This window comes from Phascolarctos cinereus, unplaced genomic scaffold, assembly GCF_003287225.1.
Source record: "Phascolarctos cinereus isolate Bilbo 61053 unplaced genomic scaffold, phaCin_HiC Scaffold_4;HRSCAF=312, whole genome shotgun sequence".
NCBI lineage: Eukaryota > Metazoa > Chordata > Mammalia > Diprotodontia > Phascolarctidae > Phascolarctos > Phascolarctos cinereus.
The window spans coordinates 176,241,900-176,313,988 of record NW_027555847.1 but is presented as its reverse complement, the minus strand read 5'-3'; the positions used below and the strand labels follow the sequence as shown (position 1 = coordinate 176,313,988).

Here is a 72,089-nt window from a genome sequence, read left to right as displayed (position 1 = left end):
ATCTATGTGATTCTGAGCAAGTCATTTAATCTCTCTCTGCCTCTGTTTTCCCAACTAAAAAATGTAAATAATATTAGTTCTGCAGCCTATCTTAGGGAGTTGTGAAGAATTTTCTTAAGATTATAAACCTAGAGCTTTGAAAAGGATCTCAGGGACCATCTAATTTGCATCCCCCACCCCATTTAACCAAATAGCCTCAGATTCTTTTCAACACATGCCCAATATCACACAGGTTTTTGTTGTTTTTCTTCAGTTGTATACAACTCCATGACCCCATTTAGGGTTTTCTTGACAAAGGTACTGGAGTGGTTTGCCATTTCTTTCTACAGTTCATTTTACAGATGAGGAACCTGAGGTAATCAGGGTAAGTGACTTGCCTTGGGTCACACAGCTATGAAATGTCTTGGGCTGATTTTGAACTTATAAAGATGAGTCTTCCTGATTCCAGGTCTAGTACTCTATCCACTGCACCACTAGCAGCCCTAGTAGTCAGTATCAAGTATAATTTGCAAAGTGCAAAATCCTTAATGATTGATTGAAGATAGTTGCTCTAGATACGAGTTGGTATAATTCTTTTCATAGCTCATTCCATGGATGCGAGGATGGGTAAAAACTGGAGTCCTGATAAATATAATAACCTAAATTCAACTAGAACCTCTATCTTTTATGACTCTGTTAAAGAAGATTTTCTCTCAGCATTGCTAATCCCACACAGAGACTGGGGAAAATGAGCAAATGTTCAACCTGGCATTAGAAATCTCTCCCAGATAACAATAAACTCACACCTCTCCTTAAAGCAAGAGCAGAATTTTGTGATTAGTATTAAGGGCAGTGTAAAATCAAGAATTGGAAACTGAAAAAAAAAAATTCCAAAGATAATTAAAGCCATTCAGATGAAATCCTGTTACCTACTTATTACAGGCAGGACTTGCTGCTGGCCCACATGGTGGCTTTGACCAAAGCCTCCAGAGAGGGAGGAAAGGAAGCAAGATTTAGTCTAGGGTCTCAGAGCCACTGTTCTGATTCCTCTCCTTTGACCAATATTTTCAGCATTGCTGGTGGTCTGCTTATCCTCAGGCCAATCTTCCAAACCTTTCCCAGTAACCAGGATAAAAAAGAAGAAAAAAATTTTTTAAAGGTTTGAGGGAAATGAGGAAGAATAGAGCAGAAACCACAAGTAAGAGAGAAGAGGAGTAGGGGAAAGAAATGGGGAGATAGAGATGAAGGTAAGAAGAAAAGGTAAAACTAGAGACATCTATAAAAAGTTCATGAGTAGAAGGCGTAGGAACAAAGGACCAAGCAAATTGTTTATGTCAATTGATGTACCTGGTCGAACTGAGCAACTAGACTGCATAATTACACAGACAGAGCTTGCCCCCTGAGATCTCTAGACAAATAAGCATTTACCTCAAAGGTTAACTAAATGTGTGATGCATAGGTAAAAGGCACTTGATCAAAGCAACATCCTAGTAACTTAAAGGAAAAGATATCATTCATATTCTTCTATTCTTTACTTTGGAGGGCTTTCTTTTCATGGGGTGAAAGTTGAGGGATAATTATTATCATCAAGGCAGCACAGGATAGTGGGAAAGCCCTGGATTTGGAGTCAGAAGACCTATGTTCAAATCCTACCTTTCTTACGGTCTCTGTGACCTCAGGAAAAGTCACTTTATTTTTCTGGACCTCATTTTTCACACCTCCCACAATGAGGGTGCTAGACTTAGATGACCTCTAAGGTCCATTCCAACTTGAAATCTTTGATCCAATGAAAATGCTCAGTGACTACCCCGGCCCCCCAGACTTTCTTGCTGTTAGGGGAAGGGAGCCCACTGTCTCAGAAAAGGGTGCTGTGCCTGGGAATCAGGACACCTGAATTGTCACCTTAACTTTTGCAGTAGTTTAATTTCCCTGGGCCTCAGTTTCCTCATCTGAAAAAACTAGGGCTTTGGTCTAGAACTTTTGGTTTTACAAATTGTATATTTAAATGTGTGCTGCTTGCCCTTCTGCAGGACTGTTATCTATGTTTTTGTTTCTCTTTACAAAGACTTCTCTATTAGCTGTGCTCTGAATAAAATGATGCAAAACACCTGTAGCTGCAGCTGGGAATCATGGCTGGGCTACAAGCCAGCCTAAACAGCCTTTGTGGAAAGGGTTTGAGACAATAAATATATTTATATGGTTCTTGAGAAGTATTGATGTTGAGTCTTACCTCTGACACATACTGGTTGAATGGCACCTGGGCAAGTCATCCCAGTGTCCCAGGCAACTGAGACTCTTAAGTCCCAGAGGCTTTGTGGACCTGTTTATATGAGGGAGTTTCCACACCTGGAGTTCCCATCCATGAAATTGCTAGTCTTCTAAAAATAAATAAATGAGTAAAACCAGGTGAGTTTAAGCTTTTTTCTTTACAAGGACTCTGTGAGGGTCATTGGAGCATGTGTTTAAACGCACAGAAGAGAACTGAAGGAAATTCAGGAGACACAGACAGGCAAGACAGCTTTGAAACTAAAGTGCTGAATGTATTCTGTGTTCTTAAAAACAAGTTACATCTAATAGAAATTCACAGCTTTATATACCATCTTCTGCTTCTGTCCTTTGTATTATTAGCAATGGCTCATATTTGTTAGAGTTGGTCAAATTCAGAATAACAAAAAATACAAACTTTTTAAAAAAGTTTAAAATTTTAAAAATACATGAATCCTGTTTGATCAGTAGTATCAGCATCATTCTCCCTGTTCTATTGATGAAGAAAATGTGTTAGTCTAAATAATTTGCCCAGAGGCATCCAGCTAGGCTAGACTCTGGTCTTCTAGCTCCAAAGGCCAGTTCAGTTCAGTGATGCAGTATATTTTTAATTTATTGACCTACTTCTTTTTGCTTGTCTGCTTTCCTTGCCAGGTGTCTGCTGGGTCCATTCTAGAAAGTGTGAAAGACCGAGTGATTGATTCCCAGCTGCAGCTGGTGATCACCAAGCCAGGCCTGTTCACTTGCATAGCCACTAACAAGCATGGGGAGAAATTCAGCACTGTGAAGGCTGCAGCCACCATCAGCATATCAGGTATGCCTGGCAGCTCAAGCTTGCACATTCACATTTTACATTCATCCAGTGGTGAAAGAGGAGGTAAAGGATGGCTCTGCTTTGTAACCTCTTGCACTGGGGTGAATTCCCTTTCCCTCCTCCCCCTGTCCTAGTTCTTCCTCTTTGGTTACAGTTCAGAGGTTGATGCACCTGTCACTGGGGGCCTATGTATGGTTCCCTTGAAGGATAAGTCCTGGGAGAATCTGTGTAAAGCCTTCCATGAAAAAGGAAACTCCTTTAATGACTTTCATTCCACCTCAAAGTCATGTGAAAATAGCTAGAATCAGCTCCTCTCACCTTGCTGAGTGTTATGGAAACAGTCCAGGGATCCATGTTGTTGTTCACTCATGCCCTACTCTCCATAACCCCATTTGGAGTTTTCTTGGCAGAGATACTGCAGTGGTTTACCATTTCCTTCTCCAGCTCATTTTACAGATGAAGAAAGTGAGACAAACAGGGTTAAGTGACCTGCCAGGGGTCTCACAGCTAGTAAGTGTCTAAGGCCAGATTTAAATTCAAGAAGACTGAACTTCCTGACTCTAGGCCCAGCACTCTGGTCATAGTCAATTGTGAGGTGTTTACTGTGGCGTTGCATTGTTAGGCATCAGGGGACCATTAGCTTATGAGCAGATCTACCCTGGGCCAGAGCTGGAAGGACTTTAAGAGATCATTGAATCCAAAGGTCCTTACCCTTTTTTGTGGCTTACAGACCACAGTCTCGCCTTCTCAGAACAATATTTTTCAATGCATAAAATAAAAATACCTAGGGTTACAAAGAAAATCAGTTACATTGAAATATATATCAAACTGAAAAATTAAGTTTGCAGACCTCAGGTTAAGAAACTGTGATCTAGTCTGACCATCTCCTTTAGACAAACCAGGAATCCAAGGTCCAGAGAGAAACAGGGGCTTGCCCAGGGTGGTACAGCTAGGAAGTAGCAGAGGGGGGATTTGAACTCATATCTTGTCTCCAAATCCAGAGTTCTCTCCATTACACCAAGGTGACTTAAAGCAGCAGAATTGATGTACCACTGTGGGGAAAAGTACTGGAATTAGCCTAGCAAAGGTGTCACAAAGAGGGGTCCAGGGGTATGTGTGATGTTTAAGGTTATTTTAAGTTAATAAAAACCACCAAGAGGCAAAGAAGCATACCGGCTTAGCAAACCAACCTCAAAGTCAGGAAGAATTAGGTTAAAGTCACACTGACTGGGTGACTCCGGGCAAGTGACATCATTTTTCAAGGCTCTAGGCAAGTCTCTAAGATAATAATTGCAGAGAAAGTGCCAAGTTGCATTGGTAGCAAAGGCTTCCTCACCAGGAAGATCCCTCTATTGGTGAAATCACAGGCCCAGTCTTTATGTCTATCCCAATAACAGTCAACAAGTATTCATTAAACCCTTATTATGTGCTAAGCACCACAGGGGGGAAAAGTGCTTAGCACAGTGCCTGGCCCATAGTAGGTACTCAATAAATGTTTATTGACTGACCAAAAAAGCAAACTTAACCTAGTGGGGGGTAGTCATCTGTAGAACTAGAAATACCAGGGATTGAGTCTCACCTCATACTGTGAAACCTCAGTCAAGTAGCTTAACTTCTCTGTGCTCTCTAGGCAACCCTCTAAAACTATGAGTTGCTTGAGGTGCCATCTTGTATTTGTAGAAGGAATTTCTTCAGGCATTTCATGTACCAAGTGAAATCCCAGGTCCATTCCCTATTAAACAAACAAACAAAAAATATTTCAGAATGGCAATGAGTACGATGGATAGTAAATTGGCCTCCTTTGAGTCAGGAAGACCTGGATTCGAGTCCTGCCTCTGACAAACCGGCTCTCTGTCCATGGGAGAGTTATTTAATATCGGTGCCCAAGGCAACTCTCTAGGGCTCTAATTTACAGAGAAGGTATGGCCTCATTGATAGATGCCACAATGGATAGAGGTCTGGGCCTGGAGTCAAGGTACTAGTCTTATGACCCTGGGCAATTCATTTTAACCTCTGCTTACTTCAATTTCCTCCACTCTAAAATGGAATTAATAATAGCACCTACCTCTCAGGATTGTGAAAATAAAAGAAAATAGTATTTGTGAAATGCTTAGTACTATACCTGGCACATTTTGTTCAGTCGTTTTTCAGTTGTGTCCAACCCTTTGTGACCTCATTTGAGATTTTCTTGGCAAAGATCCTGGAGTGGTTTGACATTTCCTTCTCCAGCTCATTTTACAGATGGGGAAACTGAGGCAAGTTGAGTTAAGTGACTTGCCCAGAGTCTCGCAGTTAGTAAGCATCTGAGGCCAGATTTACACTCGAAGTCTTCCTGACTCCAGGTCTGGTACTCTATCCACTGCGCCACCTGGCTGCCCCATCTGCCACATAGTAGGCACTTAAATGCTTGTTTCCTCCCTCCCTATATCTACTGTCTGCGGCTCTGCATTGCAGTATAGTTGCTCCCTTCCATGCACATTGGGAAGAGGAGTTTCCTCTCCTAGTCAGACTTAATGAAACCACAGACTTAGGCCAAAACTAAAACAAAATGCAGTGATGTAGTAGAAAAAAGCTGGATTTTGAGGCCCCAGTCCTACCATTTGCTTCCCCCTAATGCCTCCTAGCTGTGTGATATTGCTTAGGTAACCACTTTTCCTTGGCTTCAGCTGCCTCATTAAAAAAAGAATGAGAGCAATGAAGTTCTTACTTTCCTAAAGGCAAGGTTCTGGGACGGATTATTTCTCCAGTTTCCTTAAAACCCCAAGCTCTATGAATCTGTGATATACCTCCCCCATAAAGCCTCTCAAAGTATGCATGGGATTTCTAAATATGTAATGTGTTTGGGTAACAGGAAGTGTCAGGCTTAGAAAAACTCACCTGATGCTCAGAGCATGACTGCAAAAGCTCTGCAGGCCAGGGTTTTGCCCAACATGAACCCTGAGAATGCCGATCTCATACCCAAGGCCCTGGATGTTGCTCTCTGTTGTTGCAATGATTAAGACAGCCATTGACTTCTCTGCTCTGCACAGAGGATGAGAGTTCTCTTTGGATGTCCTGGCTCTTCTGAGCTCACTGGGCCTCCCATCAGTGTTGGGGTCTAAGGAAGGGGCTCTTTCAGCTAATTTTGTCACTTGAGATATGGGGTATAGTGATGGTCCAGTATGAACTAAGAGGTATTAGAAAATGAATGGATGGAAAAATCATTTATATAGCACCTACTATGTGCACTGTGCTTTATAAATATCTCATCTATCCTTATAACAAACCGGTGAGTCAGGTCCTGTTATCGTCCCTGTTTTACAGTTGAGGAAACTGAGGCAAACAAAAGTAAAATGACTTGGCCAAAGTCCCACAGCTTATTAGCTGTGCCTGAGGCTAGATTTTAACTGAGGTCTTTCTGACTCCAGGCCCAAAGCTCTATTCATAGTGCAACTAGCTGCCTTAAGTGCCTTTTGGATCCATAACACTTTCATCTCCAGTAAACAGTTTAATGTTCACTTGATAAAATATTCATTATGTTAATCTCACAGTAAAGGCTTTCTTCCCAATTCAGGTAAAGTATGTCTGTCTCTGTCCTCTCCAGGCATTCCCCAAATTGTCATAGAACTTTATGCTGGGATACTAACTCAAGTTTCTCTAAATGAAATAGATAACAGGTTTGGGGCACTAGACCACAATCACACATCTGTCCTCCCTCCATCCCCCGTGTATCTTATTTTCACAGTTAAGCAGATCAGATATAGGGAAAGACCACAGATTCTGGAGTCAGAGGACCTGAATTCAAATCTGGTCTTGGAAGCTTACTACTTGTATGACCTTGGACAAGTCACTTAACTTCTTTGGGACTCAGTTTCCTTATCTGTAAGAGGAGAAGGTTGGACTACATGGCCTCTGAGGGCCCTTCCCTCTAGATCTATGAAACCTAGTGCAATATAATGCAAAAACAATACCTCTAAACTAACATATGAAGTTGACATATCATCAGATTCACTTGGGAAAAACAAGATTTTATGTATACACACACATATACATGTGTGTATGTATATATACATGCACATGTACATATATACATACATGTAAGTATTTGATACGTATGTATATATTTTTACCCAGGCACCTCCTTAAGAAATGGGACCCTGGTTTAAGAAGATGTCCCTATACAAATATTGAATTCAATAGCATGGTGAAGTGGATGGAATATCCCAAATTTTAATCCTGCCCCTGATATTTGCCAGCTGTGTGACTGGGAAAATCACTTAACCTTGCTAAGCCTCCTCAATAAAATGGGAAGTTTCGTTCCTATAGTAGCTACCTCACAGAATGGTTGCTTCTCTTTTCCTTGATCATTCAGCTTCCTCTGGTAACATTTTTGACATGAAAGAACTCATTTAGACTAACCAAAGCTCTAAGATGAGAACAGGGAAGTATAGCCAAGGAAGTTGCTTAGAAAACAAAAGAGAACATTAATTTTTGAGAATGGTGACTTCAGTGAAGCTTTCCATTCTCAGGGAAGTACTGAGCATTTTTGAATTCAAGCTATTTGGAACTCATTGAGGGGTAACTTCTCACTCCATAGTCAAGCAGCAGGAAAACCTTCCTTTCTTGTTCACATAGTCCAATAATATCAAATTTGTAAAATGTTTTGCAAATTCTAAAAACACTACCTCATCAACCAATATAATTATATTATTTAATTTGTCACATTTCCCCATGGAAAAGGCAGTGACTTAGTACATGGCCTGGGTAGATTTAGACACACCTTTATCTGATGCTATCAAATGAACAAAATGGCAGACCCATCAGACGTATAGGCTTTTTTGTTAAGGAAATGACTCCTATACCTAATATCATTTTTCCCAAGTGATGATGCATGCAAGACAATGTTGAAAAAGCCAAATGAAGATCTTATACAAACTTCTGTCTTTGGATGTTTTTGTCTATTTTTCACATTCACTGTAGAAGGGAAACTGGAGATGAGAAAAGCTAGAAGCCGGAGGTACTTTGAGAAGACATTTCTGCCTGGGCTTTTTTTTTTTTTTGAGTGTTTGGATGCCAACAACAATAATAAAAATAAAACAACTCACTTCTCACTAGGCATTTTCCTCCTGGTTTCCCAATCCCGGTGTATTGCCTGAGGGAAATTAGAGCCACATGTTCCTGACACATTCCCATTTGCTGTAACTCATCAAAAGGTTCTTTCATAAGCATGACTTGGAGTGTGAGAACCTGGAGGAACAGCCTCTTGAATCCCTTTGAACCAGGAAGTTACTTTCCTCACCCTTACCCCCTCTTCCCTAAATCCCAGCCCCCAAAGGCTCAAGTTGCATCCTAAATTTGGAACCAGGTCAATGTGAAGGGTATATTTGGCAAAAAATGTTCTCCTTGTCCTCAGGAGAACCACTCGTCTGTCTGACGGAAATACAGTGGGATCCGGGAGGGAAACAGTGTAATATAGGAGAAAGGGTAGTGGACCAGGGGTCAGTAGACCCAGGTTCTAATCTACTTCTACTATGTATTAACTATGGGACTTTGGGCGAGTCCCTGTACCTTTCCTTATCTGTAAAATGAGAGAATTGGTTTAGGTTGAAGGTTTTTAACATGGATCCATGGATAGATTTCAGGGTATCCATGCACTTGAAAGGGAAAAAAAAATTACATCTTTATTTTCACTAATCTCTAAGTGAAAATTAGCATTTCCTTCAATTATTTAGAAAATATTATTCTAATAAGGGATTCTGGTTTAAAAACTATTTGCTGTCCCAGTCAATGCTAAAATGTCGTGATTTTATGAGGACATTCCAAGGTCTTTGTAGTGGAGATAGTCTTGGAATAGGGGGTCATCAGAATAAATAGACTCAGTAATAGGGGAGAGAATTACTTTCCTATTATTCAATCATCCTCAGGGATGATCATAAATCCTGCCTAAGATAATGACACTCAGTATGTTTCCTTTACTGATCTGATCTCTGGAAACAAGGCAGTTTCTATGGTTATATTCCACCTCAAATACACATATGTGTGTGTGTATACATACACACATACATGTATACACATGTATAGATATATGTATGTGTGTATATGTGTGTGTATATATGTATGTGTGTGTATATATATGTATATGTGTGTATATATATGTATATGTGTATGTATATCTATATCTATATCTATATCTATACCTATATCTATCTCTATCTCTATCTCTATATATGTTTGCCAGGCAGCTTTATGATAAAATGAATGAAGTCTTGGGTCTGGAATCAGAAAAACCTGAGTTGAAATCCAGCCTTAGACACTCACTAGCCATGTAACCCTGGGAAGTCATTTAATCTCTCTCTGCTTTAGTTTCCTCAACTATAAACTGTGGGATAATAGCACTTACCTTCCAGGATTGTTGAGAGAATCAAATGAGACAATATTTGAAAATTGCTTAGCATGGCGTCTGACACATAGTTGTCATTAATAAACACGCTTTTTGTCTCTTTCCTTCCTTCCATCCCTTCCATACCCTATTCCCATCTTACCTCCCTCATTCTCCATGTTAACCCTACTATTCACATTTTTTTTATAGGCTCAATGGAGTTGAGACTCATATAAATGAATTTAAACCCCAAATACCTTCAAGGTAGAGTTTTTCCCCTTTATAAAAAGGTTCTTACCCTGGGGCCTATGAACTTTTTTTTTTGATAAATGTATTTCAATTTAATTGGTTTCCTTTTTAATCATATGTACTTGTATGTATTTAAAGCCATCATGCTAAGATGAGATCCATTGGTTTTATCAGATTACCAAAGGGATCCATGACATAAAAAAAAAGGTTAATGACCACAAAAACCATCTCCAATATCTTATTTAGATGTTCCCCAGAAACAGACTAATTTATACTGGCAACAGAAAAATGTGCTGGATTTGGATAGAGAGGGAATGACTTTTTCTAGCTCTTTCACTGTGACTTTGGGCAAGTCACTTAAAATCTCTGGGCCTGAGAGGAGAAGCTCAAAGGAGCAGATGGGAGGCCAGACACTGCTGAGGTCTCCTGCCAGGTCCCCACATTCTGTCCATGCCATGCACTCCTCCATGGCCGCTGTCCCAGAACCATTCTTTGCTTGCCAGCCACCCTCCAGAGCAAAATTCAGGGGTGGGGGTTGTCATCAATCTGCCCCTTTCTGTCTAAAGGCCAGGCCTCCCCAAGCCTGACAAGGATGTCTAGGGAGAACACATCTGTATCTTTCCTGCAGAGTGATCCCAATCCTCCACCTCAGCAGCCTGCAAGTCCAGAAGTCGATCGTGGTACTATTGAACTGGCCAAACTAATACAAGAAATGAGAGATAAGCTGTATTTTTAATACCTTGCTTACATTTTCCAGTGCAACCTGAAACTGACTTGACAGATGGCTTTAACACTGAAGACCCTCAGTATGTCCACATTTCATCAATAAGAGATTATAAAAGGGTTGAGTAAAGAAACTTCTTAGGAGGCTTAGAAGGAGCTTTTCAGTGAATGTTTTTAAACAAAAAAGATCCATATCAGAAAACAATTTGCCATGGAGGTTTTTCAGGAACCATTCTTTTTGGTGAGACAATTGGGGTTAAGTGACTTACCCAGGGTCACAAAGCTAATAAGTGTCAAGTGTCTGAGGCTGGATTTGAAGTCAGGTCCTCCTGACTCCAAGGCTGGGGCTCTATCCACTGTATCACATAGCTGCTCCCTGGAGCCATTCTTTTCAACCAGAGAACATCATCAACAGCAAAATCCACTAAAACCACAAGGATGCCGGGATGTTCCATTTCAACATTTTTCACCAAGGTTCAGTATGGAAAACTAATGCGAACATGAATGAATGCTACTTGTCACTACCAGCACAAATAAAGTATCTCTACCTTGTGAACAAAGTCTCAGCTCTAAAACAACAGGATTTTTGCTTACATCTGCTTTATGTGACCACTGAATGTCAGTCTTTCAAGGCAATCGAGGTTAAGTGACTTGCCCAGGGTCACACAGTTAGTAAGTGTCTGAGGTCACATTTGAATTCAGGTTCTCCTCACTCCAGGGCCAATGCTCTATCCACTGTGCCACCTAGCTGCCCCTCAATGTATTTCAATATGCTTTGATGCGTTGCATGTATTGAAAGACCAGTGATTTCCAACTGCATGTGTACGTAAAGAACTGGTTTCTTAACCAACAGTAACATTTTAGACCTCACCTGAACTCTACACGAAATGATGACTGATTACTTACACAAAGTATATTATGAATGGACTAGTTTAGTTTCTTTTAGATGTAATTAGTACATGAATTTGAAAGAAAATGGTTTTTACAAGAAAGGCTATTGTGGGTTTAAGAAACAGGCAAAAGATAAAATTTGACAAATTGATATTGCAGACTGGAATTGTCTCTCTCCCCCTGCCCCAAACTCCTCATGAAATATCTGTATTTGAGTTGTTTGCTGAACAATAGGTTATATTTAGAATCTGAAATATTGAGGAAGATGTTAATTGCCAACTTTAGAAGTTAGATATCAAAGGCAAACTGCCCTGCCTTTTTTTTTTAATCATCAAATAGTTTTCCTCCAGTGAGCCTATTTTGCTGACTTTTCCAGATAAGCTCAGAAATTCCAAATGGTAGCTCTGTTTATTTGCTGGTAACGATGCTTATTTTCACATGAAAGAACTTGTTTAGACTCCCAATATTCTGGCGTGAGTAGAGGGAAATGTGACTGAGGAAACTGCTGTGAAAATCATACAGGAACATTAATTTGTGATGGTGGTGACTTCTGAATAGCTTTCCATTCTGCATTCTGAGGGAAGTGTTGAACATCTTTAAATTGAGGCCATTTGCAACTGAGGGGCAATTTCTCATCATTCCACAGTAAAGCAACGGGGCAATGGACTGAGACCCAAAACAAAGCAGAAAAAAGAAACTAAACCACAGTTCTGGGGTATAAAGAATTGCCTTGCCCTGCACCCAACTACTCTCTATGATTTTGAGGAGAAAACATAAGTCATTTTTTCTATATATAATTCCCTCTACTTCTTAGAAAGTCCTGAACTTCCTCTACAGGCTTGCTAAAAAGGAAATGAAGAAGTATCAATAGGGAAGCAACATGGTATCATGAATAGAAAGCTAGCCTCAGAGTCAGGAAGACTACTTCTGAATCATATTGCTGGGTAAGCCTAGGCAAGTTACTTAATCTCTCATTGTGCCAAGCAATGTTTTAGGATTCTAAGATTCATGGAAGGTGCTACTCTGTTTTGATAAAGGAAGTTCCTAATCAGGAGTTCTCTATATGGATGAAATTACAGGTCTGGTAAAAGATGGAAGGAGAAGAGTATAGGGAGAGAGAGGGAGGGAGGGAGAGAGAGAGAGAGAGAGCGAGCACTCAGGAGCGCAAGAGTTAATAAGTAGATAGACTTATTAGATAAGGGAAGTAAGAGTCATGTTTGTGGGAAACAAATGGAAGTTGAGGGGCAGCTAGGTGGCACAGTGGATACAGCACTGGCCCTGGATTCAGGAGGACCTGAGTTCAAATGTGGCCTCAGATACATAACACTTACTAGCTGCGTGACCCTGGGCAAGTCACTTAACTCCATTGCTTAGCTAAAAATAGATAAATAAATGGAAGCTGGTAGCAACAGATCTAGCACCTCTTCAATCAATTCAACTCAACAAGCATTAAGTGCCTACTGTGTTCCAGGCATTGGGGATACAAATATGAAAAAAGAAATAGTTCTCGTCCTCACAAAACTTAGGTTCAATGGTTTCTTCATGCTTAAGCCAATAATGTACCTGAAGTCTTCAGAAGTTCTGAAAGGGACTGCTGCTCATGCTGCTTAACACAACTTCTTGCTTTTCCTCCCCTTCCAATGATCACACCAACTTTATTGATGAAAAATACCTGGTGGTAGGGAGAATAGATGGAAATTAATTCCACCTATAAAATCAGTATATACTGATGACACTAATGATTGACTCTACCCACTGATAACCATCAGATCATCAAGAATTTGGATGCCCAATACGCTCCTATTGCTCTTTTCCCCCCAAACTCACATGTCAACCTAGGGACAAGTCTTAAATGGATCTGTGATCATAGGAGACCTCAGAGGCCATCTAGCATAACTTTTCATTTTACAGATGAGGAAACTGAGGCCCAGGAAAGTCAAATGACTTGCCTGAGAGCATAAAGAATGTAAGCAGCAAAACCAAAATTTGCATCCAGGTCCTTTGATTCCAGAGGCACTACAATTTCCATTGAGACCACATCTTGTAATTTAGAGCCAAAGTTTCTTAAAAGTTAGAAATTATCTAGTGGTAATAGAACAAAGGAAGTAAGAACTCACTAATTCTTTTTCTCTTTTCCTCCTTCATCTGGTGGCTGCCTGTGGGGCCTTCCTTTCCTGTTCACAAAGCATGGAGGTAAGAAAATTGCTCAATAACAATGATATTCTTTGGGTGACAAGGGCCTTTAAAATGCTTTTTGTTCCTCTTCTCTCACCACAATTTCAGCCCTGAAGATGAATAAAGAAAAAAGGTGAAAAGTCATAAGACAACTGCACATTTAACATGGCAGGATCATTCCTAGTTTCTACCCACAGAGTTCCCATTCATTCATTGGGACCTAAAATGTGCATAGCACCATATTGGGTACAGTCAGAACTTTATATAATGCTTTTTCTCTTCCATGAACTTATAATCAAATCTGGTAGCTAAGGATGTTAAATTCCATTGTACTTACTTTGATATATCCATGATCTCTATATGATTTAGTTTAGTGGAGGTCTCAGAATGGGGGAGACCCGAGATGGACCCCCTGCTCTATCAAGAGTGTGACTCTGGGCAAGTCACCGAGTCTCCCAGGCTTGGTTTCCATATCTATAAAACGGGAATAATAATATTTTCATTGCCTACCTCATAGAGTTGTTATGAGAAGGAAAAAAATGCTTTGTAAAAATATTTTTAATTAGAGAACCAAACATGATTTTATTCCCCAGGATATATATGTCACCAAAAAGTTATAAAATATTGATTTGATGTATTTTGGCCCAATGAAGCATGTCCTTTTCTTTAAAATTCACATCCAAAAAATCTTCTTCCTCAAAATCTCTATATCTTCTTATTCATTTCTAAAACCCTCTTTTCCCAGTTTTCTCTTTCATGTCTCATATTATTTTTAAAATTAAAGCTTTTCTCAAATACATGATACTTACTAGCTGTGTGACCCTAGACAAGTCACTTAACCCTGATTGCCTCACCAAAAAAAAAAATTAAAGCTTTTTCCTCCCTCACCATCATGATTTTCCAATGTCTTCCCTTCCCTCAAAGAATCATCCCTCATAAACTTTAAGGCTGATTTCTAAATAAGGTCTTTTTATCTTGTCAGTATGGGTAGTCTTATAATCCCTCCATGCTTTCTCATCCTATACCATTCTTGTTTGTATTTTCCTCATATTAGAGGCATCTGAATTAGCATTTCAGGGGTACTGAGTAGGTACTTGGGCTATCCATATGTTAATAACAAAATGAGTTTAATGACAAGGTGACAATACCAGGGCTGTAAAAAAAAAAAAGTCAGTATCAGATTAAGGGCTGAATGAGGGTCAGTAGCAATAAATTCCCTAAGCTCTTGTCTCTTCCACTTGTGGATTTAAATGTAAAGTGTTGGATGATCTGCAGGCAGGAGAGAAGCAAGGACAGAAAGCATTATTTTTATGCAATATCAAAACAAGGAAGTAATCTACTAACAGAAAGATGAAGAGAAAGTCAAAGACTCATGGATACCATTGAAAATATTAGAAATGTTCGTTCAGCAAAACCAGCATTGATTTGTTGTTCCCTACTATGCAACCACTAGATCTGGGGGACGGGAAAAGAGAGCAGTGAGATAAAAGATAATGGTAGGTAGGAAGCCCTAGAAGGGCTGGTGAGCAACATTTAGAGAGTGAGGAAAGAAAAGCTAACAAATGGTACCACTAACCATTCCAAAATAGCAAGCGTGTTGTGAACTGATCTCTGTGACCCCCATTCAACTGGTGGAATGAGCAACCAGGACAGCTGCTGTGCATACTGCTGCTCCCCAGATCCCTGGCAGAGACACTGAGTTCCACTTAGAAGATCCACTTTGATTGGGCAAGGATTTGGCTTCTTCTCACTTTGCAAATGACAACTGTGGAAATCAATGGGAATGCTTTGCATTCATTTTCTGTCCAAATCCTGGCTAAGAGCTATGAGAATATTAACCTTATAGTGATGGGAGAGGAGCTAGGGAATTACACTGAGTGACCCTTCAAGGAAATTGATTATCGAGTTTCCCTTAGTGAGCTGTGAGACTGGAGCCTTAGAGACCTCTTTATATGGAAAAGTAGGGAGGAGAGGGAAGGTGAACCTCTCATTGGGGGTGGTGGGGAGGCTCAGTCAACTAGGAAGGACATCTGAGTCTGTGGCCTTGTAACAAGAGGCCTGCTTCCTGACCCCTTTCACAAGCCCTGTGGAACTGAACCAAGCACACAGTGTTGCAAGAAGGTTCATAGAGCAAAAGAACCAGATAGCGATTTGGCCAGGAGCCGGGGCGGGGGGGGGGGGGAAGTTGTATAGCCAGCCACTAGGAACTAAAAGAAGCCAAAGCACCCCCAAGTCATTTTTGGAAAGTTGTCACAGAGATTTCCTTTTGATTAAGGAGAGACAACAACACATTGCATGGAATGTGGCTGAGGGGTAACTTGATTCTGAGCAGCAGAGCTGGCCCACTGTGGCACCTTGAACAAAATCCCCCTCATTTCTTTCTGACTCGGCATCTTCACTTTAAAAATGAAGTGGATAGAGCACCAGCCCTGAAGTCAGGAGGACCTGAGTCCAAATCCAGCCTCAGACCAAACACTTGACACTTACTAGCTGTGTGACCCTGGGCAACTCACTTAACCCCAATTGCCTAAAAATCTAAAGAAAAAAAGTCAAATAAAAATGAAGATGGCGACACTCATTCTTTGGTCCCTTTCTTGGTCAAAATGATCCATTTTTTACAGGAGAGTGTGGCAGAGAACAGTCTAAGTCATTTACGTTAAAGTCACTTTCTGAATATTTAGCTTGTACTATCAAATTTCTTGCTCTGGAACTCCATATTTGCAATGGTGAGGCACGGAATCTAAGAGTCAGAAGGGAGATTATAGACTGCCTCATCAAACCAGAATGAGAATCCCTTTTACCAAATCCCAACAAGGTATCATCCAGCTTCAGTCTGAGGACCGCCAACAAGAGGGACCCCACTCATTCCCAAGGCAGCTCATTCCACTCAGTATAAATAGCTATAATTACTTAAAACAAACAAAAAAGATTAGCCCCACCTGAAATAAATCTGCTTCTCTGCAGCTTTCACATATTGCTCCTAATTCTGCGCCCCTCTAGGACCAGACACGATAAATGAAGTCCCCTGCCCACATGACAGTCCATGTCATGATGTTGACCCTTGACTCTGGCTGTCCCTCAGGCCTAGAACACTCTCCTTCCTCCACTTCAACTACTGAACTTCCCTTTCTTCCTTAAGTCCTAACTAAAATCCCAGTTCTTTCAGAAAGCCTTCTCCAATTCCTCTTAATTCTAGTGCCTTCCCTCTGTTAATTATTTCCTATTTATCCTGTATATAACTTGCTTTGTATTTATATGTTCATATGTTGTCTCCCCCATTAGAATGTAAGCTGCATGTCTCTTTTTGCATTCCCAAAGCTTAGCACAATGCCTGACACATAGTAAGTACTTGATAATTTTTTTTAAATTGAATGTTGAATCTACAATCCACAAAAACCCCTAGATAGTTTGCAAAGGAACTATTGTCTGGCCATACTTCCCCTTCCTCTATTTGTGAAGTCATTTTTGTTTTTGTTTTAAAACCAAGAAGAGAACTTTACTTTTATTTCTATTAAATTACATTCTATTTGATTCTGCCCACTGTTCCAAACTGTTTGTATTTTTTGGACCCTGGCTCTGCCATCCAATATGTTAATTTAGGTTCTCAGTTTCCTGTCCTCTGCAGATTTTACCAGCATGTATATATGCCTGCATTCAAGTCAGTGATAAAAATATTGAACAGAGAGGGCCAAGGGCAGATCTCTGGACAAGTGATATCTCTCCAATTTCACCTCAACCCATTAATGATTTTTCTTTGGGTCTGGCCATTCAAATAATATCAAATCTACCTAACTGTAATATAATTTAGCATGTATCTCTTCACCTTACCCAAAATATACCATGAGATATTATTAAAGGTTTTGCTGAAATATAAGTATATTTTATATTAACTGTATTCCCCTTATCTGGTAATCTAGTAACCCTAACAAAAAAGGAAATGAGGTTAGTCTGGTATCACTTGTTCCTGAGTAAACCTGGCTGACTTTTAGTGTTCACTGCTTCCCTTTCTAAGTGCTTAGCTACGATTCCCTTAATAATGTCTTCCTAGAAATCTTGCCAGCTATAGAAGTAAGCTCATTGGTCAGTAATTTGCAGGTTTATCTTCTTTTTTTTTAATAAATTGGGAAAACATTTTTCCCTTCTCCAGTGCTGTAGCTCCTCTGCCTTTTTTCCAAAATCTATCAACAATAGCATCTGCCAGTTCTTTTGATACTTTAGGTTCCAAATCATCTGGGGCTGGTGACTTGAACTCCTTGAGAGCAGCAAGATGTCATCTGACTGTCTCCTAATTTATCTTTAGTGAACTCAATGAATATAGCAATATACCATCTCACTGAGTTACATTAAATTATGTTTAATTCGAATCCATAGCCTGGTAGGCAAGAACTTTCACAATCCGGCATTTTCTTTCAAACCTATCTCACATATGTACTGTCCCCTGTGGCCAGTCGGTACAACTTACATACATTCCTTGTTTTTTTTTTTCTGTCTCTGTAATCTTTTCTGTCCCTGGAATGTTTTCTTCCTTCTGCCCCATCACTACCTCTTAAAATTCTATTCATCTTAAAATCACACCTCCCTCAGAAAGTTTTCCCTAAACTCTCCAATCAGTAAACATCTTTTTTATACCACTTGGTATTTCCCTTATGCAATTATCACAGATTATTTTATATGATAATTATTTTTTCATGTATTGTATCCCCCTACTGGATGGTAAACTCCAGGAGGTCAGGAGCTATCTCTTATCTAAACTTTGTTTCTATTCCTTATCCCCTTCATGTCCTATTATAGTATCTGCACACAATAGAGAGACTGGATCTATATCTGGAGGTCTGAATAAGGAACTTCCTTTACCAATACAAGTCTGCACCTTCTTGGCAACTTACAGTCTTAGAGAGTTTCATAGAGCAACTGAGAGTTTAAGTGACTTGCTGGGGCCACACAACTAGGATATGTCAGAGTTAGGACTTGAAGCCAGGTCTTCCTGGATCGAGGTCAAGTCTCTGTGGAAATCAATTATATTGAAATACAGTTATCAATATAGGAAAAAATCAAGTTTATGGACCCTAGGTAGAGAATGTTTTCATGTAACAAATATTGAATTGAAACAAATTCTAATCTTACATGTAAAATGGTGAATGCAGTAAGTAGATTATGGCACTGCTTTTTTTTTTTTTTCGCTTTCTGATTTTTCTCCTGCCTCTAGGATACATATTTGGAACAAAATAGTCTGAATGCCAAGAAGTAGCATGTGCTTGGGAACTTTGTTCATTACTTTTTCAGTAAACTGCACCAAGAAGATCCAGGCTACTGCAGTACCTATAGAGGTGAGGTTTGCGGTGCTGTCTTGGCAAAGGACGCCCTTGTTTTCTACAACTCTACCTACGGGGACCCAGAGGACACCCAAGAGCTTCTTGTCCAAACCATCTGGAGCGACTTGAAGGAGCTGAGTTCACTCTGTCGGCTAGCTATGGAGTCTCTGCTCTGTAACCACATTTTCCAGGGCTGCAACCCTGCTGGATTTATGCCAGCTCCTAAACCTTTATGCAGGTAAGAGATTTTCCACTGGTGGTATGGGCATGTACCTATTTACTAGAAGAAACCAGGGATGGTGTTTCATAAAAGTGGAAGAGGTTGTGACCAAGAGTGAACCAAACGATCAGCTTTTGTGTGTTTAGAACAGAGTATATTTGACCCATAAAATATAATCCCAAAATATAAGCCTTCTGTGTTAATGATAGGTAGTGCTGATTGGCCATGGGAGAAAAAGAATAAAAGAGTTTCCTGTACTGCTAAATCAGAAAAATAACATTATGTGGATTTTTTTGGAGTAGGGAGTGTAGACTTGTAATTTCATTAGGGTAGCAAACTCCCAATGTGGAAACTCCCTTCACTGTAGCAGATCATCAGTCATTCATCTGCAACTTACAGTCTTAGAGAGTTGCCTGGGAACACTGTGAGGTTAAATGACTATCCTCAGTTTTATGTCAGAGGCAAGAAAAAAGGAAGGAAAGAAGGAAGAGTGGGATGGAAGGAGGGAAGGACAGAGGAGCAGGGGAAGCAGAGAGGAGCACGTACTACATGACAGGCACTGGGCTAAGCAAATATTATCTCATTTGATCTTCACAACAACCCTGGGAGGTAGGTACTATTATTATCCCCATTTTATGGTTGAGGAAACTAAAGCAAGCAGGGAGTAAGTGACTTGTCCAGGGTCATACAACTAGAAAGTGTCTGAGGTTGGATTTGAACTCGGATCTTCCTGACTCAGTGCCCAGTGATCTATCTTCTGCACTGCCCAGCTGCCACTGAAATAGGACTTGAACCAATCTAGGGCTTCCTGACACCAAGACAGCCTTTAATCCAATATGCCATGCTGCATCTCCATGTTACTCATTCCATTTATCACAGATCATTAAGAAAACTAGAGGACCCTCCATCTAAGTTCACTTGGGGGCAGTGGGTAAAACACTGAATTTGAAGCTAGGAGAGCTAGATTTGAATTCTAGATCTAACACTTACTGGTTGGGTTACTTCTAAGCCTATTTCATCATCTATAAAGTAACTCCTAAATGTATATAGTATTTTAAGATTTGAAAACACTGGGGCAGCTAGGTGGGGCAGTGGACAGAGCATTGGCCCTGGAGTCAGAAAGAGCTGGGTTCAAATCTGGCCTCAGGCACTTATTAGCTGTGTGACCCTGGGAAAGTCACTTAACCCTGACTGCCCCCCCCACAAAAAAGAAAACTTTTTACATAAATGATCTCACTAATGGAGAGGAAGCATGTTATAGATAGAGAGTCAGGATGACTTTGATTTAAGATCTAGCTCAGAGAACCTCACTTTGTGACCCTGGGTAAGTCCCTTCCTTACTCAGTGCCCCCATAAAATTGTCTAAAACTATAAGCTGCAAAACAGTTATTGATTTATCTGCATCGGGAGGAGTTAGCTCAGAGGAGCCTCCTATTCCAATGAAACCACAGGTTCAAACAGAAAAAAAGTAATTAAAATGGAGATAATCACACTTGCTCTACCTGCCCTAATGAATGGTTATGAGGAAAGTACATTATGAATGTGAACCGCTCTGGGCAAAATATATTCTTACTGAAGCCTGTGAGTGACAGGGTACAATAGAGTACTGTGGGCACATACTTCTCCATCCCCTACCACTACTTTAAGAGTCAGAATCTGTTTGTTATCATCCCACATTTGCCAGAAGTTTTGGATTTCCCCCATCCAGGGCTTATTTCCTGTCTTCCAATCAGTTCATGTGAGGTCCTGCAGCCCTGTAGTCATCCCTAACCAGAAGATTCCCTGCATATAATAAACAGAAGGTGTAACCAGCAAAGGAAGGTGAAGACAGCTACTCCCCAACCTTGTCATCAGCACCCCATCATAACCAACAATCACCATTGCTGTGGATGCTGGGATAATTATCATGCTTATAAAGTGACTCAAAGGCTTTTAACCAATTCCACTCTCCTCAGTTCAGATTACCATAGCACTCAAACAATTCTGACACCTGTTTGATGCAAATAATTCATTAGGATATAAAGATGTTTTTAAAACAATCATTTATATGAACTTGAAACAAAGCCAATCAGGCATACTTTAAAACAATTGACATTTTTAAAACGAACATCCATAAACAATTATCCAATAACAATTTATCAGTTTGTCTCTCTGGTGTTCCCTTTCTTTATATCTGTCTATGCACTCCATAAACAAACATACACTCACACACACACACACACACACACACACACACACACACACACACACACTCTTTTAAAAAGGCATGTGAAGCACCATGCTATGTATAGTAGATAAAATCAGGAAGACCCACTTTCAAGATATACCTTTGACACAGTAGCTGTGTGACCCTTGGCAAATCATTCAATTTCAGTACCTCAGGTAACTTTCTAGGACTCTAAGACTGGTAGTGCAGTGGATAGAGTACCAGGCTTAGAGCCAAGAAGACTCATCTTCCTGAGTTCAAATCTAGCCTCAGACATTTACTAATTGTGTGATCCTGGGCAAGTCACTTAACCCTGTTTGCCTCAGTTTCCTCATCTGTAAAATGAATTGGAGAACAACATGGCAAACCACTCCAGTACTTTTCCCAGAAAGCCTCAAACGGGATCATGAAGAGTCAGACATGATTGAAAATGACAGAAGAGTAGCTGATCTGTCTTGGTGGAGGGAGTTTCCGCATCAGGAGTTCCCAACAAAAAAATAAGTCGGCATCATATATGTACAAACTATTCTTCTGTTGTTGCTTTCTTAATTTTGCACTATGACATTTTTATATTCCTCATATTTGTCAGCCTTAGTGGAACCATAAGCATTCTGTTAGACATGGTGCCCAAAGGTCTTGGTGCATTTTTGTTTCACACGTTTAAAACTGCACCAAAACTTTTGGGACACTGTGTCTATCACAGTTTGTGCAGCCAGCTCTCTGGACATTTAGGTAGCTTGTAGTTTTTCACTGTCACAAATATTTCAATGGAGTAGTAGAGATAAGTGGGCATATGATGTAGTGGAAAGAGAATTAGATTCAAAAAACCTAGGGTCAGGGTCAGAGCTGGAAGGAACCTTCTAGAGGCTATCTAGTCCAACCCCATTTTACAGATCGGGTCACTGAGGTCCAGAGACCTGAAGGGACTCATTCAAAGTCATAGAAGAGGGTTGGGGATAGGATTCGAACCCTGATCATCAGACTCCAGAGCTAGAGCTCTTGCCAATGTGCTGTGCTGTCTTCTGAGAGGCCTCACTTTTGTATTTTGGTCAAAATCCTGGAGCGAGAATCACAAATGTAGCTAGCAAAAATCAAGAACCCAGGAGTTGCTCTTCCAGATTGGCAACAATAGAGACAGATAGAGTGGGTTCAGCAGAATGAACCCAGGAACTGGATTCAAATCCTGCATCTGGCACCTAGCAGGACCATGAGATTAGTCATAACTTAACCTCTCTAAATTTCAGATGGCCTCTGAGATTTGTGATCCTAATTCTAAAAGAACGTATTTACGGCAGCTAATTATTTCTCATTATTCTTCTAAAATGACTGACGTTGGGGCTTCCATACAAACTTACAGCCAGTTTTGTACCATTTTTATAGACACTCCCTGCTTTGTCATTCTGGGCTGTAGAATTACTTATGTCGAAAAACCAGGCTACGCCACTAGAATACCCACGAAGGGAAACTGTGTGTTCCCAATAAAACTTCTTATAACATAAAGAGTGAATTCAAAACCCTTCTTGGAATGAGAATCAGCTGCTCTGCCATGTTGTTTTGAAAACACAGTATATAAATTATACCTTAAATGCTGCACTAACATGTCCCTCTTTAAACAGTCCTTCTCACTGTTCTCCATAAAATGTTTTAGAGAGCACTGCCTGGCTGTAAAGGATCTATTCTGCGCAAAGGAATGGTTGACACTGGAAGAAAAATCCCACAGAGGCCTGTACAAATCTGGATTGCATCTGCTGACCTTGCCTGAATGCACCAAGCTTCCCAGCATGCACAGGGAGCCTATGGCTTGCATAAAAGTGCCACATTTAGGTAATACAGAATCCTCTGTCTCAGAGGTTCTTTTTTTTTTCTTGAGGCAATTTGGGTTAAGTGATTTGCCCTAAGTCACACAGCTAGTAAGTGTTATATGTCTGAGGCTAGATTTGAACTCAGGTCCTCCTGACTCCAAGGCCGGTGCTCTATCTACTGCCCCATCAGAGATTCTTAACCTGTAGCCTATGAACTTGTTTTTAAAAAAAAAAAAGTATTTTGATAAATGCGTATCAATATTATTGGTTTCCTGTTTATTCTTAAGTATTTTATTTCATATATTTAAAAATATTATTCTAAGAAGGGATCCAGAAGCTTCACCAAATGCTAAAGGGATCCATGATCCCCCCCAAAAAAGATTAAGAACCGTTGCTTTACCTAGTATTTAGAAGAGACTAAGAGGGGTGTGTTCCTGGAGCCAGGTTATACTCGTGAATTAACTTTTTCTTTCCTCAGGATAAAAGGAAAATTAGAATACCTAGTTTCAAAGGTCATTGTGAAAAAATGAATGAATTCATTTGAAACCTATTGGAGGCTTTATCCTTACCTGGAAGCCTGGCCTTACTTCAGAGTGGATCTTTACAAGATCTGAGTAACTTTCTTTGGAATGTTGAGAGAAAGAGCTAGGACTTGCCCTGGGTTGACCTAGTCAGAGAAGGGAAGGACTAAGATCCCCTTAAGAAAAAAAGAAAACTCTCCAGAGCAGCTTTAAGCAGATATTTAAGCAAAAATCCCCATTACCATGTGCTCTAAACTGCTGACCTCACCAAACAAAGCTGATCAGCTCCATGTTGCCGTAATGAGCTTTATAAGTGGTTGTGTGGTTATCCCAAACATCTGGGGTGATTTTGGGGAAATCTATCTTTCTCATGAGTGGAAAGAACGCTTTCCCACTACATACTGTAAAGCTGAGAAATGATTTGTATTTCTTAATGAGCTCTCACAGAATAATTGGAAAACCTATTCTTCATTTTTTTAATGTTCACCCTTCTCCCCCCTCAGATTTAAAAAGAGATAACATAACAAGTAAGTAGCTTTGTGTGTGTTCTTGAATCCTTGTGTGCATTTCATTGGTAACCTGCATGCTTCTTTGCATCCTTCACCTTAATCATATTAAAAACATGGAGTTCCAAAGGCCTTGGAACATTTATACATAGCATCAAACTTGGGGTCTAATCGTTTGATCGTACAAGTAGCTTATGCTGAAATATGTACTATGATTAACATAGCCCCCCTCAGGACTGAACCTAGGATTCCATTCCCCAGGTGAGGAAATTCCCTGCACTAATACAAGCTGGCACCTTCTCTGTAACCTTTCATGTAAGAATGCTGCCTAGAGTAGTGGTATCAAACTCAAGAGAAATGGAGACCACTAAAGAGCATTAGGAAGCATGGTGGCCTACAGGTGTCTGATGCTGAGCACCTGAAGCACTAATAGGTTAAGTGACTTGACCAGGGTCACGGAGGCAATATATACATATACATATACATATACATATACATATACATATACATATACATATACATATACATATATATATATATGTCAGAGGCAAGACTTGAACCCAGGTTTTCTTGGCTTTGAGGATAACTACCCTTTGACTACTTTAAAGTTGTTAGGGAGACCAGATGGTAGAGTGGATCGAGAGCTTTCCTTGGAATCAGGAAGATCTGGGCCACGTATCCCTGGCACTTAAGGGATGTGTGACACTGGAAAGTCTCAGTGCCCTAAGCACCTAAGACTAGCATCTTTTGATCTGCATTAACAGAGGACGTTTGTCACTGGGAGTTCCCTACAATGATGAAATCGTGGAAAAAGGAGAAGTAGGAAGAGGAGAAGGAGGAGGGGAAAAAATAAACTGGACTTAGGGTCAAGAGACCCTGTCTGCTATCTTAACTATTCCTGTGACCTTGCAAGGTCACAACCTTTCCTAGTCTAAGTTTCTACTTATATGAAATAAGGGTGTTAAACTAGAAATAGAGAAATAGAGAGAGAAATATCTCCAAACCTTCAAAGCCATTTGGTAGATAACTTCTAAAGGTCCCTTCCAGTTCTAGGGTTCTCTGAATGGCATTATGCCATTTATGGTCTGAATCAAACCATAAAAGTATCATTTTCATTTTCAGTGTATGATTTTTTGCTTACATGGAGAAAGTGAAGGATAATTGATTAATTCAGCCTCTGTGCTGGATTTCTCTACACTCAATGTCGAGAGAGCCTGAGGAAAGACCCCAAAACATTGGATGAACTCACTGTGTAGGATTTTTGGGAGGACGTGAGAGTCACAGAGGAAGAGAGTACATGGAGAAATTTTTGATCTATATCCTCTAAAGAAACATCTAAATCATTGAGATCTGATCAGATCTCACTCAAAAGACTCACAGATCCACTGAAGCATTAAATTAGATTTATGTTCCCCCAATGCTAATTGTAGATATATAAAATTATTCCTATAGTAAGCTGTGCTCATGATTCCTTCATTATAACTGTATTTTTCTAATTCTTTCATTATTGGAGGCATCTACTTCTCCAAAAATCCAACTGATATCTCATGTTGTAGATAGAGGTGACCTTAGCTTTTCCAAGATTGTGCCAGCAGAGCACAAACACTGGCTGATTGTACTCAACTGCCTGTTGTATGAAGACAAGCCTAGCTAAGTGCCAAGAGGTTCATCACCAGTCTACTGGCTGGATAATTTGTGGTGAATTATCTGACCATTGATGTCTATGAAACGAAATAAAATACAGAATGGCCTCCAGGCCTACAATTGCCTCTTCTGCTTTTGCAGTGATGGTGGAAGAGTGACAATTTTTGTACCATTTACAAACATTAATTTAGCTATTTGTGTTCTTAATGTAAGATTCTTGTTCCATTATATTACTTGATACATTACTGGAGAAATTAGACCATATCCATATTGACATTAACCCCATAAGTTAAACCATAAAACATAAGGAAGTTGTAGTTTAATTGAAAGATGACTCTTAGATTCTGTTCAAAGGGAGGGACAAGCAAAGGCTTCAATTGAGTGCATTATACCATGCACCAAAGGCAACAAGAAATGTTTAATGAGACACGTAGTCATCTCCTATTGCGATGCTCAAGACAAATATAATAAAAAGACTAATAATGTAATTGTACCTATGAGTCAACATCTGTTCCAGAGGATAAAGAAGGCAGTGAAATAATCTGAAGAACCTGATAAATCCTTCTAAGCAAATCAGCTTATATGTTGATATCTTGGGACTAAAATGAGAAGATATATGGGCACAGAAAATAATAGTGAAAAGTATGTAGGGAAAATATATAGGATTAAGAAATGGAAAGGGTCAATGACTTATAGACCATTCAAAAGCCTCACACTTATATATGATGAATACTGTACGGAAGAAAAGTTAGAACACATCAGACATGGTAAGCACTAAAGAACAGCACAAAACAAATGAAATTAAAAATAGCTTAGTAGACAAGAAACAACTGGATACAGATAAGTCATTTACCAACCAGACATGTAGTCACACAATTGCCTAGTGAGGATAAACATCAAAATCAACAATAAATGATATAAAATCACACTGCATATACTTAAAACAGATCAAAGTTCACCTATTCAAATAAGATGCAGTCACTAAAAAGTAGGAAATTGCAAAGGAATAAAGACTGATTCTAACTACTAGTATTTCCTTCAGAAGTCTAACTGATATAAAGTAACCACTAGAGGCCAAAAGAGTGCCTAAATTTCCTTAACCAGCAAGCACTTGATCTCTCTACCTTGAAGAAAAATGGCAGCTAAGGGCAATGCTAATTAAGAAAATTCATATGCAAAACTTTGGGAAAAGGGGAAGGTGGAAGATTATAAGCAGTCTTGCTCACAGAACAGCAAAGAGCAGTAGAAGGGAAAACAAGCTTGCAGAAGACTGGAGGTGGAACCCAGCTAAGTCAAATCATTTTGAAAGTATTTAATAATGAAACTAGAAGAAGAGAACAGAAAGACATAAAATGAAACCTGTCCACCAGCATTTCTAGTGAATCTGTTTTCTTTCACCAATGACATGACATTTGGGTTTGAACTCCTAAGTTTCTGAGGCACTTCATGATTAAGTAGAAATGACACTTAAGAAAATGAAATTGAGAAAAGCAATTTGACTAGACTGAATCCACACAGAAAAATATCCATGCTGGACCCAAAACAATTTTGAAAGTATCATGTGATCAATTTTCAAAAATATCTGAAAGACCAGAAACCCAATGATGTGGTTGGACATCTTATATGGTATTATAACCAAAAAAAAAAAAAGACAGGAGAAAACTAATAACAAACAAAAACTTTTTGTTTTCTGGTTTTCACTTCTATAAATATTTCCTAAGAATGACTTACTTACATATTAAGAACACCCTTGATGAAGATATAAGAAGAAAATAGATGGACTTTGACAACTGCAGACCATACTTCTATAATCACTCAACTGGGCAAAAGATATAGAGAATGTTAGGTGCCACTATTTTTAATGATTTTTGGTAATAAAATAGCAGCAAATAGGTTGTCCAGTGGATAGAGTATTAGACCTGGAGTCAGAAAGACTCGAGTTCAAATCTGGCCTCAGACACTAGATGTGTAATCCTGGGCAAGTCACTTAAATTCTATTTGCCTTAACCTATTGGCGAAGGAAATGGCAACCACTCTATTATCTTTGCCAAGAAAACCCCATGGACAGCACGGTCTATGATATCACAAAAAGGCAGACATGACTGAACAACTGAACAGCGACAGATAACATAGGACTTGATGGCACAACATGAAGTCTTAAAGACACTCCTCTACTGCACACACCAACATAATCTGAAGATTCCTTTATAGACAAAACCACAGCAATAACTCGGGGCAGAACTCCTCTTAGGATTTAACAACACACCTAAAAACAACAAGATGTGTTCTTGCCAACTTTGTATCTTAAAAGATTAAGTGATTTGCCCATTGTCAAACAGAATCTGAGACAGGATTCAAACTCAAGTCTTCCTGATTCTAAGTCCAGCACTCTCACTAGCTAAAAATAAAAACAAAACTGTATCTTACAGTTAGAAAGGTAACATTGAATCAATACATAGATCTAGTACAGGCCCTGAGGAATAATGAGGAAGAAAGTGGAATAGATTGCACTTGAGAATATTTATAATAATCACCTCCTAACTAGCCTTCTTCCTTCTAGTCTGTCCCATCTTTCTAGTCTGTCCATCTTTCATACTTACTACTAATTACCTTCTCATTACTCTTCCATAATTATACAACTCCCCTACTCAGAAACTTTCAGTGGCTTCCCATTGTCAATCATATAAAAGCATTTAGTCCAATATTTTTCTCCCCTCCCTATTCCTCCTTGGCTGACCTATGAATATGGTAGACATATATCTCAGAGAAGCTACAAAACCAAAGAGGTATAGACTTAAAGCTATCAAACTGCCAATGAGCTACTCTATAGAAGTAGATAAAAGAATCACAAGATTCGTTTGAAAGAACAGAAGATCTAGAATGCTGAGGGAAACAGCAGGGAAAAAAGTAGTTGTGACAGGAGAATAGAGTCACTAGATTTTAAACTATATCAATTAATATTACCATTATTATTGATATTGATTATTACTCTTATTAATGTCTATTATATTAATATAGCATACTAACATGTGTTATATGATATAATTGTGTCATAACATTGTTTTATGTTCTAATATATTATGTGTTGATATATAATATAATGTATTAGAAATAATAATATATGATATAACTATATATCTATGTTATGTTAATAATCAACAAAATATAATTGTATAGCATCATGCATTAAAATGATGTATCAATATAATATAGAAATATAATCATGGGTTATGATAATATACAAATATATTATATATCATAATATAAATATATTGTAACCTACAATATTTCTATATTGTTATGTTATAATATTGACATTATTGTTCATATTTCTCACCAAAATAACTTGACATTCACTAAAAAATAGAAAAGAAGTAGCTCAGGAATAGTAGAGAGAAAGCAGGTCTCAGAACTACAAAAACCTAGACTCAAGTTCTATCCCTGGCCCATATTCACTGTCACATAATTATCTCAGTTTTCTAGTCAACTCTTTAAGACCATAAGCTGCAGAGAAGGAGCTAACTTTCACTGGTGAAGGGAGTTCCCATCTGAAAGTTCCTTTTACTAATGAAAACATAAGTACCTTTCCCTATTCATATACCATTTCTTTTCATCCAATTCCCAATCAAATGGCATTTACTTTGTTACTTATTCTTTTCAGCTACGAAAGTGATACTTTGCATATTTTGTTATATATGGGGCCCCTCCCTTTGACTTCCTTAGTAGGATCTCTAGATTAAAGAATATGAACAGTTCAGTTTTTTTTCCAAATAAAAAAATTCTAAATTGTTTTCCCGAAAGGTTTGACCAATTTACAGTTCTAGCAGCAATATATTAGTTAAGTTACTAAATCCGGTTTTAATCCTATCTCTGTTGCTACATGCATTGTCTTTTGTTTGTAGAAAATCAATATTTGTACCATGCTTGATCATACTATAGATTGATTACTTTTTCTAATGCCCTCCATTTTGAAGAGGCTTTAGACATGAATCAATAACTAAGCTTTAAATAATTTGACCCTAGGGTGCGAGTGTGGAGATTTAATGAGCCAAAAAGTATGAGAAAACTGAACCCAGTGCCACCACAACTCTCTCCCCACTCCATTAGAAGCCTGTCTAACCTAAGATTGAACCCCTGTGCTTGGGGACCAGAATAAGTATCCAATGTCCAACCCCCCAAACCTTCAGACTTACTCTTCTTTCAGTCCTAAGGCTTTAAAGCAAGCAGGGCAGTAAATTCATTTCTACCATCTTGAAGAAAGAAAGTTGAGCTCATTCCTCTCTTAGTCATTTAAGGCTCAGAAAAGAAGGAAGACAGAAACCTTTTCAACAAATTCTAGACCAAAACTCATAAAACAGAAGTCATGAAGCAAAATAAGGCACTGAACTTTTCTGCTTTCTTTTGTGAAAATTAGTCATCCAAAGGCTTTAGAAAAATGATACTACATACTGATCCTTCTTAGTGAAAAGGAATTTGAGTGAAATTATTTGGGGGAAATAAAAGCTAGGTTCATACCTTATCTTAAGGATCTTATTAATATTGTTATATATTCAAAATTCTGGTACAGTTGAGAAAACATTAGCTTTGCACACCCCTGTGTGTTACCTGTGTGATGCTGAGCCTCTCTGGGCCTCAATCTTTTCATCTGTAAACTTGGAAAGTTGAACTCTAAATGACCTCTGTCTGCTTTTCCAGAAGGTACCTTGCGATATCCTGCAAAAACAGGAATGGGAAAATGGGGGTAAATGAATTCAATATGGTGTCAACTATAACTCGTGTTTTTATGTGTTCAACCATATCGTTGATATATACAACAGTTAACTCTGGCTATAAAAAGTTGTTCTAGTATTAATTACAAGTAGTGAAAAATTGAAAACAGAGATCATAATATTGTTTATTTTCCATTGGCTGAAATATACTTATTAGCAGTAGCAAAATCTACTAGAACTACCACTAACACAAAGTAAATCACTTCCCCTCCTTAGCCCTCAGTTTACACATCTGTAAAATGAGAGAACTGGATGAGATCAGTATTTCCCAACCCAAACTACACAGAAGACCAGCAAAACCATGATGTTATCTACCATAGACCTCTCCTTCCTAGACAACTTCAGGGAGCTTGTCCTTGGCAGCTCATGGACAAAGGGAAAAGAAGGAAGGAAGGAGGAGGTGGAGGAGGGGCAGGATGCAGGGAGAAAGAAGAGAAGTCAGTTTTTGAAATTTTAAGGTTTTAAGAATTAACTACTTTTGGCAGGAAAAGTCTTGGGAACCAGTGAAAATCTGCCATGGCACCTCCCCTGCCCCCATTTCTTTACAGGGGAACTATGGGTGTGGAACACTGTATATAATGTCAGACTTATTTTATATGTTGATTAGTTTTGCTGAGTTATTTTAGGGTCTTAAATCTAGAGTTTGAAGAAATCTCAGAGGTCATCCAATCCTACCCTCTTTTTTTTATAAGAGATGAAGAAACTGATGCTCATGGAGGCTGTGACTCACCCAAGATCACATATTCCCTCATTCACCACCCCCCCAACTGTTTCTTATTGTTCTAAGAGATGGCTCTCAGGGAGTAGAAGGGAGGACATATTGAGAAATGAAGCAATCATTTATTTTAAACTTCTGCCATGGACAGACTTGGAATGATGTTTAAAGTCTTCTTCCTGTTCTAATGTTTGACCACTCCAGAATTCGCTGTTGCCCATTGGATCCATAAAACTTTACCCCTAGTTCAGCAATCTCTATGTAAATATAAAATATATGTCATGCAATTTAATATATTTAATAGAAACAATATTATTTATATATGCATGTGTGTTGTGTCTTTCTTGTTATTCAGTCATTTCAGTAATGTCCAAGTCTTTATGACCCCATTTGGGGTTTTCTTGGCAAAGATACTGGAGTGATTTGCCATTTCCTTCTCTAGTTCATTTTACAGATGAGGAAACTGAGGCAAACAAGGGGGGAATTGACATGCCCAGGGTCACCAGTTAGTAAGTGTTTGAGGCCAGGTTTGAACTCAGGAAGATAAGTCTTTCTGACTCCAGGCCCAGCATTCTATCTACTGCAGCTCGCTCTCTCTCTCTCTCCCTCGCGCGCTCTCTCTCTCTCTCTCTCTCTCTCTCTCTCTCTCTCTCTCTCACACACACACACACACACACACTGGTATTATAGTCTTTGAGAACCTAGTACCACCTCTGAACCACAATGAGGCATCAGATTAGGCCTTCAGTAGAGCCTGAATAGATTACGTTACAACAGTGCATTCAGCTTGGAACTCAGAACATATTTTTTCCATAGGAACAACATTTTAAAGGGTGCTTACGTTCCAGGCTAGCTCAGAACAGGAAACCAATGAAGTAGCAAAAATACTATACAAGGCCATTTATAACAGTAATTTAACAAAAGTGAAATAATACCAAACCTAAGTGAGAAAGTTCCCTTCAGTGCTAATGCTTGAAAGCGTTCTCCCCTTCCTACCACCCTCAAGTCTTTTCAATGTTTGCCCGAAGCAGACACAAATTTGGTTAACATTTGCTTAGTCTCCCTCCCCATTCCTAAGAGGTAACAATGTTAGACTTAGCTAGTCCCATCTCTGTCAATAAACCGGCTCTGTAATCTCTGGCTAGTGGTATTACCTCTTCCAGCCTCAGTTTCTTGACATGCAAAATGAATGCTATCCAAGAACCACTCCCATACCCAACCCCATGATAACTGACTGTGCCTCAATGTCTTGCCAATTCACCATCTCCAAAGTTAGGGCATTAATACTTGCTTCCAAAAATGGGAGACAGCATTGTACAGGGTACAGAGAACCGGTTTCAAGCCAGGAAGGGCTCTGATACAGACTAGCAGTGCCACCCTGGGCAAATCAAATGACCTCTCGGGGTTCTAGTCTGCTCTCTAAGATGAAATCAAAGAGAGGGGGATACTCTGCATTAACAGAGGGAGTTTCTTCCACCATTGAGGTCATATATCCTTTCTTTAGCCTTTACAAAAATGCCATGAATATTCATGATATCTTGTTAAGAAAATTCATGCTTTTCCATTCCTACTGTCACTAAGGTGATTTTTAATTCTTCCTTTACTCCAAATGTAGGGTGTGTGTGTTTTTAACTTTAACCTTTTAATTCTGACGTGCTAGTGTTCATTTGACACTAAAAGTTTACTTTGTATGTAGTTTCTTGGTTTTTTTTTTCTCTTGTTTTAGCAACTTGCTATCAGGACAAGGGAAGATTGTACCAAGGTACCGCCAATGTCACAGTATCAGGCATTCCTTGTCAGAAATGGAATGAACAGGTGAGTTTTTGCTTTTTGTTTTTTTTTTTTTTTGTGAGGCAATCTGGGTTAAGTTACTTGCCCAGGGTCACATATCTAGTAGGTGTTAAGTGTTTGAGGCTGGATTTGAACTCAGGTCATCCTGACTCCAAGACCAGAGCTCTAGCCATTCACTACCTAGCTGCCCCAACAGGTGAGCTTTTAAAAGATTCCTGTCTCTCAGAAAGAAAATTGTTTGTTGCTTAGCCTTTTCACCTCTATTTTTCTCATCAACTTTCTCCATTTACATGCTTCTGATTAGTGGGAGAGTCCTCACCAGTAGATTCCTGTCTACAGGTAGATAGAGATACTCTGTCTGGGAGATTTCCTAGTCAATTGTTTACTAAACCCTGCCTCCTTGCCCTGCACCTAAATTCATACAGTTTTTGAGGATTCTATTCAGGAGTCAAGTGAATGGTACATCCTTTCGTAGATATACTTGTCAGTGTCTAATCCTCTGGCCGATATGATTAGAGAAAGGGGAAGAGAAAAGAATCATCTGATCTAATGAAAATTATAGTAAATCAAAGCTCCCAATATCTGGATTTTATTTGGAAAGAATAATCAGCTGTATAGACTAAGGATCACTGATGTTGCTATTTTTTTTTTCACCAGGCACCCCAGGTATACAGAAGGACACCTCAGATGTTCCCTGAGTTATCAAATGCAGAGAATTATTGCCGAAATCCAGGAGGAGAAAGGGAACGGCCATGGTGCTTCACTAAGGACCGCGCTGTAAGATGGGAATACTGTGCAGTACCTCTCTGCACTAGCGGTAAGCAGGATCAGGGCTTCAATTAGTTCAGGTGCTCACTAGCAGATACTGATCACAATGGCCTGGAAAATAGCCAACAGCAAAAAACCGTTCTGATGTCTGGTAGAACTTTTGTCTTTCTAACACTATAGTTTGTCTAATATTCCTAGAGGTGTTTCCTCTTGCGCTGATTTTTTTTAACGGTTTTATTTAAAGTTTTGAGTTCCACATTCTATCCCTCCCTTCCCTCTCCCTTCCCTGAGATGGCAAGCAATCAGACAGAGATCATACATGTTCTTGCACTGAATTTTGAGGTTAACACTTCTCTATTCCAGCACTGGTAAATAGTCTCCAGTTTGGAAGAGTCCTGAGAGATTAAGAAGTCCAAACTCCACCCATTAGTCAAGCTACAAACATTTTAAGCTCTTACTTTAGGTAATCTGCTAAGTGTTGGGAATACAAATACAAACAGAAAGAAAGACAGCCCCTGCCCTCAAGGAGTTGACAGTCTAATGTGGGAAGATAGCACACAAAAGGGATCTAATGGGTAAGGAGGGAGAAGGGACCTGAGCAAGGGCATGAGAGAGAAAGTCAGGGATGCAGCCAGGAGATGAATGAAGACATGATTAGCCTGGGCTTTCTCCTTAAAATGGAGGTGGGAGGAACCAGCCAACAAGAGGAAGAGGCTGCAGGTAGGGAGGTTACTTCCAATGTGGAAAGTAATCCAGGGGAGTTTCCAGAGTGAAGAAGTATCTATGGCATGGTAGAGAAAGGCTCATGGAGATGAGTCAGTATCTGTGACAAGTCTAGCTTCTGAGGAGCAATACTATTGACCATCTTACAGAGTAGCCCTGCTCAAATTGTTAGAAAACTCTTTTTTTTAAAATCCAGTAAAAATTTGCCTATCTATAACTTTTGCCCAGTGATTTTCATGAAAGCAAACCTGTTTGTTATGTCCATTCATAGGATGCTATGGTAGAAAGAGTACTGAACTTATAATCACAAGATCTGAGTGTGAATCTAACATGCTTCATACCTGTGTGACCATGGGCTACTTAACTCCTCTAGGCCTTAGGTTTCTTATCTGTAAATTGGGGGAGTGTGGACTAGGTGATGTCTGAGATCTCTTTCTGATTTAAATGTATGACCCTAAGTTTTATTTTTGTTTCTTAAATGGACCTATGATTTCATTGGTCTAGGTTGTTAATGATTAGGAAATGCCTAGGTCAAAGCAGACCAGCGTCTACCTTGTACTTTAGTGTTAGTGAATTACCTGGGGTACTGTGAATGGAAGTGACTTGCCCAAGGTAACACAGCCAGTAGGTGTCAAAGCCAGCTCTCCCTAACTCTACTGCCATTTTGTACTAAGATATTTACCTGAAAATGAAAAATTACATTGTTTTCGGTAAGAGAAGCCCAGATATCTGTGGGAGAAAGATAAGCCCTAGAACACAAAATTAGGCAAAGAGGGAAAAAAGCAGAAGTCAGAAGTATTCAAATTATGTATGTCAGATTACACAGCTGTTATTCAGTTATTCAGTTGTGTCTGACTCTAGCTAGTCAGGGAGTCAGGAAGACTTAGTATAAGTCCTGATGAGGATGGGATCTGAACCCCTAAAAGGAAAAGACCATGTCTTTGGGATCTGGACCCAAAAAGAAAAATCCTTGGACCTTCCCAAATCCCTGGCATTTGCCTGAGACTATAATCCAACTCAACTGGCCTTTCATTGTGGCCCAGTCTTCCAATTCTGTTACCTCCAGATTGTCCCTGGCCACTTCCCAACCTCAATCCTATCTAGACTCCATTCTCCCTTGGCCACATGCTCCAGGTCCTTGGTGTTCTGTTCACCCCAAGTTACTGGCTACTCCCATCAAGACACCCCTTCTCCTAGCCCCTCCTCCAGTCACCCCAAACTACTTGGCCACTCCTAGGTCCCTCCCATAGTCTTTCCGTATATAAGATCCATCTTGGCTGCCATTTAGGGGCTGAGACTTCCTCATGCCACTCATCCTTATGAGTGTCACAAATGGTCAGATTCCTTAAGAGTCTGGCTATATGGCTCATCTTTAATAAACCTTGTCTTTGGCTGAAAGAAGGCTTGAGTTGAATTCTTTTAAGCAGGACCCGCATGTTGTTATTTTGGGGTCCCAGCCCCCCTAACATCTACACCTCAACAATCCGACCTCTAACACATCTGGGCTGCCTGATCCTGGAAGCTGTCAGTGTCCCAGGCAAGATTAAATTACAGAGAAACAGATCTGCACTGGTGGAGGGCCTTTCTATACCAGGAATTTCCCACATTGATGAAATCACATATCAGACATATCTTTCCTCAAAGTGCACATAATTAAAACTATATTATATATAGTTATTAGTATATATTTATGTAAATACATAATTGATACTATAATTAAATTTGTGAGATCCCCATATAAATTACTATGTAAGTATTAACTATTTTTATTATTTCTGATCACATGACCTGCTATAGAAAAGCTCAGATGACCCTGTTCTACAGAATGCACCAATACCTATCACCCTAATGGTAGTTTTACAAAAGAGAATGACCCTCAAGAACTGGCTACAATAAAGTGTTTCCTTTTAGCCTCTGCTTTAAAAAGTAGGAGCTGAGGAGGGCCATGGATAATAATCTTCTGGGATGTCTGGGTAAAGGAAGCATGTTTTGGACAAAAATTCAAGATCAGTTAATGTTCACAGCTCTAGTTACAATGTCATAAGAGATATAGTAAAATAAAATCATCCCTGACCTGGATTCCAGTCCCGTCTATAATAAGAGCTCAGTGTGAATCTGTGTGACCTTGGATAAACCACTTGACCTCTCTGGTACTTAGCCTCCTCATCAGCACCCCATTACATTGTAAGCTCCCTAAGGGCAGGGACTATCATTTGCCTCTTTTTGTACTCCCAGGGCGATGATTCAAGGCATCTAGTAGGTACTTAGTAAATGTTTACTGATTGATCTGTCACATAAGAAGGGAAAACTAAACGAGATCTCAGGTTTCTTCAATTATTCGATTATAAACATCTCTGCAGTGTACAGAGTGCTGGACTTGGAGACAGAAAGACCTGAATTCAAATCTAGCCCAGATACTTAACTGTGTGACTTTGGACAAACCACTTAACCCAGGTCTGCCTCAGTTTTCCCGTCTACAAAATGGGGATGATAATAATAGCACTTCCCTCCCAGAGTTATCGTAAGGAGAAAATGAGATATCTCTAAAGTGCTTTGTAAACTTTGGGGCAGCTAGGTGGCACAGAGGATAATGTGATAGCCTAGAGTCAGGAAGACCCGAGTTCAAATTTGATTTCAGATACTCACTAGCTGCGTGACCCTGAGCAAGTCACTTGGCCCTGTTTTGTCAGCTGTAAAATGAACTAGAAAAGGAACTGGCAAACTACTCCAGTATCTTTGCCAAAGAAACCCCAAACGGGGTCATGAAGAGTCAAACATAATGGAACAATTGTAACCTTTAGGGACTGGTGGTGGTGTTCAGTTTGTATGAGTCAAGTGGGTAATGAAGAAGACCCCAGCCCCAGGCACTTGACTCAGAATACGTAATTTCTTTCCCAGCTGACTTTCAGCTCAGAACCTCCTTTCACGGTTGCCACTGAACCAAAACTCATCTTTTTTTTGTTTTCTCACAGTCTCCCCACTGGTAACCATCAAACCCAGTGCAGACATTCCAGATCGACCTTCCTCATCTGCATTTTCACCTACCTACTCGATGACCATCATCATCTCCATCATCTCCAGCTTTGCAGTGATTGGCTTTCTCACCATGATTGCTCTCCTTTGCTGCCGCCGAAGGCGAAGACAGTGGAAAAATAAGAAGAGGTAAAATCACCTTTTTCTTGAGTCAGCCCCTCAGCTGAGGAGAGAAGTCCTGCCTTAGATATCTCAACCAAGAGTAACACCTGACGACGGTTATTTTCCTCAGTCTGCCTCTGTCGTTAGTCATCCTGCTTTCCAAGTAATTATCAAAAATAATTTGGCATATCTTGGTTCTAGAAGACAGATGGGGAAGTATATCATTTCCTCCTCTCCTTAGGCAGAGGACTATAGGAACATACCGTCACAAACATTTGCTGGTCAGTTTTACCTAAACTATTTTTCCTTGTTACAAGTTAGGATTCATTTAAGGATGGGGGATTATCAGAAAATAACATTTGTAAAAAAGCCATCAATTAAACTTTTTTTAAAAAAAATAGTAATGCCAAGAAAAGGAGGTGTTTGTGGTTTTCCTCTGTGTACCTTAATAGAGTTTGCATGGCTATAAAAAAAAATAGTAATGCCTTTTAGGACAAAGGTCCACAGGATCATCTTTTATTTTCATCAAAATAGTTGTTTGAGAGAATTAAAGAAGATTTAGATTTTCTTTTTTTTTTTTTTTGCTTACTTGGCAGGGCAGGTAGTTCCAAATGGGCTGGGTAATTATATAACAATTATAGTGCTGGTATTGGTAGTCATTATGGAGTGTGCCAGATGATTTGAATACCAATCAGTCAACAAGTATTTTTTAAACACCTGTTCCTACCAGTCATTGTTGGAGGTAACTTGGAGGCAAGTACAAGGAACAAAACAATCCCAAGTGAACAATTGAAAAGACTTCTGTATTTCTTTGGAGTCAGTCTAATGTTGAATCTGGAGTATGCCCAATAAAATGAAAGCTTCTTGATGGAAAGGAATTTTTTTTGTTTTGTTTTTCTAGCCTCAGCACCTAGTACAGAGGTGGGCACGTAGGCACTTCTTTTGATTTTTTGTTTTGTTTTTGGTGAGGGCAATTAGGGTTAAGTGACTTGCCCAGAGTCACACAGCTTATGAGTGTTATGTGCCTGAGGCTGGATTTGAACTCTTGTCCTCCTGATTCTAGCTCCTATGCTCTATCCACTGTACCACCCAGCTGTCCTGACATAGGCACCTCTTAAGCGCTTTTTGGATCACATTGTATTCACACTTAGATCGAGATAGTGCGAGATATGGCCTTCCAGAAGGACTCCTTGGGCCCTTCCAGCCTTTTTGACTAATAAATTAGGCGTCCTTTGAAGGCATTATTGCTGGGGAGAAAGAGTATAAGAAGTTCCTGCTTTAACCAATCCTGAGATTTATATATTGCTCTTCTTTACAGGGAATCTGCAACCCCCACACTCACAACTCTCCCTTCTGAGCTCTTGCTGGACAGACTTCACCCCAATCCTATGTACCAGCGCATGCCTCTCCTTCTGAACCCCAAACTCCTCAGCCTGGAGTATCCGCGAAATAATATTGAATATGTGAGAGATATTGGAGAAGGAGCATTTGGAAGGGTCTTTCAAGCAAGGTAAAGTTTCTAAAGAAAAATATTTCTATTGTTGAAAGATGTGCACCTTTCCCCTTGAAAGTGCTTTTGGTGGCTTTTATGAGGGTGTTGTGGGATGTGAAAAGGAACCACACTGAATTTTGATGTGTATAAAATTTTGCATGTCAGGTTTTTTTTACCAAATTATTAAATATCTTGATAAAAAGCATTTACCTATTTAATTTGGCATACAGTATGTAACACGAAGGGCAGCTAGGTGGCACAGTGGATAGAGTGAGGGGTGTAAAATCAGGAAGACTCATCTTCCAGAGTTCAAATCTGGCCCTAGATACTTACTTAGCTGTGTGACCCTAAGTTACCTAACTCCATTTGCCTCAGTTTCCTCACTTGTAAAATAAGCTGGGGAAGGAAATGGTAAACCACTCCGGCATCTTTGCCAAGAAAACCCCAAATGGGTGTCACAAAGAGTTGGACATGGCTGAAAAATGACTGAAATATAACACACACACAATTAAGGATCATGGTGCATGGGAAAGAAAATAAGTGATGAGGAACAAGCGTAAAACACAATCACACAGAACTGCAGATACTTAAGAGTCAATTAAACCTAATCGACCATTTAATGCTGCAGAATGGGCTCATCTGTAAAATGAGGTGGTTGGACTAAATGGCACCTAAAACCCTTTCCCGAGATAAATCTGGGCTCCTATTATCCTTGCATGTTCATAAAACGACTTTTTAATGTAGTGCATTATTTTCAAATTTCCAAATTCCCTTACCAATTTTCTATTGCTATATTTATTTCATTTCATTTAAAGATCACTTTAAATCTTTGTTTTAAAGGTTATTCTCAAATTTTTCTTCTCTTACAGACAATAATACTCCTGATTATGGGGCAGGAGAAAGTGCAGGAGCTAGAAAACTTTAGTGGTGGTCTTGGCTCTGCCCGTAACTTTTACTTAAGTTTGGCCAAGTTACTTCCTCCCTCTCTTGGCCTCAAGTTCCTCATCTCTCTAGTAAAGATTACAATAGAGTAATCTTAGAGATTAGATCATCTTCAATGTCCCTTTAAGCTCTAACATTTTATGGTTCTGTATAGATTGATAGATTAATTCTATTTTTAAAAAAAGAGATGAAATGTGCATTTTTAAAAAAATGAAAAAGTGTGTTAGGATGAAAGGATCACTTTGGGTCTCAACATTTCTTTTTGTTCCCCAAAGCTGATAACCATTATTTTCATTTTCACAACAACTTTGTTTTATGTCCCTCCTAAAAACTTCTCTTTAATGGGTGGTCATGTCTTAAATATTTAATTAGACCTGAAAAAACATGATCCCACTAACATTTACCAAGGCCATTAGACACCCTCCATTAGATTCCCAAAGTAGTATGGATAGCCACAGAGCCTGGTGATGCTAAGATCTTCAGTAGCTCATAAATTCTATCACACCAAAACAATATATTTTTTCCAAGTGGAACCCAAGAGGAAAGTGTTGCCAATAACTTCCAAGTTGCAGCTGCCATAATGCAGGATTGGGAAGTTCTAAGCCAGACCTGTTATTTAGAGGCATATTAGAAATGTTGGTCCTAGGTACAGTGGATAGAGCATCCTAGAGTCAAAAGTACATGAGTTCAAATCCAGCCTCAGACACTTACTGGCTGTGTGACCCTGGGCAAGTCGCTTAACCTCAATTGCCACTTCCCCCCCAAAAAAAGTTTTGGTCCTAGACTCAGATCTTCTCACATTATGTTGCTTAATAAGTCCAGTTAAAATGTTAAATTTATCTTAACTTCTTTTTTGTGGAATCTAGTCACTCATAAGAAGGTACTCGTCATATCGTCTTAGAGCCAGGGTTCTTAACCTGGGCTCCACAGGCAGATTTCAGGGGTTCCACAAATGGAGAAAAATACATCTTTACTTTTAATACTCTCTAATTGGAATTTAGCACTTCCTTCAATCATTTAAAAAGATTATTTTGAAAAGGAATCTGTAGATTTTGCCAGACTGTCAAATGCATCCATGACACACACAAAAAGATTAAGAATGACAGGTGGAGGTGGATAGAAGGGCCTAGTGGGTAAAGTTCTCTCTACACAGAATCAGGAAGATCTGGCTTCACATTTTTTGCCCAGCCACTCTCTGGTGGTGTGACTCTGAGTATGTCATTTACCCTCTGATTCCCCCAGCTTCCTCTTCTGTAAAATGGAGATAATAATAGCAATTATCTCACAGAATTTTTAAGACCAAATGGGATAATATACTTAATTACTTTGTAAACCTTAACCTCATCTTCTCCTTTGAAGAGGCATTCGTATTGGTCTGAGTATAAACCACACCCCTAAAATAAAATCTTTCTGAAAAGGAAAAGAAATCACTGAAATAACATCAATTTTAGACCATATTCATGTTGAAACCAGAACTGGGGAGAGGTCAAACCTAGCATTGTTGCTGTAGCGTTTATTTGGACCAGCACAGTAATTGTATGGCAGATGAAGGTAGGTTACAGTATCCATCAACATTGATCTCCATTTTTGATTCTCAGAGCTCCCGGCCTACGACCTTACGAGCCTTTTACCATGGTGGCAGTGAAGATGCTGAAAGAAGAAGCCTCAGCAGACATGCAGGCAGACTTCCAGAGGGAGGCAGCCCTCATGGCAGAATTTGACCATCCAAACATTGTTAGGCTCCTAGGTAAGAAAGGAAAATGCATGATCAGGCCTTTCTTTGGGAAGCTATGGATTATTCCTCAAGTTGCCCCTCCCAAAACTCAGATGAGCGATGATGGTGACTTTAAGGGCAGCCCATCAATCATTTAGGGAAGTTTGGATAATTTGCAATGAAAAGGATTACAGTGGTCAGGCATTGCTGGTGGGGCACAATGAATTAGCAATTATAGGATCAGGGGATTTAAAACCAAACTGGTTTTCAGAGATCTTTGAGTCTAAGTTCCAGGGGTGGGGAAACCTATGGCCTCGAAACCACACATGGCCCTCTAGGTCCTCAAGTGAGGGCCAGATGTGGCAAGCTCTTCATTTTGAAGGTAGTACCTGTGGCATTCCCCCATCATATGTGAGGTTCCCAGAAGCCTGTAGACTTTGGTGAAGACTTTGGCCAGTGAAAACCTCAACCTCCCTCCATTTGCTGCTGACAGGTATGCATAATAAAGCCAGGAAATCAGACTAGGTGGATGGAGAAACCTCTTTAGCTTATAACTTCTCTGACTCAAATTCTCTTGCATCAAAGCCTAGGTGCTATATTTTGGCCAGCAAAATCTTCAGTCTCCCTGCAAACACATGAGGATGCTGAGATGTGGAGGACAGGAAATGACTTACACCCAAGGTCACACAGGTTAAGCAGCATAGCAAGGAATTGAGCCCTGGGCTTCCATGACACTATTTCCAATGCCCTTTGCACTATACTAGGGGTGGGGAGCCTGCAGCCTCGAGGCCACATGGGGTGCAGCCTTTTGACTGAGTCCAAGTTTTATAGAACAAATCCTTTTATTAAGGGGATTTGTTCTGTGAGATTTGGATTTGGTCAAAGGGCCACACTTAAGGACCTAGAGGGCCACATGTGGCCTCGAGGCCACAGATTCCCTGCCCCTGCACTATACCATGCTGTCTCTCACACAAGAGCAGTATATTGCAGGGATAGGTGATTTATTCCATTGGTTCCAGTGAATATCACCAGAATTAATTGCTGGTGGCCTTTAAGGCATCTTGCTTTACCTCTTCCTTTTTTCTTTTTCCATATTCTCCCTTTCTTGCTTCCTTTCTGGATGGCCAGTTATCAGATAATATTATAATGGGTTGGTGATAGATGATCTCAGATGTACCTTCTGGCTCTAAAATTCCTTGATTCTCTCTTTCTTGCCTCTGTATTATCTGCACATGGCACCACTGAGCCTTCCTTAAACCCCACGGGGTACTCATAGGCCAAGAAATAGTGAAACAGGTGTCCAGTGCTTAGATGCATGCACTAGAAGTCAGGTGATCTACTATTCTATGACAATCCCCCCAATGATAACTGACATCACTGCTCATGCAACTCAGTTTCTCCATCCATGCAACACCTTTTTTGGCTGGTATCAGGAAGAGCAAGACGTCTGGAAAACACTTTGCATTTCTCAGGGGGGAAAAAAGAAACTATAGGTAAGCAAAAGGTGGGTTTGGTATAATTCCAAGAAGAAGCTAGCCACCCTGTGATAAAACTTCCCTATTGCCTCAATCCTTTCTTTTTTGATTTGGTTCTTAAGGCACATTTAAGGCCCATATTGCTTCCCGATATTTTATATGTATATAATAGAAAACATTCATATCACCCTTTGCATTCATTGCCTGATATAACCCTTGCAACAACCATGTCAGATAATTATTATAGTTATTACAGCTAATGTTTATATAGCGTATTAAGTTTACGAAGTTACACATATATATAGGGCAGCTAGGAGGCCACAGTGAATAAAGCATTGGGCCTAGAGTCAGGAAATCATGAGCTCAAATCCATCCTCTGGCACTGACTAGCTGTATGACCTTGAGCAAGTTACTTCATCTTTGTTTGCCTCCATTTTCTCATTTGTAAAATGGGAATAATAATAGCCCTATCTCCCTGGGTTGCTGTGAGAACCAAATGAGATAATAATTGTAAAGCACTTAGCACAGTGCCTGTCCCATAGTAAGCACTATACAAATGTTAGCTAGTGTGTGTGTATATATGTATATATGTATCTATATAGACATCTCTACACATGCATGTATATATACGTATACATGTGTATATATGCATATACATATATATGTGTGTATACATATATGTGTATCTATATAGATATGTATATGTACGCATGTATGTGTATATACATATGCATATTATATATAACATATATACGTACGTGTGTGTGTGTGTGTGCATGATTTGATTCTCATAACAACCCTGTGAGAAGGTACTATATTATTATCGCCAGATTGCAGATGAGGGAACTAAGGTAGGGTCACATAGCTAGAAAGGTTCCTGAGGCAGTATTTGAACTCAGGACTTCCTGTTCAAGTACAGCTCTCTATCCACTACTCCACCTAGCTGCCAGCCAAATGTAATACAACTAGATAGATGAAGACATTGAAATTCAAAGGGGTTAGGTGACTTGTTCAACAGATGGTAAGTAGCAGAACCAGGATTCACACCCTATATCCCCTGACGTTAGTGCTGGGGCCCTTCTGACTCCACCATGTTGCCTTCCTATAGAATGCTATACACCGCTTTCACATATATTCTATTCTATCCTCATAGCTCTTTAATTTTTAAGAGTTTTGTGGAAATGCAAGTTTACAAATGATTTTTTTAAAAATCTTATTCAATTGTGTATTGGAAGCATCTACAAAACACTTTCACATATAACCTTTACATAAGCTTATTAATATTTTGACACTAGACATCTCTGCTTTCCCAGATTCCGATGTAAAGAACCAGGCAAATGCATTAATCCATTGGCCCTTCTTTTCCCTTACTCTGTGTTACTTCCTAGATCTCCTTTATGACACCCTCTATTTAAAAGAAAAATAACTAACCTCACAGTTCTACTGTGAACCTTTTGGTTCTGTCCATTACTGTCTCTGGTTTATTTCTAATATACACCATATTCCTGAGATACTATGGGACATGGACTCAGGAAGAACTGAGTTCAAATCCTTGCTTACTACTACTAGCTGTGTAACCCTGGGAAAGTCACTTCACTCCTACAGGCCTCAGTTTCCTCATCTGTAAAATGAGGGAGTTGGGCTCAATGACCTCTAAGATCTCTTCCCACTGTGAATCTACGAATGATCCTATATTCCTGAAATACTCTATATTCATCACAGGGCATTGTTTACTATATCACAAAGGTTGGCTACTTGGGAAGGGGTGGAGCTCTGGACCTAGTGTTAGGAAGATTTGAGTCCAAGTTCCACCTCCAACACTTACTAGCTGGGTGACCCTGGACAAGTCACTTACTTCCTTCAGTGGGGATCAATGATAGCATCTACTTCCCAGGTTGCTGTGGGGACCAAATGTGATAATATTTGGAAAGAATTTTTAAAACTTCAAAAGCATTATTATATAAATGTTAGCTGTTATTTTCATTGTTCCTCCTCCTCCAAGCTACTGTCACAGTCTGGACCCCAAGAACAGGGTAATAGGGAGGTCCTAATGTAACTTGCTCTTTTAAAGTGTGAAAGGGAAACTACTGGACTGGAACCCCCAGGGGACTTAGAAACTTCTAGTAGATGACTTTCAAGCTCCAATCCCAGGTCCTGTTTACTGTCTCTCCAAACACAGCTCTGTTGAAAGCATTTAGGATTTCACAATAACCCAGACCACTAGGAGTAATGAAGCATTGTCTTTCAGTCACAGACTTTGCATGGTTTAGGGATAAGCCCTACAGCATGCATGGCGAAGTAACCCCTAGCAACAGGATTGTCTATATTGCCCAGTAGAGAGCTCAGAATGAGACTGACGTTAGTGGAGGAATGCATTGAAATGCCACTGGCTGTGCACTGTAAACACTCGGTCTGGTTCTCCTGATAATCATTCTTTTCAGTTGTATTCTCAACCATATTTCATTAACAGTTTCTATTTCTTGGAAGGAAATAGCAATGAGAAGAAAAAGAGCTGGACAAACATTAAGGGACACTCAGGCTAGGATAACATTTCTTTTTAAAAAAAATTGTTTTATTTTTAATTTATGGAATAAAACAAGCACTTCCATAACATGGTATAATTTTTTAAAAAGATGGATTGCACATGAAACAGCAAAGCTATTATGTACAACTTCCTATTCTTTTTAAATCTATAATAAAGGGTAACATTTTCTATGAAAGGAGCCTAGTTAGACTCCTAGATCAGGGTCTTTAGGTCCCTGGATCAAACATCAGTCCTTTCTAAGTACAATAAGTATGTCCCAGCACAGACATTCCAACACGCTTCAGTTTCTCAATCCTTGAGTTAGAAAAAGGCATAAGTGCCTGAGATATTCATAGAATTTTGGAACTTAAGAGACCCTTAAATCATCTGGTCCCCACCTCATCACTTTGCAGATAAGGAAACTGCAGCCAGCTGCAGAGACTTGTTCTGAGATCAGTTAGTGACAGAGCTACACCCAGAACTCAGGGTTTCTCATTCCCAGATTATGGCTTTTTCTGCTTGACCTTAAGATGACCTACCATCCAGGAATATAGTGAGAACTGTTAGGGGGAAAACCTTAATACTCTTAAGAGAGGTTTGATGTAAAAAAAAACCCCACAAAACAAAACACAATCAGTTATAATTGTCATGTGCCAGACAGCAAAGACTATCACCTAACACAGTGCCTTGTATATAGTAGATAATAATTGTTAGTTATTATCAGTAATTCAATAGTAACTAAAGTTTACAAAATGATTTACATATATTATCTTATTTGACCTTTACAACAATCCTAGGAAGTAAGTGCTATTATTAATCCCTTTTTACAGATTAGAAAACTGAGGCTCAGAGAAGTATCTTGCCCAGGCTTCACACAACTACTTAAAGTCTAATGGGGAATTTATGCCCAGGCATTATTCACACCAATTCCATTCTTTCTCCTCAGACCCTCTGTATATTTGCTGCTTTGGGGGAAGTGCCATCAACAACCTAGAAAACCACAGGCAGGATCTTATTAAATAACTTCACAGCTAGAATAGTATCTTATTTCTAGAGAAATTTCTGGAAGGAACATCCAATTGTCCAGAGTAATAAGGTATAGTTATTTATTAATTTCTAATTGTGTCTATATGGATATGCTGATTGGTGAAGCCCCTAGAACGTGAAATCTTAGTAAAATCTCAGGATCAGGGTTGGAAGTTAGGGGTTAGAAGGGTGGTGTCAGAGAGAAAGGGAAAGATTTTATATTCAAATTTTTACCCGCCTAAACCACATGAAAATGGCATTTTCTCAAAATAGCTCAGGATAAGAATTTCAAAAATTCTCTACTTTTTCATGCCTCCAAAAATCTTAGGGCATTTTAAAGTGTTACCTACGAATCCCTTAACATCTTCATTCATATGCCATCTTTTCTATTATCATCACTGATGGAAAAATAATTGCAATAATGCTTTTACAGTTATATAGCACCTCCTAGTTTTCAAATCCCTGCACACATATTATCACATTTGAGTGTTTCAGCAACCTGTAAGATTAATGGGGCAGGTACTATTATTCTCATTGTATAGATCAATGAATTGGACTAAGGTGTAAAGCGTTACCAAGGGTTACTTGACCATTAAATGGCTGGGGTGGGACTTGGCTCCTGGTCCAATGCTCTTTCCACCATCCGCCTCAGACTGAAACAACAATGAAGCAAAAAATGTAATTTTGTCAGTTCTTGACTCTTAAGAGTTGAAAGGAATCTCAGAGGTCAGCCAGTCCAAGTCTCCCCTGAAGCATGAAAAAGAAAGAAATCCCCTATAGCATTCTCAACAAGTGAATATCTTAACTTACAGAGAATTCGTTGCCTGCTAAGGCAAGGCAGTAATTAAGTCATAGATCATAAATAGACAGCTGGAAAGGACCTCATGAATCCCCTAGTTTAATCCCTCATTTTACAGATGAATAAATTGAGACCCAGAGAGGTTAGGTGATTTATATAACTATCACCTCTAATTTTTTCTGTCTCTATGTCTTTCTTTGGGCAACTAAGCAGCACAGCAGATAGAGCATAGCACCTGAGTTCAAATCTGGCCTCAGACACTTACTAGCTGTGTGACATTGGGCAAGTCACTTAACCCTGTTTGCCTCAGTTTCCTCATCTGCAGAATGAGCTGGAGAAGGAAGTGGCAAAGCCTTCCAGTATCTTTGCCAAGAAAACCCCAAGAGGGGTCACCAAGAATCAAAAGACTAATTAATCAAAAAAAAAGTCTTAATGAGGCCCAAGATCTCATTACTTTTTTTTACTTTCCATGTCACTTTTAACTTGAATAGAGCTTGCTGACCATACTGTTTTGGTTCTAGGAGTGTGTGCCGTCGGTAAGCCAATGTGCTTGCTGTTTGAATATATGGCCTATGGGGACCTCAATGAGTACCTCCGAAACATGTCACCTCGGACAGTGTGCAACCTCAGCCATAGTAACTTGGCTACCAGGGTCCGACTCTCCACCCCAGGACCCCCTCCCCTATGTTGTGCTGAGCAGCTCTGCATTGCTAGGCAGGTAGCAGCTGGCATGGCTTACCTTTCAGAGCGCAAGTTTGTCCACCGGGACTTAGCCACCAGGAACTGTCTGGTGGGGAATAACATGGTGGTGAAGATCGCTGACTTTGGCCTCTCCAGGAACATCTACTCAGCAGACTACTACAAAGCCAATGAGAATGATGCCATCCCCATCCGCTGGATGCCCCCAGAGTCCATTTTTTACAACCGCTACACAACAGAGTCTGACGTCTGGGCCTATGGGGTGGTCCTTTGGGAGATATTCTCCTACGGTCTGCAGCCCTACTATGGGATGGCACACGAGGAGGTGATTTTCTATGTAAGGGATGGCAACATCCTCTCCTGCCCCGAGAACTGCCCGCTAGAGCTTTACAACCTGATGCGTCTCTGTTGGAGCAAGCTGCCTGCAGACAGGCCCAGCTTCACCAGTATTCACCGTATTCTACAACGAATGTGTGAGAGGGCAGAGGCAGCAGTGGGTGTCTGAGATGATCTGAAGTCAAACAAGACACTGCGTACCCCCGTCGTATCCCCTATCAGTGGGGGGGACCCAAAGCCAGAAGCTTGCCAAGGCCAGGGTACGGCAGAGTTATGGCAGACATGAGAAAAATGGTTCCTTGAGGCTTTGGGGAGAGGGACTAAATGAGATGGTGACAAAATTCACATGGTAAAGAGACCACTTGTGAGTAGTGGTCCATTATACAGAGGGTACAGTGTTCTGGATAACAGAACCTACTTACTCCTCCCACCTAGGGAAGATTACCATCCATATTTTACCAAAGATGATTTAATCCTCTCATCTCTTCAGTAGCTAACAGCAGCATCTGATTTCTCTGTGTTAAATTTCAGTATGAAATGGGGGGTTAGTGCTTTGATGAAATAAAATGGCTGATCAGCTAAATTCTGAGGGCTGCTTTTGCCTTTCCTCTTCTAACTCTTTTAGGTTCTTTACATCGTTTTTTCTTTAGTTGGTATGTACTCTCTCTTTACATCTTTTATTTTATATTCCCTTTTAACCATTTTAAATGTCATTTTAAAAAATAGATGTGTCTCTAATGTATTTTGACTTTTGATTTCCTTCTGCATGCACACTTCATTCTTCTTTACTGTTTCTTATTCCTTTGATCCTTATCTAGTAACTTCCTCTCCCTTTCCTCATCAGAGCTCTTTTCTAACCTTTCTTAGAAAATGTCTTCATATCCTAAGCTCTTCCCTTTTCTTAGTTTTGTTTTTTGTTTTTGTTTTTTTGTCTCAAACTCTTAAGCTTTCAGCTTCTACTTCTCATCTACCAGAATGTTGTCCCTTCTTTGATTTCTAGCATATAATTATGTCTCTCTCTCTCTCTCTCTCTCTCTCCATATATATATATATATATATATATATATATATATATAAACGTATATACATACACACACATATATATATATGTGTGTGTATATATGTCCCCTATTGAATTGTCCTTTCCTTCTTTTTTTCTAGTGCTCTGTCTTCTCTTCACCCTCTCTTCAGCATATAAAGTGAATTGGGGAATTAAGGAGGACTAAGGAAGGGTTAAAAAATTTAGCAGATTACTATGTAAATGCTTTCTGGAACCAAGTTCAATAGTTGTCTTCTGGATTGGCCTATGTACAGACCTGAGATGGAGCCTCACCAGGAACACTGGAGACATTTTTTTCTCAACGCTGCTAATTTTCTTTTCTTTTTCCTTTTATAATCTAATGGAGAGAGTTGGTATCCCTCAGTTATATTATCAGAGCCTAGTAAACATTTCAGAAATACCTTCCAGATGGAAAATTATAGAGAGATGCACATGTGGACCTGAATTTGTTTCAAAACTGAATCTTTTCTTGTGCACTCTACTATTTGACCATTTCAGAAAAAAAAAACCCCATCATGTTACTGATTTGGTTGTGATTTACAAACCTATTGAGTACCAGCAGACAGTATTGTGCTCTCAAGCAGCTGGGGTCTCAAAAAGGCAGCTGCCCAGAGCCCCACATGATGTCTCAACTTTGGAATAAATATGAACACCATGGATTTATTCTTGGAGGAGGATAGACATAATTTCCTCTGGAAACTCAAAGCAAAGAAAAAGGATATCCCAAGTGAATTGGAGAGTTGAATCAATATAAATTAAAAATCCAAATTAGAGAATATTTTGTAAAAGAATTACTTTAAAATATTTTCAGCACCTTAAAACTAGTCTAACAAAGTTTTATGAAATGGAAATTTTAGAGGGAAATTCTGTAACGAATAAACAGTTGTACATTTCCTATCAGTTGCATGTCAATGATGCTACTAAAGTGTTTGAAACTATGGTTTTCTCTCAGGGGTGGGGAGCCTGCAGCCTCAAGGCCACATGTGGCCCTCTAGGTCCTCAAGTGCAGCCCTTTGACTGAAACCAAACTTCACAAAAGGCCGCACGTAAGGACCTAGAGGGCCACATGTGGCATGGAGACCGCAGGTTCTCCACCCCTGGTTCGGACATTCCTCCATTACAAGCTTTTCATACTATCAGTTTGTTTAATGGGGCCTATCTTTAGAGGCAATTTTAAGGACCAAGTTTCAGCCAACACCTAATAAAATGAAAACCAGTTCAAATTAGTGAGACATCAAAGACTATCACATATTCCTTGTTTTTAGGCCCATTCCCGTAAGTAGCAACCTGGGCATATTCTAACGCTTATTTTCACTGATGTTATCTATCTAAGATCATTCACTATATTAAAATGAAATAACTCTGGCAAGTTTATGCATGTTTTATCTAATTTTTAGTCTTTTATATCCATGATTCTAAATAAACATATGCACATTTATGTATACAATAAAATCCATGAACAATCCACATTACAGCCCAAAACACTTAAGTTATTCACCAGTCATTTAAGACTGAGCTAAGATTTCAATTTTCAAATACACGCCAGGAACAATCCATAAGTCTTTCTCCTAAATCCTGAAATTTCTTTATCCTAATCCCAAAAGCCTCTAACAAATGTGTCACCATGTACTGCCTAACATTGCCCTGATGATGAGGATGATAACTGATAATTCATACAGCGATTTATGATTGGCAAAGCTCTTAACATATCTTATTATTTAATTCCCAAAAAATCCTGTGAGGTAGCTGCCAGATATTTTCAGCCCCATTTTCCTCAGGAGGAAAGCAAGGCTGAGAAGGCTAAAATGATTTGCCCAGCATCACACAGCCAGTGAGTATTTGAGGAAAGCCTAGAAATTAGGTCTTCCTATTCCTAAACCAAGGAATCAATCCACATTTATTCTGATCATTTGCTTCACAATAATTCCATTACCACATCATAGCCAAACACAACTCCAGTTCTGCAATCCCTTCAGAATGCTATTTGGAGGGGCAGCTAGGTGGTGCAGTGGATAGAGCACTGGCCCTGAAGTCAGGAGGACCTGAGTTCAAATCTGGCCTCAGACCCAACACTTGACACTTACTAGCTGTGTGACCTTGGGCAAGTCACTTAACCCCAATTGCCTAAAAAAGCCAAAAAAAAATCTCTTAGGGGCAGCTAGGTGGCGCAGTGAATAGAGCTGTGGCCTTGGAGTCAGGAGGACCTGAGTTCAAATCCAGCCTCAGACACTTAACACTTACTAGCTGTGTGACCTTGGGCAAGTCACTTAACCCTGACTGCCTCATAAAAAAAAAAAAGAGAAAAAAAGAATGCTATTTGGCCAATAAGCCAAAATAGCTAAATAGCTTTTATAATATTGTTCCCATAGAAATATCACACACACACACACACACACACACACACACACACATACACACACATCCTATAATGGTGTTTCACGTAAGTGTTTTGTTCCACTTTTTGTTATCCTAGAACAAAATTAGACACTAGTTGAGATGTGTCTGAAGGGGGTAGTCCTCAAAAACTATGACTTGGGACTACTTTTTACTTTCTGGTCACCTAATTCCCAGTTTTCTTTCCCCTGTCCCAACTTTCTTTGGGGAAAGAAAGGACAAATCAGCTGGAAAAAAAAAGTATCTCTTAATGTCATTTCAAAGATATGCATAGCATAACTTCCATACACAAAATCAAACACAGGAAACTGTGTCCCTCTGTAGTCTTTGACACCCTAGCAATGCCTGAAAATGTCCTATAATGAGCCATCAGGTAAAGACCCTTCTTTTTCTCTCTTGGTATCAGCAGAACTGTGCTCCTAAATCAATACTCAATCAAAAATACATCTATTTGTGCACGTATTAGACATCTGACTTGTGAAAGACATCAGCAGGGTATAGTAGAAGACAGATTTTGAAGTCTAAGGATCAGGATTAGAACTCAGAAAGATTAGAATTAGATTCAAGGGTGGCGATTCTGTAGCCTCAAGGCCACATGTGGCCCTCTAGGTCCTCAAGTGTGGCCCTCTGACTGAATAGTCAATAGGGCTGCAGGTTCCCCACCTCTGGAGTCATTTAATTTCTCTGGACATTTGTTTCCTAATCTATGAAAGGGTTGGATTAGATGACCTCTCGAGTATCTTCTAGCCCTAATGGTGAAAACCTAGGAAGGTAAGGTCTTCGGATAGGGAAATAACATTAGTGTTCAAATGAGTCACAGAACAGTGATCTAGGCCTACAAGGGACCTTAGAGGCTATCTAGTCCAACACCATCTTTTTACAGATGAGAAAACTAAGAACCGTAAAGATTAAATGACTTTCCCAGGGTCACCCATACAGCCTATGTCTGAGGCAGGACTTGAACCTAGCTCCTCTGGACTCCAAAGCCAGTTGTCTGTCTGTTCACTATACCACCCTACCTCCCACTATATCATACCACTGTGTCATAACATACAAATAAACATAACAAAAAATAACAACTAAAACTAAAAGAGGCCCAAGAGGCCACTTGGTCCAATTCCCTCATTTTGTAGATAAGGGAATTGATAACTAGACAAGGTAAGAGACTTGCTCAAGGTAACAGCTCATTAGTAGCTGAGCTGGCAGCCCAAGATTCCTATCCTACCTCCAATTCCACCCAAGCTTTCCTAATCCTCGTTCACTGATACCACTGGCTTCACATTCACAGCTCTGGAGAACAGAGATCAGTTTGCTATATTTATTATATTTGCCATGACAGATTAAGAGAAGCACATGATACACCACTTTAAGCAAAAAAATAAAATAAAATTCAAGCTGTTACAGATGGCCACTCCCTTTCCTTTCTCTCACAGTCCCAACCCATCATTTACCACCACCACCCTCCTCTCCACTCCTCCTACCACCAGCTATTCTCTCAAGTCGAATGGTATGTGTCCCAGTAATCCACATTTCATCATGCTCTCTTTATCCATCATCCCAGGTTGGGTGATAAAAAGCAGATCCGAAATAGAGGGGAGGCCTTGCCTCTACATCAAACACAAACATGAGCTATGAAACATTAAAGAAAGTGACTTTAGAGGTTACGGAGTCCTAGCTCCTAATTTTACAGATGAGGAAAATGAGGCTCTGAACAATTAAGTGATTCACCAAAATTCACACAGCTAGTAACAGAAATAGCACTAGAACCCAAGTGGCCTGAGTCCCACACCAGGACACTTTCCACATCAGTGCATCTTATAAAAGAGCTTTTGATAGAAGTGTTTGGAATGATATAGAAGTACTCTTACTGCTAAGGATCAGGGGAAAAGATCCTTTCAACTGTCAATATTTTTTTCTACTGAATACATAAAGGTAGAATAAAGAAGACCCGAGTTTAAAGCCTGCCTCAGACATTAGCTTCAGCAAGTCTCTTAGTATCAGTTTCCTCATCTGTAAAGTGATGTGGGGAGTGGCCTTGGTCCTTCTAGCATCCCTTCCATCTGTAAATCTATGAGTCTTTTACCTGATATTACACAATTTGCTATATAGGATTTATTCAGAGTTGTGTTGGTGTTTATAGGGTTCTGCCTTGTCCTCAAGAATTAAAAACACTATATTCCTAGAATACCAACATTATGTATCCCTTCCCTGGCTTTTGTCAAGAAGATGTAAATGGTACATTGCTGGGACATGGGGAAGAAGCATACATATGGAATGTACCATTAAGTGACACCAAATAAAATATGATTTTATAAATCCTAGTGGTTATGGGTAATGGCAGAATCTGCAGTTTCAATAACTTAGTCTATCACACAGTTTCTTAGGAATGCACCCTTAAGCTGGCGTGAAGCATGGGGGTAAGGAACATCGCTTCTCCTAATGGTTTGAAAAGTATAAGAAGGATCTAATAAGCAGAAAAAGTCCTCAGTGTAAATTCCTTACATATGCAGCAAGGTGGTGCAGTGTATAGAGTGCCAGGCCTGGAGTCAAGAAGACTCATCTTCATGAGTTCAGATCCTGTCTCAGACACTTACTAGCTGTGTGACCCTGGGCAAGTCACTTGGCCCTGTTTGCCTCAGTTCCCTCATTTGTAAAATAAGCTGGAGAAGGAAATGGCAAACTGCTCCAGTATCTTTACCAAGAAAACCCCAAATGGGGTCATGAAGAGTCAGACATGACTCAACAACAACAAATAATTTTCTCATTTTTTCCTTATGGTTAAATATGCTTGAACTCACCTTGTAAAAATCACATAATGTCTTCTAGTTTAAATGGCAGTGGGAAAGATCAAAGAGGAGCCCAACTCTTCCAAATATACTCCAGCAATAAAAATTTTAAAAGGTACCAGCTCAAATAATGATTGAGAAATCCAAAGAAACATCAATAAGTATCCTGATCTAGCAGAGGACTATTTGAAACAAAAGCCTAAAGCTACAGCAGTTGGAAGAGCCACCCTAGTAGGAGAGCCATTAAGAGCTCTGGTGAACAGGATGGAAGCCCAAAACAGCATTCAGAAGGGGGGAGGGGGAAGAATGGAAGCCTGCAGCAGTGCCTGACATGGGGATCGCCAGCCACAGAGCTCTACTTAGGGATGCTGAAGTCTTTCAATGGTTGGAGCACACACATGAGAGAAGGGGAAAGACAGCAATAGGAGCCTAGGAAATTGAGATCAAGGCCTGAGCATCCCAACTAACAAAATACAATATCTATTTCTGTTAAAAACACATGCCTACACACACATTAAAAAGCTTAGAAAAACTGGAACTTTGCTATGATGAATAGCATCTATTGAAATCCAAGAACTAGAGTTTCTTTATAGAGCTAAGAAAAATAATAAAATTAATTAATCTGGAGGAAGAAAAAATTAATAATCTCAAGGGAAATAATGAAAAATAAACTGTTGGGGGAAGTACTAGAGCTCAAACCATGTTACAAAGCAGTGCTTATCAAAATTATTTAGTACTAGTGAGAAAGTAGAAAAATTGATTAGTAGGACAAATTAGAAACACAAAATCCAGAAGCAGTCAATATAGTAGTACAGTGTTTGATAAACCCAATGACCTCAACTACTGTGGTAAAGATTCACTGTCTGCCAGATTTGGTGGGAAAACCAGGAAGTAGTCTGGCAAAAAATTAGGATCAGATCAACACTTTGTATAACATAAGCTCCAAATAAATACAAGAACCATATATAAAAGTTTTACTATAAACAAATTAGAAGAGTAGAGAAGGCAATACTTTTTTCAATTATAGATATGGAAAAATTCTTCACCCAATAAAGGTTAGAGAGGATCAAAAGAGATAAAGCTTTTTGTACAAACAAAATCAATGCAGCTAAAGTTAGAAGGGAACAAGTTGGAAAAAATCTTTGCAGCAAGTTTCCCTGATAATGATCAGGTATCCAATATATATATGGAACTGTTTTAAATATATGAGGGCAGAAGACATTCCTCAATAGATAAATGGCCATATGATATGACAGTTCTCAAAAGAAGAAAAAACTATCAAGAGCCACATGAAAAAAAATCCCTAATCATAGGTAATTAAGAGAAACTTACTTTAAAACCACTCTGAGGATCCACCTTATGCCCATCAAATTGGCAACGAGGATAAAAAAGGAGAATGACAATTGCTGGGTGAATTATGAGAGGACAAGTACTCTATTGTACTTTTGTTGAACCTATGATTTGGTCTAGCCATTCTTGAAAACAATTTGGAACTATACCCCCAAACTCAGTAAACTATGCATACCCTTCAATCCAAGGATACTATTCCTAGTCTTATATCCCAACAAGATCAAAGAAATAGAGAAGAACAGATACGTACAAAAATATTTCTAGGGACACTTTTTGTAACAGCAGAGAGCTGGAAACTAAGGGAGTGCCCAGCAATTAGGAAGGGGGAAGCTTTTCCTGGGTCAGTCTTCAATTATCTTCAATACAATCCTCATCCCCAGGAACAACCAGAGACCAAATAATAGCCACTGGAGACTTGGTGATCTTTAGCAAAGAGATGAAATGTAAGCTCAGCCTTTGACTCTTGCATTTTTAAATGAGGAAAATGAGGCACAGAGAGGGAAAGTGACTTATTCAGGGTCACATTAAGAGTAAGTAGAAGAAGTTGGATTCTCTAACCCCAAGTCAAGCACATTGTCCATGCTGCACCATGCTGCTTCTCATCTCTGGGACTCAATTTCTTCATCTGTAAAATGAAGGGAATGTTGTGGTCCCTTCCTATGATCCTATAATGTGATCCTATAATCATATATGTCCTGCCTGATGGCCTGACTCACAATTGTATGCTTCATAAGGAAATGGTGAGGACAGTTATTTTCATAAACTCAGTCATGTCTGTAATTATCTCTTGTGCAGTCATGACCACCTGATCTTCAGAATGATGCCTCCTGCAATCGTCTGTATCATTTAAAATTACATGAACACAAAGAGAAACCACCTAGTACCATGTGGGACTGTGCCTGTGTTCGTCTATAAACCACAGAAAGAGCTGACCTATAAATGCACTGTCCTTTTCTGAACAGACTCCCTTGCTTTGGAGCAGTGAGTCAAATAAACCAGCGTGATAACAAAGCTCTCTGTCTCTCAGTGATCCTGGCACAGGGAATGATGTTGTTCTGCAATCCTGAAGGTCAAGAACAGTTTTTGTCAGAATATGTGACCTACTAGCCTTCATGGTTTACAATCCTGTTTTAAAATGAAAAGCTTAAAAAATAAGTACACAGTATATTTGAGGGACATAGGGAAGCCCAATTAGGCCACTCTCTCTGTTTATTTTTTATCCCACTCACATGGGAGGCTTCTAGACAAAGATATCTGGTTTGCGTGAGAGTCCCAAAGGAACAGTTAATGACGGGCTGCTTCAGGCCAACACCAACCATAAAAGGCAGAGCACTCCAGTCTAGAGAATCTTACAAAAAAGAATCAGTCCTGACCTCAGTCAATTCCCTGGTGACTGTGTTAGGCAGCCTGGCATCAGAGAAGAAAGTGCCCCAGAGTAAGAAGCAAGTGTGATCCAGGATTGATGTGGAGGAGGGTTGTGACCAGGGGTGAAATGGAATGTCTGAAAAGTGGTCAGAAAGACCCATGCCTGGCCTTGGAGGAGAGTTGAGGAAATGAACTACAGCTAGTTTGTACATACCTAAGCTAACGTTATTTTATATACCCAGTTTAGAAATAAAATCCAACTGGGAGCAAATAACCAATGTTTTTAAATTATGAAACTATGTTCTGTTGAGCAGTGGATAGAGCTCCTCCCTTGGAGTCAGGAGGACCTGAGTTCAAATCTGGCCTCAGACACTTGACACTTACTAGCTGTGTGACCCTGGGCAAGTCACTTAACCCCGACTGCCTCACAAAAAAAGGGGGGGAGAGCAAAAATAAATAAATAAATCTATATTCTAACAGCAATTAAAGTGGTTTTATTTGGGATTCTGTCAACCAGAACTTCCTGTTAATGGGAGCATCATGTTATAGTACAGAGGGCAATGACTCTGAAATCGGAGGATCTGAATTCAAATCTTGCCACTGATACATATGCCCTAAGTAATCTAAGGCAGGTCAGTTAATAATAATAATAATAATAATAATAATAACAACAATAATAATAACAATAATGATGATGCCAATGATGATGATTATAACAACAGTAGCTAACATTTATATGGTATTTACCCTGTGCCAGGCACTGTGCTAAGTGGTTTGCAATTACACCATTTTATCCTTACAACAACCCTGCAAGTTTATTATCCCCATTTTACAGATGAGGTAAGTGAGGCAAACCAAGGTTAAAGACTTGCCCCAAAACAAACAGCCAATAAATATCTGAAGCCAAATTTGTACTCAGGTCTTCTTGACTCCAGGTCCAGCATTCTATCCACTGTGCCAACCAACTGCCTGAACCTCAGTTTTCTCATCTGTAAGATGAGGGATTTGGATGAGGTGACTTCCGAGATCCTCTCTAGCTGATCATATGAATCAGCACTTCCACAAGATACAATGAAAACTGGTATTAACAAAGATGCCCCTAAAATACTACCCCAAAAAATCACAAAATATCTTTGAATGAGCTAAGGAAAATTCAATACTTATAACCTAGGTCTTTGAAAATTGGCAATTCAGTATTTTATTTCCCTTTTACGTACCATTGAACCAGTGGACACAAACTCCGCCTTCCTCCTCTTCAACTCTCACGGCTGGCCAGTTCAGACCTAACCCTCTGGAGGCTACTCCTACTTTGTGTGTCCCATTACAAGCTCCTTCCCTTTTACCATGCTCTTTAGGGCCCCTGTACAACTGTGAATAAACTCCTACACTCTACAACTCTTGTTCCAATGGTCATTCCGCTTTGTATTCACTGAAACCCAATGATTTTCCCTTAATGAGGTCATATTTTTTGCAGTCCTCTCCAAAGGAAACCACTCCTTTTCCTACTCAATTCAGTCAAAGCAATCAATCAGTTTATTCAGAAAAGAATACTTTACCAGGGTTCAACAACCTTTCAGAAGTGAGGTATAAAGTTTCCAATTCTATTGTAGAGGAGGAAAATGGGAGAAATGTGAGAGTGGGAGCAAGGGGGAAATATATATATATATATATAAAAAAGAGGAAGAACACGTCGACTTGTACTAGCAGAGTGCAATGATGTAGAGTTAGAAGGTGGTATGAAAGCAGACACCCATATGTTACTGAAAATCAGTTCACGCACAACCCCACAGAATGCTAAAGTTACCTGGAGCGTAAGTAACTCTGATTTATACAAATAGAAACTCAGGGCAAAATTTGTTGTTGGTGGTAATTGTTGTTTCATGGCTGACTCTTGGTGATCCCATTGGGGATTTCTTGGTACTGATACTGGAGTGGTTTGCCATTTCCTTCTCCAGCTCATCTTACAGAAGAGGAAACTGAGGCAAACAGGGTTCAGTGACTTGCCTAGGATCACACAGCTAGTAAGGGTCTGAGGCCAAACTTGAACTCAGGAAATGAGTCTTTCTGATTCCATATCTGGTGCTTTATCCACTGCACCACCTATGTGCCCTACCCTAAAAGTCTTGGGGCAGTTTTAAGCTTTAGTAGCTTAAAACTACTCTAAGGCTTTTCAAACACCCTGTAGAAAAATGACATCCATAAAACTTTTCTCCCAAAAGTTCTGAGGAAAAACGCAGAATCAATTGTAGTTTCATTCATTATACAATCCAGCCAAGCATCTCCAAAACATGTTACCTGTCTATTTCATTTACCATCTATGAAAGCATTTATAAGAGACAAACCCTGGGATCATAAATCTACTTCAGCCTTTTTTTCTCCTTAAAGAAATAAACTTCTGATCTTTACAATCCTTTAAAAAAAAGTACTTTGAGGTCCAGAGATGAAAGGAAGTATAATAGCACAATATTCTCTTGCACTGTTTATGAATATTTACAGATTGATAGATTTGTGATTAGCCATGGCTTATCAAAATGATCAACATGTAATATCAGCTGGACAGCCTGACATTATCACTGAACAGTTTTCCTATTCAGCCACTCATTGGGCATGAGAAATCATGGGTGGATTGTTTGAACCCACATTTTATTGGTAAAATGTGACTTCTCCTTTGCCCTTGCAACCCCAAACTATTTTTTTTCTTGTGAGGCAATTGGGATTAAGTGACTTGCCCAGAGTCACACACAGCTAGCAATTTTTTTTTTGGGGGGGGGTTTGTTTGTATATTTTTTGTTTTTTTGTTTTCATGTGTCTGAGGCCAGATTTGAATTCAGGTTCTCCTGACTCCACAGCCAGTGCTCTATCCACTTTGCCACCTAGCTGCTCCCTGAACTATTCTTTTATGAGCTATCTAAAGTCCCCAAACCCACTCTCTTGGTGGGAGGGAGTTTCTCATTTCTGGAGATAATAATAAGAGATAGTTCTCTAGTGTGTTAAAATTTACAAAGCAATCCACAGTGTGACATGTGATCCTCATGACAATCCTGTGAGGTAGGTATCAGAGGATAGAGTGTTAGACTTGGAGTAAGGAAGAACAGAGTTCAGATCTGGCCTTAGATACTTATTTTGGCATGTGATCCTGGGAAGATCACTTAATCTCTCTCTGCCTCAGTTTTGTCAACTATAAAATAGGGATCATAACAGCACCTACTTCCCAGAGTTGTGAGAATAAAAATGAGATTTTGTAAAGCATTTTGAAAACCTGATAGCATTATAGAAAGGCTAGCTAGTATTAGTATTATTATGGGCATCTGGATGGCACAGTGGAGAGAGTGCCAGACCTGAAGTCAGGAAGACTCATCTTCATGAGTTCAAATCTGGCCTCAGATATTTATTAGCTGTGTGACCCTGGGCAAGTGACAATCCTGTTTGCCTCAATTTCCTCATCTGTAAAATGAGCTGGAGAAAGAAATGGCAAACCATTCCAATATCTTTGCCAAGAAAACCCCAAGTGAGGTCATGAAGAGTCAGACACAAAACAACTCAACAACAGTTTGTATTATTATTATTCCCATTTTATGATGAGGATTTAAGTGACTTGACCATGACCCACACATCCAGTAAGTATCAGAGGAAAAATTTGAACCCAGGCGTTTTAAATGCACTTAATGCTTCGAGTGGCATTTGGGTTAGATCCCAGGCAAACCTCTTAGCCTCCTGAAGCTTTAATTTCCTCATCTGTGAATTGATGGAGTTCCATGAGATGATTTCTGATGTCTCTTCCAGCTTCCAGTCTCTGATCTTATGAAGCCTGTAACCCCTCCCAAATTGGAGATTCAATGATGTTAACTACCCTGGGAGAATATCCTGCCACAGAGCTTACTCATCTACAGATGGTGACTTGGAAGGGGGCATCATTTCTTCCTGGGACTGGTACAAAGGCCAAAGAATTGCCCTCAAATTCCCCTAACTCCTCAGATGCATGTATCACATGTCCTGAGAAAAGTACCTAGAAATTGGCCCATACACATAGCAGAACCCTACTTGTTTATATTCTTATTCATCTGATTAGCAACCGAGTAACTAGCAACAATCATTTCCCACTGCCGTGAGGTCCCCATTTGTTCAAGCCACACTGGACTTGCCAGATGTCAAATACCGGACAGCAGAAGCATATTAAGGGAAAGTGAGCCAAGGCTTCAGCCATGACCACAACATATCTATAGTTGACTCACTCACTACACATGAACGCCTCGCCAGGTTTCCCTCACTTCAGATTTCCTGCACCAATGTGTTTCTTGTTACTCAAAAACATGTTCTTTGGAGCCTGCTGGCCCAGGGTTCTTCTAAGCAGTCTCATACTCATAAATTTTCACTGTCTTTCCATTCAGACGAGACTAAAAGATGAGGACATTACAGCTAAAAACTAGCAAAGGTTCTTCCTTCTGCCCCTTGTTAAAAGAAGGTAAAAAGTCAGCAAAGGTGACATCATCAGGTCTCCATGATTTGACATGCTCAATTTGGAGGGAGAGGACTGAGTAAGAATCCCAGGTTTGCTGTTTACTGCTGGCATGAGCCTTGAGCCTTGAGAATCACACAAGGGACTGACCCTTAGTTCAATCCATACCTGAAGAATGACCTCTACAAAACACTTACCAAGTAGTCCTCAAGCCTTTACTTGAAGTCTTCCAATAATAGTGAACTCATTACCTCTTGAAGCTATTCATTCCCCTTTGGTTAGCTTCAAGGGCCAGGAGGCTTGTCCTCATTTCCAACTGAAATTTGACTGCAATTTCCACTCATTATCTCTGGTTCTAGTTCCCAATCTACAAAATGAAAGGATCAGATTAAATGACCTGTTATATCCATTCCATCCTATGAGTCTACGATGCCCATGATCCATTCATCCAAATTTGGAATTTGAGACAGATGGGCTAAAACTTAGCTTAGAGCTTTGTAGGAGGAAAAAAAGAGTTTTCTAGGCAAATAACTAAATAGGACATCAAGTGTGGTAAATAAATGATGTTTCTCAAATATTGAGGAACATTTTGTAGGTAATTACTGAAAGCTTGCTCTCTGGGAGGATGAGGCCCACATATGGCAATGATTAAGAACAATTAGCAGGGAGAGAACACTTGTGGTGAAGGAGTCTGAAGAAGTGTGAACTATAATCAAAAAGAGTCATCTGAGATGTCATGCTAGTCAAGTCAGAGTTCATGGTGAAATTAAACCCAAAGACTTGGGCAAGAGGCAGGAAGGGAGTTTGTAGTCGTGACCCAACATCAGGAAAATCAAGCACTCAACCAGGATTTATTAAGTATCTGCTATGTGCCAGGCACTATACTAGGCATAGAAGATCCAAAGACAAAAAATAAAATTGTTCCTTCCCTCAAGGAGGTTACATTCTATTAAAGAGGGAAATGCCTCACAAACCAGTATAGATTTGGGAAAAAAAAACTCATCGAATTGGTGGGAGGGAGGTGGGGTAAACAGGTACCAATGAAATGACAGTTTGCTTCCTGCCTAGAGCATCTACTTAGAAAAGGAAGGGCAATCATAGTGGGGTAGTATTAGGAAATAATGCTAAAGGCTCACTTCTCAAGGTATTTGATATCTAAAGCTTGGGGGGGAAATTGGGGATATTAATATTAATGAGGGAAGAGTAAAAGTATCAATAACTACCAATATATATGACTACTTTCCCATAACTACAAAGTTTTTATGCAAATAACCTAGACACACTTCAGAGTCACCCCTGGTAGATACATGAGAAAGCAGCAAGCCAGTTATCCCAAGATACTCTACAGTACACTACATTTTAACAGTCCTCTGATTGACTGAAAGGTGCAGAGAACATAAGATTCTGTTGGATTTATTGTTTTTTGCTTGGAAAAAAATTTTTGACTCAATAAAACAAAATGTTATCTTAAAGGCTCTTATCCAATGAAGTATTTTCCTACATATAAAATCACATGAGATTCTTTGATAAATGTGACAACAGAGAACTCTGATATGCCTCAGATCATTAATGACAAATGAGGCAAAAAATAAGGACATGAATACTTGCCAAAAGTGTCGTGAAGAATGTCTAGCTTTTGCTGAATATTAGACACTGCTATTCCAAATAAAAGAGGGATTCCATATAAATTGGAGGTTTTTAACCTGGTGTCCACGCACCCTCCTCCAAGGGAGTTTTTGGAGAAATTTCAGGGGGTTGGTCAACTTGAATGCGGGAAAAATACATCTTTAGTTTAATAAACCTCTAACTGAAATTTAGTATTTCCTTCTATTTTGAATGTAGCATTGCCAAAAGGGTCCACAAGACAAAAAAAGGTAAGAACCCTTGCTATGGATGATGAGGTCTTCAAGATGCTACTATTTGTAAATGATGTTGTGCTCACAACATTAATGTTGCAAAGCCTTCTAAATGAGATCCATAATCACTCAAAAGAGTTTAACTATCCATGTTGGAAAAATCAAGAAGATAAAGAATGTCTCTAGACTATGACAAACAGCTAGAAGGGCAGTCAATAGAATTAACCATATGTGTGTGTTTATATTTATGTAACTATATCAATCTGTGTGTGTGTGTGTGGAGTGGGAGAGGGAGAGAGTTTTTATTTTACTTAGGAAATTGAATACTAGTGAGGTTAAGTCACTTGACCAACATCACACAGCTATAAAAAAAGTCTGAGGGAAAATTCAAACCCAAAGTCCAGGGCTCTATCCACTGCACCTCACTGCTACCTTTTAGAGTGATGACTAATTTTTGCTATGACAGCTAATAAATCCCAGCACTACCGGGAAGAAGTGGCTCTGTCTAGGCTAATACCTTGCAACATTTCTTTATTCAGAACCACAGGGGCTTGGACTCCTGGGTCACTGATTAGAATCAGAGTGGGCAGTTATTCTGATGATTGCTAGTATGTCAATGAATACCAAGTATCTTGGACCAGTGCTGCAAAATCATAGATATGCCTCTAATTTCACTCACAGCTTGGACTCTTATAATAACTAAGGTCTTCAGAGTTCAGTTTTAAAGGAAAATGAGCAGTGGGGTAAGAGGTGAGTCAGTCCAGAGATAGAAGGTGACAGATTTCACTGCCCTTTTGCCTGTGGTGAAAGGCAAGCTAGTTCTCCAGGGACTAGGTGATGAAAATGGGTTGGACACAGCCCCTCACTGTACAGCCATGTTGTGAGTCTAACTCCTAGTAGATGGGCTGTGAGAGAGCTAGAAGTTCTAGCACAAGGTTGGGTGTGACAAGGAATAGAATTTAATCCACAAACATTGCCAGGTAAGACAAGTACAAATAGATGTATAGATAAATCCAGCCAGGCTAAGTCAATGTATTGGGTGTAGTCAAACTGACAAAAAAAAAGTGCATCCACCAGGATATGGAGTATTCAGATATTCAACTAATCAATAAGTATTGAGAAGCTGGTGCAGTGAATAGAGCACTGGACTTGGAGCAAGAAAGACCTGAGTCCAAATCTTGCCTCAGATATATATATATGTATATATATATTCACTGTAAGAACATGGCCAATTCGATTAATCTCAGTTTCTTTAGCTGTAAAATAGATATAACAGCATTTATCTCATAAGGTTGTTGTGAGAACAAAGTGAGATAATATTTGTAAAGTATTTTAAAAATCTTAAAATTCTCTCTATCTATATATCTATATCTATCTATGCATATATATATATATATATATATATGTTAGATATCATTATTAACTTTTCCTTAAGCACCTTTGTGCCAGGTACCACGTGAGGTGCACATTCCATCCTAAATCCTGAACTGAGCTCTCACATAATCCATCATAACCACTCTCCTGTGCTGGGGAAACCGTAAATAACTATATCAAGGTGAGTTATCATTCTTATCCTCTACGAGACTCTACCTGTTGTGATACATGGCCTACAGCACTTTGGTCTATGCAGCCCATTACAAGGCTGATACCCTGCTTTACAGAAAGCATGGGATTATGCCTGTATTGTAGATTTAATTTCCTGTTTTGCATATGAAGATCTGGTTTTTGGAATGAGACAGCAATCATCTCCTTTTTGATGCTATTGAAGGGCAGAATTAGGAATAATGGTCCCCTGCTCCCCCAACCTCTAGAGATGTTTATTTTTCAGGAATTAAAAAAAAAACCAGCATCAAGAGGATTAAAGTGCCCCCTGATTTTGTATTGCTTCAAATCTTGAACAATGGAGTCTTCTTTCTCTGAGATGATATGGAATACCTTGGCTTCCTTCTAAATCGGTGGAAGACCTCCAAAAACAAACAGATGTAAATCCCTCAGAGATCAGGGACTTAGTTTTGAACAAATACAAACAGTTCAAGGAATTAACAGAAATGAATTCTCTTTTTCCAGGTCCCAAATTATCACAGGCTCCTAGGTCTAAATATTTCAAACCCATATGTGGTTGCATTTCCACCTGCCATGTGTCAGCAAGAACGCTTCAAATTTCTTGTCCTGAGGGTGTTGTCTTAAAATGTATTGGAAAAGGAGTCTCAGCTGGCAGTCACATTACAGTGCTGTTTAGTGTCCAAACTGGCTAAGGGAGTGAGTCTCAATGCTCTTCTGCCTATACAAACAGATGGAAGGGGTCAAAGTAGGTTATACTGTTACCTCATCATTGTTCACATTAGTAATAAGGTGCCAGTGGGGAGAACTATATCACTTCCAATTCTGTTTTTCTCTATAGTTTTTCCTTCCCCTTTGCCTCCCTAATCACCTTCACTAATAAAATGAAGGAAGGAAGGAAGGAAGGAAGGAAGGAAGGAAGGAAGGAAGGAAGGAAGGAAGGAAGGAAGGAAGGAAGGAAGGAAGGAAGGAAGGAAGGAAGGAGAACCCTATACATACAGAGGGGAAGTGCAGATGTTTGACAGCCCTGTCTCTCCCACCAATATCTGATCCTCTCACTTAAAAAATTAAACAGTCATTTTGGGTGAAAAATGAAACATTTTGGGGGCATGACCAATGTGTGAACTTTTTTTTTTCAACTATGCATGTTTGTTATAAGAGTTTTCTTTTTCTTGCTACCTGTTTCCAAACTGGATATGATCTCTGTCTTGGAGAGGGGAGAAGCATCATGGAAGCCAGAGGGAAAAGTCCCAAGAAACCTTCGCCTAGTCTTCCACCTTACTTGTTACAGCATACTCCATGATCCAGCAACACCAGCCTCCTGGATATTCCAGGAATAAGACACTCCATCTCTCTGTTCTGGGCATTTTCTCTGGCTGTCCCCAATGCCCAGAATTCTCTCTCCTCAATTCTGCCTACTGGCATCTCCAGCTTCCTTTAAGTCCCAGCTAAAATTCCACCTCTTACAGGAAGGCTTTCCTAATCTACCTTAATTCTAGCACATTCTCTCTCTTGTCTATTTCCTATTTATCCTGTATACAGCTTATTGGTATATATATTTGTTTGCATGCTTGACAGCCCTGTCTCTCTCTCACCGATATCTGATCCTCTCACTTATAAAATTACGCAGTCATTTTGGGTGAAAAATGAAACATTTTGGGGGCATGACCAATGTGTGAACTTATTTTTTTTATGACTATTCACAATCCATTAGATTGCGAGCCCCTTGAAAGCAGGAAATGTCTTTTCCCCCTTTTTGTCATTAAACATTTGGCACAGTGATCGACACATAGCCAATATTTAATAAATGTTTATTGATTATTTGGTTGATTTTTGTGCCCCATTGGGGCGGGGGTACGGATAAGTTGAAAAGACAAAATTAATTTTTGTTCATTTAAAAAAATTAAGTAGAACTTCCCCAAAATTTTTAAAAATAAAATAATATTGTCCTATGACTAGAAAGAACCTTAAAGGCCATCTACTCCATTTTCCCCACCAGGGGTTCTCCACCAGATCCATGTATAACCCTACAGGCATATGAGAAATATTAGGTAAATAAATGCATAATTTTATTGAAATATTCCAAAAGTAGTAGTATGGGGGGGGAAGTGAATTGTAGATAGAATAAAGAGGAGATGTGGATGGGAAAAGGAGGGAGCCTTATAGTACCTCTGAAAAAAAAATTGAAAGACATAATGGAACAATTAATTCCTATTGACCAAAATCCAAATGAATGTTTGATATGAAACTCATTTCATATTAAACTAGAAAAAAAAATCATTGACAACAATGAAGTGACAAACATGCTGATTGATTTCTGCAATAACCAGAAACTCTGAATTGATTGTGGTAATTAGAAAATATTTAGTATACCCTTGGAGAAACATTGCATTCTTACTAAACATGCTCACAAGATTCTAATTCTATCTATAACTACTTATCTCTGTGAATCAGAATTCTCAGTCCTGTTCTCAATAAAATGCAAATGAAGAAACTGGAAGCTGAATGTGATATGTGAGCATCTTTTTCAAATAATTTACCAAGATTAAAAATGTTATTTGAGGGGGAAGCTAGGTGGCACAGTGGATAGAGAATCGGCCCTGAATTCAATAGTACCTGAGTTCAAATCCAGCCTCAGACACATAGCACTTACTAGCTGTGTGACCCCGGGAAAGTCACTTAACCCCAATGCCTAGTGGGAAAAAAAATGTTATTTGAAAACAAACAGAATCAAAGATCTTGCTAATTATTCTGACTATTCTAATGAGTAGTTAGCAACTCTATGATATGAAAAATGTTATATACTGAATAAAATGTCCATGAACATTAATTTTATAAGTATATTTCTTATGTGGATATGCATGGTAAACTCTAAAATATAATTTCCTTTCATGCTAAATAAGTGGTATGGTAAGTTTTATAGAAAATCAAGGATCTATGAGTACTGAAAAAGCTTGTCAATCATTGTTCTGCATAAAGCATGCATCCTATCAACAACATCATTTACACAATTTTAATCCCTCACTCAAATTTTGTGGGCCAGCAAATCAATAAGCATTAAGTGCCTACTATGTGCTATGCACTGGGGATATAAAGGCAAAAACAAAATACTCTCTATTCTCAGGTAGCCTATTTATTTTGGGGGGGGAGAGATGATATGTAAATATTTAAGTATATATGAAATAAAATATGAAATAAATACAAGATCATTTAGAGAGGGAAGGTAGTAGCTGTTGGGGAGCAGTTCATTTATGTAGAAGTTGACACTTTAGCTGAATCTTGAAGGGAGCAGAGATTTCTACAAGATGGAGGCTTGGAGGGTCAGAGTGGGAGTGGGGGATGGCCAGTGCAAAGACATGAAGAGTGGACACTGGAATTCAGTGACGAACAACAAGAAGGCCAGACTGTAAAGATGGGTTAGGGTCAGGCAGTGATGAGCTTAAAAAAAAAAAAAAGGAATTCATATTTTATCCTACAGGCAAGAAGCCACTACAGGAGTTTAGTAAGTAGAAAAACGGATGCAGTCAGGTCAAAAACTAAAGAAAATCACTTTGGTGATTGTATGGAGAACAGACAGGAAATAAGGAGAGACCTGAGGTAAAGGGACTAATTAGAAGAAGAGTCTGAACAAGACCTGCTGAGGACTTGAACTAAGGTGGTAACTAAATGAGTAGTGAGAAGAGAGTGGATGAAAAAAACAAAAACAAACAAACAAAAAAAAGAAGAGGGTAGATGCAAGAGCTATGGTGGAGATAAAAATAGCAATACTGACCAATTGATTGGGTATGTGGAGGGAAGAGTTGAGCATAATTCCACTTGATCCAAAGCCTATAATTCCAATTCTCCCTATTTTTACACAGGGGGTTCCAAAGTCTTAGTGCTATTTTAAGCTATTAAATAGCTTTTAAGCTAAAATAAGGGGAGGAACCAAGATGGTGGAATGAGGCCAGCATTTTTGCTGAGCTTTCCTAACACATCCCCTATACAATAATTTTAAAATATGTCAAGCCAAATTCTGAGCGAGAAAGACAACAAAAAGTCATAGTAAGTCATTTTTCTAGTCCATGGTAGCTTATGAAGACAGAAAAAGAGGACTGTTGACACTGGGATGGGGGAGGGGGGGATGTCAGCCCAGGGCACAGGATCACACAAGAATGAATAGCTACAATTATAAAAGAGCAGAGAGCTTGGAATATAATATTCCAGAAGACAAAAGAGCTAGGATTGCAACCAAGAATAATATACCCTGCAAAACTGAGTATAATATTCCAGGGGAAGAAATGGATATTTAATGAAACAGAGGACTTTCAAACACGCCTGATGCAAAGACCAGAGCTAAATAGAAAGTTTGACATTGAAACACAAGACTTAAGAGAAGCATAAAAAAGGTAAAGATGAGTAAGAAATCATAACGGACTTAACAAGGTTGAACTGTTTACATTCTTAAATGGGAATATGATATGTGTAGCCCCTAAGAAGTTTATCATCATTAAAGCACTTAGAAGGAGTTTACCTAGAAAGAGGGCATTGGTGTAAGTCAATTATATAGGGGTTATCTCAAAAGAAAAATGGAAGGGTGATAAATAGGGATGCACTGGGAAAAGGGAAATGAATGGGGGAAATTATCTCATGTAAAATAAGTGCATGAGGAAGAGTTTTTACAATAGAGGGGACAATGCTGGGGGGGGAGAACAAGCAATGCTTAAACTTCACTTTTATCTAAAGTGGTTTAAGGAAGGAAGAATACACAGAGACACAGACACACACACACACACACACACACACACACACACACCCAAAGTTGAGTATAGAAATTCATTTTACCCAAAAAACATGTGGGAAGGGAATGGACTAAGAAAAAGTAGTAGGGGTGAGGAGTGATAAGAGAGAGACAGAGAGGGTAGGTTATGGGAGATAGTCTTCCAAAGCAAAATAGAGTTTTGAAGAGGGGATAAGATTTAAAAAGAGAGAAAGAGAGAGAAGGATAATAGAAGAGAATAGGATGGAGGGAAATGCACAGTTAGCAATCATAACTGTGAATGTGAATGAGATGAGCTTAACCATAAAACAGAAGAGGACAGCAGAATGGATTAGAAACCAGAATCCACCAACATGAAATTTATGACAGACACACTTGAAACAGAAAGACGCAAAGACAGAGTTAAAGTAAGTGGTATGAGCAAAATATATTACGTTTCAGATGAAGTAAAAAAGCAGGGGTAGTGATCATGATCTCAGACAAAGCAAAAAAAAATAGACTTGATTTAAGGAGAAAATTAGCAAAACTACATTTTGCTAAAGGGCACCAAAGACAATGAATTAATATCAGTACTGAACATACATGCACCAAATGGCATAGCATCAAATTATTAAAAAATTAAATGAGTTACAGAAGGAAATAAACAGTAAAACTATACTAGTGAGAGAACCCAATTTACCTTTCTCAGACCCAGATTAGCCTAGCTACAAAATAAATAAGAAAAAAGTTAAAGAGATGAATAGAATTTTAGAAAAGTTTGACATAATAGACTTCTGGAAAATGCTGAATGGGAATAGAAAACTTATTTCTCATCTGTGCATGTACCTTAACAAAAATTCACTCCGTACTAGTGCATAAAAATCTCACAATAAAGTGAAGATAAGGGGCAGCTAGGTGACCCAGTGGATACAGCATAGGCCCTGAAGTCAGGAGGACGTGAGTTCAAAGCTGGACTCAGACCAAACACTTGACACTTATAAGCTGTGTCACCTTGGGCAAGTCACTTAACTCCAATTGCCTAAAAAATAAATAAATAAATGAAGTGAAGATAAGCTTAAATAATGGCTTAAGTATCATTAAATAAAAACTTCAATGTTATTATTAAATAACAAATTTGATAATAACTTGAAAGCTATTTAATAGCTAAAACCACACTAAGACTTTTGGGAACACCCTATAAAAGGCCATTTTGGAGTGTTTGGGTTATTGGCTTTGGGGGGTTATAATGGAATTCAAATTCAATATTGTGATGTGAAGGTCAAAAGAACTAATTCAATCTTGGGCTACATTAAGAGGGTCATTGCCTCCAGGATTAAAGAGGGGACAGTCCCACTATATTTTGCCCTTCTCAGAACTGGAGTATTGCATCCAGTTCTAGGAACAATGGTTTAAGAAGGATGCGAATGTGCTGGAAAGCGGACAGAAGAGGATAAGCAAGGTGGTGAAGGACATTAAGTATAGGTCATATGAGGACCGGATGAAGGACGCAGAGATGCTTAGTCAGGAGAAGAGAAGACTGGAGGAAGAGAATGGTGATAGGATAGGCATACTCAAAAATGTAAAGGTCTGCCCTGTGGAAGAGGGGTCAGTTTTCTATTGCTAGGCTCAAAACGGCACAACCAGGAGCAATGGGTGGAACTTGCAAAGAGGCAGGGTTATGCTTGGTATCAGGAAAAACTTCTTAACAAATAGAGCTATCCAAAGGTAAAATGAGCTGCCGAGAGAAGTGGTAAAGTTTCGCCTCTTCGGAGGTCTTCTAAAAAAAGCTGGATGGCCCCTTGTCAGGTGTTCTCTAGCAGAGACTGCTTTTGTGTATAGCTTAGGCTATATAGCTACTCAGTCCTCAAATTCTGTGAGTCTATAATTCCATCGCTTCTGGCTCTAATGTCTTATAACTTCAGTGTCCCTGTGACTGTCAGATATGGATAGG

The 72,089-nt window shown here is 39.4% G+C and overlaps 1 protein-coding gene across 2 annotated transcripts; it reads left to right on the top strand.

The window, feature by feature from the left end:
* The first annotated feature begins 18,840 nt into the window (after nucleotides 1-18,840).
* MUSK (muscle associated receptor tyrosine kinase) lies at nucleotides 18,841-49,605 on the top strand. 2 transcript variants are annotated; one of them, XM_021001862.2, is made up of 9 exons: nucleotides 18,841-19,004; nucleotides 22,841-23,016; nucleotides 24,019-24,042; nucleotides 32,876-32,964; nucleotides 33,598-33,757; nucleotides 37,404-37,593; nucleotides 38,885-39,076; nucleotides 41,599-41,747; nucleotides 48,060-49,605. In XM_021001862.2, the coding sequence occupies exons 1-9, from the start codon at nucleotides 18,925-18,927 to the stop codon at nucleotides 48,740-48,742; spliced, it is 1,743 nt and encodes a 580-aa protein (XP_020857521.2). In that variant the 5' UTR covers nucleotides 18,841-18,924; the 3' UTR covers nucleotides 48,743-49,605. The 2 variants fall into 2 exon arrangements, with proteins under 2 accessions (XP_020857521.2, XP_078008932.1); XM_078152806.1 differs by lacking the exon at nucleotides 24,019-24,042.
* Nucleotides 49,606-72,089: the final 22,484 nt, after the last annotated feature.

What these genes read in the sequence shown, in the direction of transcription:
- MUSK (XM_021001862.2), top strand. Translation starts at nt 18,925, where the DNA reads ATGGAGTCTCTGCTCTGTAACCACATTTTCCAGGGCTGCAACCCTGCT. An exon ending in AGTACCTCTCTGCACTAGCG is followed by an intron (nt 33,758 to 37,403) that starts GTAAGCAGGATC and finishes GTTTTCTCACAG; the next exon opens with TCTCCCCACTGGTAACCATC. An exon ending in AAACATTGTTAGGCTCCTAG is followed by an intron (nt 41,748 to 48,059) that starts GTAAGAAAGGAA and finishes TTTTGGTTCTAG; the next exon opens with GAGTGTGTGCCGTCGGTAAG.